At 41.0% G+C, this 72089-nt stretch overlaps 4 protein-coding genes across 7 annotated transcripts; all 4 read left to right on the top strand.

The window, feature by feature from the left end:
* The first annotated feature begins 8503 nt into the window (after positions 1 to 8503).
* On the top strand, positions 8504 to 18638 carry LOC133912702 (vacuolar protein sorting-associated protein 52 A-like). The gene is made up of 19 exons (XM_062355563.1): positions 8504 to 8752; positions 8861 to 8918; positions 9118 to 9213; positions 9525 to 9626; positions 10097 to 10180; positions 11612 to 11692; positions 11970 to 12113; positions 12939 to 13027; positions 13836 to 13917; positions 14435 to 14620; positions 15250 to 15365; positions 15445 to 15503; positions 16021 to 16121; positions 16771 to 16821; positions 16974 to 17153; positions 17281 to 17415; positions 17540 to 17614; positions 17992 to 18049; positions 18133 to 18638. The coding sequence occupies exons 1-19, from the start codon at positions 8652 to 8654 to the stop codon at positions 18432 to 18434; spliced, it is 2100 nt and encodes a 699-aa protein (XP_062211547.1). The 5' UTR covers positions 8504 to 8651; the 3' UTR covers positions 18435 to 18638.
* A 13643-nt stretch (positions 18639 to 32281) lies between these two features.
* On the top strand, positions 32282 to 34873 carry LOC133912701 (protein SPIRAL1-like 1). The gene is made up of 3 exons (XM_062355561.1): positions 32282 to 32433; positions 33476 to 33748; positions 34597 to 34873. Exons 1-3 carry the CDS (start codon positions 32314 to 32316, stop codon positions 34669 to 34671), a joined length of 468 nt encoding a protein of 155 aa, XP_062211545.1. The 5' UTR covers positions 32282 to 32313; the 3' UTR covers positions 34672 to 34873.
* Positions 34874 to 42722: 7849 nt separating this feature from the next.
* On the top strand, positions 42723 to 45458 carry LOC133912700 (uncharacterized). 4 transcript variants are annotated; one of them, XR_009908851.1, is made up of 4 exons: positions 42723 to 43896; positions 44584 to 44681; positions 44815 to 44930; positions 45040 to 45458. XR_009908851.1 is itself a non-coding variant. In XM_062355560.1 (4 exons), exon 1 carries the CDS (start codon positions 42741 to 42743, stop codon positions 43233 to 43235), a length of 495 nt encoding a protein of 164 aa, XP_062211544.1. In that variant the 5' UTR covers positions 42723 to 42740; the 3' UTR covers positions 43236 to 43488; positions 44584 to 44681; positions 44815 to 44930; positions 45040 to 45458. The 4 variants fall into 4 exon arrangements, 2 of the variants coding, with proteins under 2 accessions (XP_062211544.1, XP_062211543.1); XR_009908852.1 differs by having other exon boundaries at positions 42723 to 43900; XM_062355560.1 differs by having other exon boundaries at positions 42723 to 43488.
* Positions 45459 to 46557: 1099 nt separating this feature from the next.
* LOC133912698 (cytochrome P450 78A5-like) lies at positions 46558 to 48672 on the top strand. Its single transcript, XM_062355558.1, has 2 exons — positions 46558 to 47685; positions 47809 to 48672. The coding sequence occupies exons 1-2, from the start codon at positions 46744 to 46746 to the stop codon at positions 48412 to 48414; spliced, it is 1548 nt and encodes a 515-aa protein (XP_062211542.1). The 5' UTR covers positions 46558 to 46743; the 3' UTR covers positions 48415 to 48672.
* Positions 48673 to 72089: the final 23417 nt, after the last annotated feature.

Raw genomic sequence — 72089 nt, 5'->3', positions numbered from 1 at the left:
CTGCTCAATGAATGTTCTGGTGGAGAATTTGAAATTCTCATCGAAACTTTTGATGAGTAGAATTAAGAGATAATTCCCTGTGCACCACTGAATGTTAACGAAATTCTCGATTTGCCACTGAAAAAAGCATGATCCATTTCATGCCACCAATTTAGTTTTTCATCTCCTAAGTGTCATTACCGTCACCTCTATTATGACAGCATGGAAAGGAAAAAATTAAGTGATGGCATGGAAGGGATCATGATTTTTTAATGGCAAATCGAGAATTTTGTTAATATTCAGTGGCACGCAAGGAATTATCTCTAGAATTAAAGTTAACATCTAACTTTGGAGTTGAGAAGTTCTGGTTATGAGAAGTTGGCCTCACCGAATGTTCCTATGATGAGAAGTTGGTCTCACCAGAACTTCTGGTGAGTGCAACTTTTCTGGTTGGTTGGCTAGTTTTGTCCTTGGGCTATAAATTATCCCCCACCTGGTTCATTTCAACTCTATTGGCTGGTGGTTAAGCCCAGTTACATACTTGGAGAGTCAAGAGAAAGAAAAGGCACTTGAGTGATTTCCAAACTCCTCAATTGCAAGATTAAGGACATCATTAATGTTAGAAGAGTTGCTAGTGCATATCTAATCATATCTTTAGCTTAGATTAGGTCAAGTGAGGTTCTTATTTTGTTACTCTTGATGATTGGCGTCACATAGACGGCTTGGTAGTGTTCGATCTTGATGAGCTTTATAGTGAAGTAATTGTTGAAGCCTCAAGACGATCATGTAGTAGTTTGAAGTCCACTGATCTAGAGTGGAGAAGGACTACCACTAAAGAGCGTTTGGTCCCTTGTGTGGGATCAAGAGGTAGATATATCCTTGTGCGAGTGCTCCAACGAGGGCTAGGGGGAGCGCCAACTCCTTAATACCTTGGAAAAAATGAGTCTCCCTATCCCTTCTCTTTACTTTGAGTAATTTAATTCTATCCTTTAATTTCTGCATTTACATTCTTATAATTTCCTTTACTAGGGTTGCTTTGCCAGAATAGAGATAGTGCTTGATCGAGCTTGCATATTTTTAACCTAGAAACTAGTGCACATTTAGGTTAAAGATGCTACTTTTCTTGCGATAGTTTTTAGAGGTAGAAAGGTTTTAGAACCCAATTCGCATCCCTCTTAGGCATCTTGATCCTTCACCTTTCATCTCTTTTCTTTCGAGGTACCCACATTATTTACAGCGCCTAACCAAATTATTTGATTAACCGTGTCAATAGGTTGCAATTTGATTTCCCATGCAAAAGTGTTCATGGTCCATGTACATGAATCAAATGACAGTTAGCACTGATTGGATGCTACATATGTGAAAGGCACTTCGTTGAGAAGTAAACTTTTCAAACATCACGCATGAGAAACCACAATTTTCATGTATATTTTTGACAAAATATTCTTGGTATTAGCAATAATTTAAATATAAAAGGTACATGACAAATGATACTGATACAAACTCTATGCAAATTAATTTCTTATCATGCCAAATAGATAATGGTGGCACACAGCCTAAAAGAACTTCGCGGGAAGATGTTAGAAGGAAGAGATACCATGTATGAATAACCACTCCTTGGAGTAAGAACTACACATGAACTAAGGCGCAATTTATACGTATTATGTAGGAATTTTAAGTAATGCAATTGAATTTTCAACAGAAATGAGAAAAATTCTGAGTTCAAAAATACAATTTGTCTGTGAAATTTCCTAGAAAATCCTTGTGTTTCAAATAGGGCATTAACAGTAATAATTGTGTAGGATATTTCTTGTTCTTTTAACTTTTAAATTGTGCATTATTACTCGTAAAAAATCTAGCTTTATTACGGCACTTTTTCTCACCTTTCACCTAGGCCTCGGTACAGGAAGGCGTTGCTTGCCACGAGCCCGGCCATGGGCGAGCTTACAGTTCGTGTCGATGGCATCGAGCCAACTCATGGGGGGCGCCAACTGCTTCTGCGAAGCCCGGTCCCCGAAGTTGAGCACCGCCGCTACCGCAGAAGTCTCGTTTTGGTCCTAGACTCCTAGGGCTGCCCGTGTTCTTCCACACATGTCCTTGCACTTTAAAGATCCACCTCTGTTTCTAGCTATCTTGAATCTATTATGCTTCTTGTCTCCTTTGGCTTCATTGGGTGCACTTTGAGTTTGGGGATGCCACATTCCAATCAGCATGTGTTTCAGTATTTTTGACCCTTTTTTTTGGCATTCCTTGTGCTAACACGAACGCATTTTTTTCTATACAAACAGGGTGTCAAGGAACTTGTCGGGTCGGAGGAGTCGAGAGCGGAGCCTGGGGCCAAGTGGCGGCGAGGAACGAGCTCGAAGCACACAAGAAAGTGTGCCTCGTGCAACACAGAGAGAGCTTGTCAGAGTGGGGAGAGCGGGGGAGGGCCGGGGGAGGTGGAGCGAGCCGGCAGCGCGAGTTGCTATCGCACTCACCTTCAGTCGCTGGCTCCAGCTTCAGCGGGGTGAGTATGTGGACTTGGAATTGCGTCCACATTATGACACATATATATCTTATTTAGCAGAGCTCCAGCTCCAAGATCTATGCCAGATTTGAAGTTTGTAGGATAAAATAAAGTTGTTTAAATATCTGTTTTCAGTCCAAAATAAGAACAAAATACCTAAACTAAAGATTCTCAATATGCCCACAATTCCAACTCTAAGATTTTCAGGAGCTAGGGATAATCAGATCTAAAAATTCTTGGAGTTGGACCTCTGCCAAATAGGCTGATAGTCTTTCTGTACGAAGGGTACTCCCATGGTCTTCACCTTTTGTAGCATCGACATGCATGGCAGCTGATGTAGTGGTCCTTTTAAACATGTGTGTGCCAGTGTACGCATCTCTGCATTTTGGTTTGTTGATCAAACTGGTGATGCTAATATAGCCCACGATGGTGTAAAAACATTCTAAGGACCCCTTTGGAATGGAGGTTTTCAAAGGATTTTTTTAGGATTCCATCTCCTAATGAATTTTTCCTACAGAGTCCTTTGGATCACATGAAAGGGAAGAAAAATTCTGATGGATTGCTTTTCTATAGCCTAATTTCATAGGAATATAAGGTAGTGTTCGGTTGGTTGTATGAAGTTGAATGGTATGTGATCGTCCTAGATGGACGGGATGAGATGGTATAAGTATCATGTTTGGTTCGATGTATGAAACAGTATATAAGAGTGTTTAGTTGGATGTATGGGACGCACATATAGTGTTTAGTTGCTAAAAGGATAAGCATTATATCTATTTATAACTTAATTTATTTATAATATAATAATTTTACAATTATAATTATCAACAAATTATTCTAATTAGTACTAATATTTACTAATTACAATTAATTATAACTTAACATGACACTATTCATCACTAATTGTCCATAATAATACTTAGTTGTGGCTAATAACATCTAATTATAACTAATGCATAGCTAATTGTTTTTAATTCTAACAAATCCTTACTAAGTCTATGAGCTCTGTCAAACAGGCTCATAGTCTTTCTGTGTGAAGGGTGCTTCCGTGGTCTTCACCTTTTGTAGCATCGACATACATGACAGTTGATGTAGTTGTCCTTTTAAACATGTGTGTGCCAGTTGGCGCCTCTCTACATTTTGGTTTGTTGATCACTGGTGATGCTAGTATAGCCCACGATGGTGTAAAAACATTCTTAGAGTAACTACAATCAAGTTGTTATTTCTGTCTTCCTATTTCCCTGAGTAGAGAGCTTCCTACTCATATTCCCCTCTCTACTACTCAGCATGCTCTAACCAACACCCTAAATTTGCCTCTATATATGCCAATCAATTCTATTTTATTATTATCTTGTAACTAACTGGTAACCATTTATTTTAAATAGCGTTACTTCGAACGGCTATATTTTGAATGGCTAGTTTTGCAACAGTAATTTTTCCAACGTCTATATTTCGAACGACTATATTCCAACTGCTAGCAATGGCTATTTTTTCAACGACTATATTTCAAATAGATATATTCCAATAGTTATTTTTCACATCTATATATACATGTCCATTCATCTGGTTGCTATACCAAGTCACTGGCCTTGTTCTTTCTTCCTTGTCACCCCAAAATGAGTCATCGATCTCTCCTAGATTCATCGTCGTCATCGTCGGACTCATTCTTGCTACACTACACCAAGCGCACACACAATATCAATGTATGAATGCTCCACGAGTTGACGGTTTTGTGCCTGGACGTTAGTATATTCACCGCGGTAGAGAAGCCGGGCATTGGAGGTTGTACAACGACTATTTTTCGGATGCTCCTACCTATGGCCCAACCTTCTTTTGGCACAGGTTTGCAATTAATCTATTGTTTTGTTTGTATTCTATGTTAATTCATACTCTTTCTTCATGCATGTTTATTCATTGTTCTTTCTTCGCTCACGTTTAGAATGGGTCATTCTCTATTTCTTCGCATTGTTCAAGCTGTTGAGCAATATGATGATTATTTTGTGCAAAAAAGAGATCCAAGTGAACGCCTTGGGTTATCTGCTTTCCAGAAGATTAATGCAACATTCATCATGATAGCTTATGAAGTACCAACGGACACTACAGATTAGTATGTTTGTATTGGTGAAAGTACTACTATAAAAAGTTTAAGAAAGTTTGTCAAAGCTATTGTTGAAGTCTTCGGAGATGAGTATTTGAGATCTCCAAATGAGAATGACATAGCTAGATTACTTGTAATTGGAGAGTAAAGAGGTTTCCCCGGAATGCTTGGTAGGATAGATTGTATGCATTGGAAGTGGAAAAACTGCCCTGCAGTATGGTAAGATCAGTATACCGACCATGTGCACGAGCCTGCAATCATTCTAGAAGCTGTTGCTTCTAAAGATCTTTGAATTTGGCATGCTTTCTTTGGTTTACCAGGGTCTCACAATGATATCAATGTTCTTCACCGCTCATATTTAATTACAAAGTTAGCCAAAGGGGAAACTTCGAAAATTAATTATACAATGAGATATTACCTTGAAGATAGAATCTATCCTCAATGGGCCACATTTGTGAATATCATATCATCACCAAGAGGCAATAAGAGAAAATATTTTGCCAAGGCACAAGAAGCAGTTAGGAAGGATGTGGAACAAGACTTTGGTATTCTACAATCTCGTTTTGCCATAGTTCGTGGACCAGTCTGTTTCTGGGATAAACACACACTTAGAGAAATCATGACAGCTTGTGTCATCATGCATAAAATGATCATTGAAGATGGGCGAGATGAAGATGAAGACTTCTATTACGATGGTGTTGGAGAAGTTGTGAGACCTTCGACAATTCATATGCGTGAATTACATGAGTTCATTCAAGTTCATCATAATATTAGGGACAAGGAAACTCACTCTTAGCTTCAAAAAGATCTCATCGAGCACCTTCGGCAACGTCATGAAGACAAGTATTAAAGAAGAGTACACATGTAATATGTATTATCTTAATAAAGCATAATTCATTCAACAACATGTTCATACAAGAGAATACAAAATAATATGATAGTGCATACATAATAAATCATCTCAACCCGACCCTATGCCAAACTGCCGAGCAATGATCTCCTCTTGGATTCTCATATAGTATTGTTGTTGTCACTCACTCATACCACTAATATCCATATTCATCACTTTATCATCTTCGATCATTTGTCTTAACTCTATATCTCTTTCCTTCAATTCAAGCCTTTTCTTCTCCAATACAATTCTCTCATCATTGTGTTCTTTTTCTTAATCTCTTTCAAGGCTTCGGCCTCTTTCTTCTTGGCCACATATTTTCCGATGCTTCCATGTAAATGTTTTCTCCTGGAGAAACAGAGTTTTTATCTCGATGTTGTCATTTTTTCTCCTTCTTCTTACCATCTAGCATTGCATCGCCAGGATCTGAAGTAAGACCCTCCCCTTCTTCATCATAACGACTTTCATTGCTTTCAGGAGTAGACGATCTTGGACTTGCATTGGTGGATATATTCTGTTAACACTCTCTAGTATGGGTGGACCAACGGTGCATGATAGAGTTGGAAGAACGATCTAATTCAAAGTCTTTATGCTCATTGAAGCACTCATGAATTCTTTCTCAATATGTACTATGAGATTGTTCATTGCCGTGAACGGCATCCATGTCGATTTCTAGCCATGCCAACACCAAAAGAATGTACTCCTTTTCACTGAAATTTTTTATTCTCTTCTTGCTTGGTTTCACAAGTGGTGTACCTTCCACAACTTGCACTTCCTCATCTCCTTGTTCCTCGAGTGGACTTGCAAATTGGCTGCCACCCCAAAATTGGCTGCCATCAACATTTTGGCCACTCAATAGTTGCATATAGCTATCCATTCATGCATTGCAAAATCATATACCATTGATCAATACTCATGCAGTCGAGAAACAAAAATGAGAGCACATCACAGATACAAAGCATAAGCACCTCCCCAAATCCATGGCTCATCACCCCAAACTGGCCATCACCTCGCACTGCTCCTGCCCTACCTCTCATCCCCTACTGTGGCGCTCCTGCAGGGCACCTCGCGCGGCAAGCGGGTGAGGGGGCATGGCAGGCGCGTGAGGGCGGTAGGCGGCCGACGGAGGCTAGGCGACTGCAGGTGGGCTAGGGCAAGGGTGCGCAGCAGGCGGGCGAGGGTGACGGCCAGGTGACAGCAGCCACACAACTGCTGGCGAGCAACAGCGGTAGGGCAGCATTGAGCATATCTACCGGGCAGGCAACAACGGTAGGGCATCACACGCGAGCTCGAGGTGGACCACAGTGCCAGTGAGCTACGGTGGCCTCCCTCTCCGGTAACTCTCTCTCTCTCTCTCTCCTACAGATCCAGCTAACTCGAGCACCAACGACCTCAAATCGACCCAAAGAAGGGGAATATGAAGTGCACTTGCGGTGGCGGGAAGGGCCGACTTCCTGGTGGTCGTGGTCGATGGCGAGAGGGAGACCTTCGCCAGACATGGCAAAAGGCAGAGGCGAGGTGGCAAGGTGCTAGAAGTGGTGATAGGAGTAGCGAATCGGTTGGAGGTGATTTTTGTCTCTTCGCTAAATAGTAGGATAGTGAGGCAAATAGCAACTCGATTGGAGTTGCTCTAAGGACCCTTTTGGAACGGAGGTTTCCAAAGGATTTTTTTTAGATTTCCCTCTCCTAACAAATTTTTTTCTATAGAGTCCTTTGGATCACATGAAAGGGAAGAAAAAATTCTCATGGATTGCTTTCCTATAGCCCAATTCCATAGGAATATAAGGTAGTGTTCGGTTCGTTATACGAAATTAAATGGTATGTGATCGTCGTAGATGGACAGGATGAACTTGGATGAGATGGTATAAGTATCATGTTTGGTTCGATGTATGAAACAGTACATGAGAGTATTTATTGGATGTATGGGATGTACATATATAATGTTTAGTTACTAAAAAGATAAGCACTACATCTATTATAACTTAATTTATTTATAATATAACAATTTATAATTATAATTACTAACAACTTATTCTAATTAGTACTAATCTTTACTAATTATAATTAATTTTAACTTAACATGTCACTATTTATCGCAAAATTACCCAGAATAATACTTAGTTATGGCTAATAACATCTAATTGTAACTAATGCATAGCTAATTATTTTTAATTCTCACTAATCATCACTAAGTATATGTAACTACAGGAGCTGACAGAACATGTACGAGATCGTTCGACTAATTTTCTCGTATAAGATGGTTCAATATCTTGATAGAATATTCCTAAAATCTGTATCACCCTATCCTAAACGAGTTGATACTGTTTATCGAACCAAACATATACATAATTGCATATCCCGTATCATCTCATATATGTACAAAGAACCCAACACTACCTAAGCAAGAGATTAGACTTCATGGGAATTTTCCTTTGTCTCTACATCTCTCTGCAAGTTCCTGTGTTGCATCTAAACACTTCGGGCCTCTTTGCAACTCATGATATGAATAATGCATGGATAGGAAAACGTAGAAATAGAATGCCATGTAGTATACAATCCTACATAATTTCGAAACACAGGAATATGAGAAAGGTGGCATTTGGATGGTTCACAGGAAACAAATGCATGAGTGAGAGAGAGAGTAGAGAGAGAAAGAGAGTGTTGCATTGGACTTTGCGTAGGAAAAATAACAATAGGTTTGGGATCATGCATTATTTTCCTATGAAATTGGTGGCATTCTATAGGAATTTGCCAAGCTTAATCCTTTGTTCTAAACATGCTTTATAGGAAAATTTCCTTAGGATTGAAATACTCTAGAAATACTTTGAAAATCCAAAAGGACCTTCATTGGAATCTTTTGCTGTTTTTCTTTTTTGAGAAGGTGTTTTGCTGGTAGATAACGTTTTGGGAAGCATTCTCTCTCTCTCTCTCTCTCTCTCTCTCTCTCTAACGAATACCAGGGTCAGCCCGGGTCGCTGAGCCACAGGCTCACGAGAACAGCGCGCAAGCCCAGCCCAACACATTTTCCCCGTCAGCCCACCATTCTCTTTGGTCTCACCATTTCCCGGGGAGCCCTGGTCCGATCCGATCCCAACGCCCGTCGGCCATCGCCACCGGTGGCAGATCTAGATCGGAGACATCCCCCCGCTGCCGCACTCCACCCCAGCGACCCCGACATGGAGGCTGTCCCCGCCGCCGAGACCCTCGACGGGCAGAAGGAGCGGTTCGACCTCGGGGTCTTCGTCGGTGACCTCGCCCTCGACGAGGAAGTAGCCAGGTACAATCGCTCGCAAAGCTCGCTCTTCCCCTGTACGATCGTGTCATCTGCTCGCTGTGCTGCGCATATGGCTGCGATTCTAAAACTAACCTCTGGTTGGTTTACCAGCGATGACGAGTCGCTGGAGGGGCTGCAGCAGGAGCTCGACGACTGCAAGAATGACGAGGTGACGCTTTATGCTACGGCAGACTTTATAACTTCTGTAAATTAGTAGCTTACTAGAACCATGAAGCAACTAGACTTCTTTGATTTCACTGTCCTTTTGAGCTGGCTGCAACATTTCGGTGACGAGAGGCTGTGTACAGTAGTATACCCTTGCGTCTTTCTTGGGGGATTACTGATGCTTACTTTCTGGACAAGCGCAGGAAGTTGCAAACATCCTGGCTAATGGCATCAAACTGCGCGAGTACACGAAAGGGGTTGAGAATGACATTCGCCAAGTTGAGCTGGATTCTATACAGGTGCTTGTTATTTTTTAGAAAATGTTATCTGTGCCTACACAATAGAAGGTCGTTCATGTCAATTATGCAAGATAAACACGGTTTAGAATTTGAACCTTATGTAGTAGTAATTGTAGTTCTACGTTGAACCATAATAAAGTTATTTCTGTCGTCAAAGTTGTATGTTCAATCATCAAATGATTGCACAAGAGTAACAAAGTTATACTGAGAACATGGGGCTTATGGTTTCTTAAACTTTTTAATGTGCTGAAAACGAAATTAGTTGTGAATTGACATGATTTATGCACTGCTGTCTTCCTCTTCTTTTGTAGGATTACATTAAAGAAAGCGAGAACCTAGTTTTGCTGCATGATCAAATTCGTGATTGTGACAATATTTTGTCACAAATGGAAACTATTCTTACTGGATTCCAGGTAATTACATATTTCCATTTGTTTTGAAGATACTATTTTTAATTGTGACATTCCTTGACATGCTGGATGACTGAACGAGTAATTGTACACAACATAGTATCAAGTTGGGAATGTGCAAACATTTGCTGCTATTAGAAATTTAATCTATTGTTTCTGAACATTTGCTTTATGCGGAATGCCTTACTGCCAGTTACATGAAAATTTGTCAAAGCATATTCCTCTGAATTTCTATGTTGTCCTTTTGTAAATAGTGCGACAACTTCAGAGATCACACTTTAAATGGCACCATGTCTAGCTTATCAATGAATCCAGACATATGATTTAATTTGAATGTAATGGCCAACATTCTCCACAAGAAAGCTAGACTATTGATGCTTTTCTAGTTTTCTCTAGGCGTGCACCTTTAGATTAATCCACTGGTCCATTTCTCTTTACTAAGTTATATTACGATATTTTGACTTCTGTGTTAGACAGAAATTGGTTCCATAAGTTCAGAGATAAAGGTCCTTCAGGAGAATTCTATGGACATGGGATTAAAGCTGAAAAATCGTAAGGTCTGGTTCGCTTCATGTACTGTATCTTTCATTCATACATTTATATTCCATAGTTACTTTCTTAAGGCTTCTGTGCGCTGGAAGATGTTGTCCATCTCACATGTTGTATGGTTACCTTTCATATCCCCTTAGCTGGTATTTTTGTCCAATATCGGTGCATGCAAGTGGCATAATTAGGAATATTTTAATTTAGCTGATGATTCTTACTAGTTGTTTCATTTACCAAAGGACATATTAGTATAATTGCTGCTGTCACATACACCACCATATGATCTTTATTTATATATTTTGCCGCAACATGGTTTCTATTCTGCATTACCTTATGGTCACCAGCCTGGAAAAAGGTTTTATCTTTAGCATTTTACTTATTGTTGCTTTATGACGTAGTTGGTGCGAGGGGATCAAGCATCCATAGTGACATCATGTGTTGGGGATGCCACCTGACTATGTTTACATACATAATCGTAACGTGTAAAATAACATTAAGTTGGTGTTTACTAAATCATCTAACCAAACATCAAATGTCCAAAATGAGTAACTTTAAGTGTTTCATGACATGATAGAATGGATAGACATCTTAACTACATCTTTCACTAAAAGTGACTTTCTTGACTTTTCATAGTCAATGAGATATCACTTTGACCACTAAATTTCACTACCCTATAACAAAATGATATAAAGTGCATAATATCATAGCGTTTTTATGAAAAATCTAGTCATTTTCATGTATAATTAATATTGTGGACTTTTTGAAAACTAATACAGTTTGACTACACACATTCTAGTTTTTTTTCTTTTTCTTCTGGAAGAAGTATGCTTTCAGTTTGTTTCTTCTACCATCTCCTGTTTCTTCCCTTTTCTGGAGATTGAAGTTGAAGGCCTGTAACATGAGTTTTACTTGTTTAATGTAATTAACAAATTATTGTTAAATCTTAAAAGCTACAGAAGTAGAAATAATCCAAAGAAACATTCTAAAGTACAATCACATATAGGTTTAACCTAGCATGTGTTATCTCTCTAGAAAAGACAGTGTCCATTTCCTTCGTGTAGATATCAGGGCATGCCAACTTTTTGTATTTTTTAAACTTTAAGAATATGCACCTCTATAATATAATTTTTGCCATATGTTCATATGGAAATGCAATGCATTCAATGTCATTTCCGAGACCATACCAGATATTCTTTTTGATTGGAGAAACAATTTTGCTGTTTACATCACATTTACTAAGAATGACATGTCAAAACGTCATATGAAACAATAGTTCCATCTGAAACATTCCAAGTGCAGGCATTATCATCTGAATCTTCATAAATTGGTTCATTTTTTGAATTGATTCACAGTGTTTGTAGCTTTTATGCATGCTATTTCTTTACTTATTGTTTAGTTATCTGAATCTTACATTGGTCTTTCTTTTGGAAAACAAATTGCAGGCTGCAGAGTCTAAGTTGTCAAGATTTGTTGAGGATATAATAGTGCCACCAAGAATGATTGATATAATTGTTGATGGAGAGGTATTACTTACATTCATATCCTGCTTTAGATGATAAACTTTTTTGGTGACAATTCTTTTCCCTATTTTGGATATTAGTTTGTTCAATCTATAACTGTTATTTTGCCCTATACAAGATTTCCTTTGTTAGTTTTGACATATCATAAGTCACGAGGATTCATTGTGTTACTGTACCGGCACAGCTGCTCTTGCAGTTGAAGCAATTTTCAGTTTATTTTATTTTATGTTATTTTTATTTTTATGGATCACTGAAAATGCCTTATTCAACAACCATGCAGGTCAATGATGAATACATGAAAACACTAGAGACTCTAAGCAAAAAAATAAAATTCATTGAAGCGGATCCCATGGTTAAATCATCCAAGGCTCTAAAAGATGTTCAACCTGAGGTTGAGAGACTTCGGCAGAAAGCTGTCTCAAAGGTTTGAAAAACAATCGTTGGTTTTTAACTTCGGTTGTAATAGCTTGTGTGCATCTTCATACATGCTTATTTTGTCATATACTTACTTTCTATGGCTTCCTGTATCTATGTTTTATGTGATGTGACTATCAGAGCTATTGTGTCCTGTCCGGCTGCCCCTGTGGATGCAGAATGATTGTGAACTGACCTGATCAAATAGTTAACTTGCCAGATGTATGTAGTGTCATGGCATCTTAGGTCACATTGAAAAGGGAATCAGCTTAGTAGCACTTCAATGATGTCTGAATTGGAAAACACAATCAAGTGAGACTGACAATTGGGACCCAGGGCCAGTGGGACATAGCTATCATTTCCAACTTGCAAACTTTTTGAAGTATTTTGAACTTATAATTGGTCTGTGTCGGTGATGATGGACACTGGATTGTTAATGTGATCTGTCACCCATCAAATATAGTGTGGTGCTAATGTTTTGTCCTGTGGATTTTTATGATACATAATGTTGAGTGATAAAGAATGATAATACCTTTGTATTCAGAATGCCATTTGATGACGCATTACACTGTCTTTGAATTTTTGTGTTTGATTAAGTTTGGGGCATTAATCTATCCTGCATCTAAATTAGCCATACTAGTTTGTGGAGAGTGGTGCTTGTCAGTGAGTATAATAGCCATACTAGTTGATGCGGAATTAGGAATCAGCTTGATCTTTTTGGTATCTCTATTTAATAGCCGTACTCTTGCTCACTAAATTTTATTTGTAACAAATCCAATAGTATAAGGCTACAGCATAATACTGTTATTTGATGCATTCATAAATTTTCTTGCAGATTTTTGAATTCGTCATCCAAAAGTTCTATGCCTTGAGGAAACCAAAAACTAATATTCAGATTCTACAACAGAGTGTTCTTAAATACAAGTATGTCAAACTTTCTTATCGTATACCTATTATTCTTGTACCATTGCTGCTACTTTTAGTACCTGTCTGTGCCTGTCAAAGTTCTATGGACTACAGAATGGTTTCATAGTTTAATATGTGCGTAGATGTGGAATCACTTCACAAAAGTTTCATCTGTTCTATATAATCTTCAAATGTCAGTCGATTCATAGTTTGCAGTATAGAATCCTACCAAAGGCTTAAAGCCTAGCAACTAAAGAGAGTTGCTGCATCATTTAAGGCAAATGCAAAACCATTTGTACATGTAGGTACATGTACTCTCTTAGCTCTCTAAAGTGTCTCAAGATTTGTGTAAGGGCATTGCAATGTGATAACAAGATAGGTTGGTTGTTTTAAATTTTGAAAGTTTGTATCAATCTCGAGGGTCTAGGCTAACAAACCCTCTTAACGTGTAGATTTGGTTGTCTATGTGGACAATAAGATCCCTATAAGTGGTAGCAGAGCAGTTTGTTGAACATGAACATCAATTAGGTAAGAATTAAAATATATTTGAAATTGTTAAAATAATATGATAATGAACTGCAGGTCCAACCAATGAACCTTCGGTTGGACCAGTGAACCATTGGGCCAATCGCTCCATTGGTTCACTCTTCAGTCACGTTTCACTGACTATGCTGCTAGTACTCGTTTACTGAATGGAAATGATTTTGCAAATAGTGTATGTGCCCATATGATAATCTTGATCGCTCCTCATTGGTATATGTTCATACTGTATTATTCTGTTCTTGTGTGTAACTTCTCGTTTTTGCCATCACCCTCTCCACTACAGATACACAATAATTTTCCTTAAGGAACATGCTAAGGAGATATATGGAGAAGTTCAGGCGGCTTATATTGATACCATGAATAAGGTGAGTTTCACATTAAATGTGGCAATGTGATCTGGATAAGTGCCGCACAGTTAATATAACACCCTTGTCCAATTGTGTGCCTTTTGCATTGGTAAATGGCAGTAGAAAGTGTGGAGTGTGTCATATAAAGCTTGCGAGTCCAAAAGTAGCGACTAATACTACTTAAGGTTCCAAACTTGGCAACTCTGGGTTGGCTCTTGGGGAAAGCAGCAGAAACACCCAAAGAAGTTGCCACGTGCTTGCATGGCCTACCACACTTGGGACCTGGATCACCGCAATCTGTTCGTCTGTCTTTGCTTCTTTCTGCTCCTGTTCTAATTATCTATGTTTAGTTTTTGTGGCATCAATCTTCATATATATCAACTTTGTTCTGTTATCTTCATGGACTTAGGCAAGTCTGCTAGAGTGCTAGCAGGCAGCACCAAAATACCTACATTCTGTGTGTGTTTTTTTTAAAAATATATTGTGGACAAACATTTGTTTTCTTGACATTTTTACTATTCCTACCAACTTTCAGGTGCTGAGTGCACATTTTCGTGCTTACATACAAGCGCTAGAGAAATTACAGCAGGACATAGCAACTTCCACCGACTTACTTGGAGTCGAAACCAGAAGTACAGGCTTCCTTTTCTCCATTGGAAAAGAACCTCTGAAAGCCCGCTCTTCAGTGTTTGCTTTGGGTGAAAGAATAAACATCTTAAAGGTAATCAACTTATTGACACTCCATTCAGATAATGTGAGTTGTCAACAAGTTCAGATTGTTGTAGCGCATTGGTTACTCAACAATGAAATGGGAGGTAAACTGGGTCAATCATGCTATATGGTGCTGGGCAACTGATCAGAACTTTGAATACCACTAACAAGCTGTTTGATTCATAACCAAAGCTTGCCATTAAAAGTTCAGCATTCGCCATTGGCTTAGTCATTGATTGGTTCGTAGCCAAAAAATACAGTTGCCACAAGTCCACAATGAGTGTGGCTAGTTGACAGGTCTAGTTCCTTTTTCTGGCTAAAGCTGAGTTCCATGCTAATCCGAGGATATGGTTTTCTCTAAACCAAAAAAGTTAGTCATATTTTATTAATAAAATTTTCTTGCAAATTACTAAGTACCAAAGGTTATGTAAACTTCTGTAATTCCTCCCATTACCTGTATTGACATCCATAGAAGAGGACAGTTTTCTGAATTTGAGATACGCATGTGTATTTCTTTAGTGGAATATGGCCTTGCATTCATTTTGAACTACTTATTGTTGCTGAAGGATTAACTTGCCCAAACTACAAGTACCAACCACAGTAGTGTAAATTATGTTTGCACTTTCTTTGGTATATCAGGAAATCGATCAGCCAGCATTGATACCCCATATAGCTGAAGCCAAGTCACAAAAATATCCATATGAAGTTCTCTTCAGAAGCTTACAAAAGCTTCTAATGGATACAGCTACTTCGGAGTAAGCTTGGGATTGCCTCGTAGTATCTTTTTATTCATTATGAATAAGTGGTAGCATGACAGATATCAACTAACTGCAGGTACCTTTTCTCTGACGATTTCTTTGGTGAAGAATCCATATTCCATGATATATTTGCAGGTTTTGATCCTACTTTATTTACATAAAGTGTTTTGTTTCACATTTATTTGTATCTTGTGCAGTAATCTTGTAGGAGGTATCTAGTGTAAACTGACATGTGTTCATTTAATATAATTTTAGAAAAACAATTTTTTTGTCCTAACATGTGCTTCCTATGTTGTTCCCTTGTGCCCTAGCATTCCAAACGTACTGATTTCATTATTGTATCAAACTAGCCCCATTTATGTAGTCAACATTAGTCATCACTGTATTACACCTGAAAACTGTCGATGCACGAATGGGTTTCAAGTTTCACATGTACGTCGAGTGAGGAAAATAAAGAACTCATTTTGATTGTGTTGTTCATGTGTTCTCACAACCAGAAAATTACTAAGTTCAGTTTCTTATTCTCATCACAATATAGTGCCTCCATTAAGGTCTTTCTAGAGGCGATTTTTACATTAACATTGCCATCTTCGCCATTATTTTGGTTCATGCATAATATTTGTGCTTGAAGACTCAAATGTTTGTCCCTCAGGACCAATTCAAGTTGTTGATGAGCATTTTAATGCTGTACTCCTGAACTGTTACGACGCTATAGGCATAATGCTTATGATCCGAATAATTCATCAGCACCAGGTATCCTTTAATTTACCTTGTGAGTTGTGATGGAACAGATAGTAGTATCATCATTTATATAACTGTTTTAGAAATAAAGCTCAGGACAATTTTACATTTCTGTTCGTGCAGTGTTTACATTACCCGCTTCTTGCTAACTATGTCATTGTCTATGCTAATATACTTTTTTTTTTCTTATGTATTGGATTATTACCAGCTTCTTGCTAACTCTGTCATTGTCTATGCTAAAAGACTTTTTTTCTTATGCATTGGATTATTAATATAGAAATATGACACATTAGGTATGCTCATAGTGTAGAAGGATGGTCATGCCAGAATTTAATAAACCAATACTGGTTCACCCATCCAATTTTCTGTTTTTGGTGGTTTAGCAGCTGTCGGTTTCGACCTAGTTTCAGGCAGTAATTTTTAAGTTTTTTTGGATTTTCTTGATGCCAACTGAGTGGGTTTTCTCTGGAATCTGGTAAAAATGAACCATGTTTTGTAATTTTTCATTTTCTTAAAAAAAATCTCTAGTAGAAATCAACTAAATGCTGCATTTTAATTGCAAGAGTAACTCTATACTTTGTCCAATTTCTTCAAGTGCATAAAATACCGGGACTCAATTTTGTCACTCACTAAATCTTAATGGAATCGGCATTTTGTGCAGCTTATCATGTTTAGGCGGCGAATTCCATGTTTGGACTCTTACCTGGACAAGGTCTGTTCTGGATGCTTTCTTGTCTTCTTGAATATGTATATCAACTTTGCTTGAGGGTTACCTCATGGGATGCCGATCATGTTGAACTGGCATGGGAGTGCTCCCTTTTCCAATTTTTTTGAACCAGAGTTTACTTTTTGGACGCTGGACAGGTTAATTTGTCACTCTGGCCTCGCTTCAAGATGGTGTTTGACTTACACCTGAACAGCCTTCGAAATGCAAATATTAAGACTCTTTGGGAGGATGATGTCCATCCGCACTATGTCACGAGGAGATACGCTGAATTTACAGCTTCTCTAGTTCATCTCAATGTTGAACATGGAGATGGTCAGGTTAGTTGATCACATTCTGGTTAACCCAAAATTTTCATTGTTTTCAAAATTCTTCACCACGTGCCATGCCATAAGCCATCCCTTTCTGTAGCTTATGGACATTACAAAATTTGGCTTCTATTTACAGCTTGATCTTAATCTTGAGCGATTGCGGATGGCTATTGAGGACTTGCTTGTTAAGTTGGCCAAGATGTTTGCTAAACCCAAGTTGCAAACTATTTTCCTGATAAACAACTATGATTTAACAATTGCCATTTTGAAGGTAGGTGTTTTCTAGCTAACCTAAAATGCCATTCTTTTCTATTAATAATGTTTTAGTGTACTACAAAGCTATAATGCTATTATCATTGCCTCATTCAAATTTATTCTGATCTTTTGTCATAAAGGAAGCTGGAACAGAGGGTGGCAAAACACAACTTCACTTCGAGGATGTTCTTAAAAGCAACATTGCAATCTATGTGGTATGCACTTATATAGATTGAACAAAGTTACTGTATGGCAAGCGACATACCACTCACCATAGTTCTTAAGGTTATTGTTTGATTCCTAGAGTTCAAACGACACATGAACCAAGTTGTGTGTTTTAGTTCCTTATAGTTATATGGCTGTCAAGCCAGTGTTCATGTCAGACTGAAAAAACGTTCTGCAGCCAGTGTTCATGTCAGACTGAAATACGTTTCTAAAAAGTAAGCAAGGATTATCATTACCGAGTGGCAACAGACCACCATGCATATTGTTAGACCTTACTAACAAACTTAGAGGGAATTGCAGTTTGTCCTTGTTCTAAGAACAGATTTCCTAAGTAGTTTCTTGATATGATGCATCAACATTTCTGCAGGAAGAGTTGCTCCTGGAGCATTTCAGTGATTTGATCAAATTCGTCAAAACTCGTCCAGGTAAACTGAGTTCTGTTACAGCATCGAGCCCCTTTACTTTCCTACTTTCAAACGACATCTCATCTTTGCCTGAACTTTATCAGCGGAAGACACGGCGACAAGCTCAGATAAAGCCAGCGTTGGCGATGTTGAACCATTGGTGAAGGATTTTGCGAGCCGGTGGAAGGCTGCGATTGAGCTGATGCACAAAGATGTCATCACATCTTTCAGCAACTTTCTGTGCGGCATGGAGATCTTGAAAGCGGCGCTCACGCAGCTCCTGCTCTACTATACCAGGCTCACCGAGTGTGTCAAGAGGATCAACGGTGGCTCTGCTCTCAACAAGGACTTGGTGTCCATATCCTCTATCCTGTATGAAATCAAGAAATATTCTAGGACCTTTTAGTCGATTCCTCCCTGCGATGTACACTAAGACGACCAGACGAGGGGCGGTCATGTATTCTTACATTGTAATGACAAGTTGATATATGCTACTGCAGAAGACAGAACATTTTGTTGTGATTTCACGAGGGGTCCCTTTGCAGCACAGAACCATGTTTTTCTGCTATTGTTATATGTATAATCATAAGCAGTTTGTCGCCAGGATATATACCAAGGATTCTCATTTAATGTGATTTTACGAGAAGGGCTAGTGATGATCTCTCTTATGGCTTGTTCAAATGGGGTATTTGGATCTGAAACCTAATAATTTGCTGGAAACATTCCAAAATTCCTAAGCCATCCGCCTCTCTGAGATGGTGGGAGTGTAGCACGAACAGGTGAACACCCAAACGAACACGTGGAGATCCTCTGCTTGAATAGGTTGCGTTTGGAATGCGACTTTTTTCAGTTTCCTGGGAGTAAAGTGTATTCATGTGATATTTCCCAAAACTCTACGTTCCAATCGAACCCTTATGACCCAGATTGGTCATTATAATAAATTAAGTCTTTCTAAGCAAATTTCACTTTATATTATATATTAGTATACTTGGTACACTTCGAATCTTATTTAATAATAGATGTCACTTTAAACCATATATTTTATGTTAATCTTTTAGTTTGCACCATGTCTAATGTTAGGTCTTTGACTGCTCATATGGCAAGCAGTTCTATCAACTGAGAGGGTGGACTGCTATTTTCAACCTAAACTTTCTTCCTTTTGGTCCATTTTTTGTTACTTGCTTTCTATTTGGCATCAATTTGCTAGAGCATTCTCTCCATATCAGATCTTCAGAGTCCAAGTACCACCGCTCACAAACTTTATCATATACCTAACGTCACCACCTCAAGTTGCTTTACTGCATGGCTGTTCCTCTATAGCCATGTCTACCTTAGTGCCACATCTCCTCAAGTCACCACCTGCACTGCCGCACCATCCGACCATATCTACCTTGCCGTCGGTCCAACGTCTATCTCCATAATGCTAGCGAACAGGTAATCAGAGAGTCAGATTAAATATAGGATGTTAACTCTTTGGATGGTCGGTGTCGCCATAAACTCGATACCATTCTACGTAGTATTGAAAGACGACTTTAGCAACTTAAGGTAAAAAAGAAAGCAGTCAACAAAGCATGAACCAAAAGGAAGAATGATTGGTCTGAAAAATAACAATCCACCCTCATAGATGAATACTAAAGCTGAGGTGGATGGAACTGCTCGTCACGTGAGCATGATCAAATGTCGATTCCTTAAGCACGGTGCAAATCAAAATATTAGTATCAAATATATGGTTCAAAGTAAACATTATTGTTAAATATGATTTAAAGTGCACCGAGTATATTAATACATAGTTTAAAGTGAAATGTACTCTTTTTTTCTTATCTTGCTCGAGTTCCATCTTGAAGTTTGATGTATGCTTGACTCGATTTGTTGTAAAACAATCTTGACCTCTATTTCAAGTCTTATTCGGAATGTAGGAATTTCGTAAACATCTCGTAATAATTTTACAGGAAGTAATTCGGCTCCCGCTACAATCGTAAGCGATTTTCTTGCCCCAGGATAGCCGCATGTGAAGTTAGTTTTAATTGGCCCTATCAAATTTCCGTTGGTGTTACCAAAATATCTGTGTGTCCAGTGATGCCCTAAAGATGGCTGTGATTCATATCGCACTTGGAGATAAGAATTGCTATTTTTTATGTAACGTATTAAGTCTCGAGAGTCCATTTTGTAAAGTCAGGTTTGTAACATCTGTCATTACTTCAATGTAATTCATTCATGCCCTGTATGAAAAAAATGGTTTAAGTTGTCATGGTACGAAACAAAACCGCTGACAATGTTGAGGTATTTAACTTTTTGCCACCATTTCACATGAGAGAATATTTCTTAGGCCTATGACTGCAAAAATGCTACTAGACGAGAAATCTTCTACAAGGTTTATTTTACCCATCTGTTCCTTACTTCTTACTGTAGCTTGCCATGGACCTACTCCTTCCCGTCGCCAGAGATAGTCACGCTGCTTATGCAGCACATCGACGCACAACCGTGGCACTTAAAATATAATGGGCTCCCAAACCTCTTAAAATAAATCTATATTAATTTCTATCTAAATATACTTAGATTTATTTAGCGTGTCTATTCTACCGTTTAAAAGATTTACAACCTATAGTCAATCCTAACAAACTACTTAGAAAGGTAAATGCGCAAAGGTAAATTGTAAGTATATAAATACAGAAACATAAATAAGATAGAGAAAGCAAATCCGACACAAGAGATTTTTATTCTGTGGTATCGATGGTATGAATGCCACCGCTAGTCCATGTTAGAGCTTCACTAAAGATATGCTCTTGATCGTCAGAACTCTTCCGATCATAGCTCTTAAGTCACTAAGTCATAAAGACAAATTCTCAACCCGGATAAGCCACTAAGCTATAATGACAAGGTCTCAGCATTAGTCTCTCTCCTAGTTACTTGTCGTCGTCTTCACTTCGGAGCTTGAGCCACTAAGGTAAGGGTCTTTGCGTCTTCGTACATATGTCTTGCTACCATTTCACACCAAGTCAGAGGGTCAAAAAGCTTGAGCAACTCTGTCTCAAGATGTCGGCGAGTCATCAAGACTCCAAGTCATCGGCGTACTACCTGGTACAAGCTAGGATCACTTCTTAATCCACTCTCTAGGCAACAAACACCTAGCAAAATTCTCTCTAGGCCTATCAGCACTAATCACTCACTAAACGTATGCTTAATTATCTTAGATGATCACATTAAACACTTTGGTAGCTTATATGTCTTCTCAAGTGTCTCTATATTTCTCTGGACTTCAACCCTTCAAATGACGAGTGGAGGAGTATTTATAGCCTCAAACCCACTAATTAACCGTTTTCCCAATGGCTCAAAAAAATTGTTAACACTGGACGATACGGTAACAACAGTAGTACTAACACCGGATCATACGGTGAGTACAACCTCAGAAACTAGTTGTTGGAACTTCACTCAAAGTATCTGTGAACACCGAACTATCTGGTGTAACATTCAAACCATCATCGGACTATATGGTGAGTTATCTTGAGCCAACCAAACCACTTTATTCTTCTTTGCACAAAATACTCTGTTGTGATCTTCCGATGTACACACATATATCACCGGACCATCCGGAGAGTTAATCTTAAGTCTTCAATATTTGAATCCTGCTCTGTAAGAAATACTCCGCCATAATACTCCGGTGAGTACATCTCCAATCACCGGACCTTCTGATGTGTTGATTTTCAATTACCTTCTTCTGGAAATGCTCTGGTGTGTACTCTTCATTGAGTATCGGATCATCCGGTGAGGCTATCCTTACCCTTATCAAAAATGCTCTGGTGTGTTCACCGGTTCATCACTGGACCTTCCACTTAGTGTAACTTCCTTGAACTCAATTAGCAGAATACTCTGGTGCGCACTCAGGCCTAACACCAGACTATCTGGTGAGCCTAACAACCTCTGGATATAATGTTCCGGTGAGTGTAAACTCTTTTGTATTGGATCATCTAGTGAGGCAAATCTTCTTGGGACTTTTCTAATTCAATCAAACGTTGTCCCAACTTCAGTGGTTTCTTCATGTGTTGTATCCATAAGACATACTAATCTATATTCTTGACAAACATGTTAGCTTCAATGACTATGTTGTCATTAATCACCAAAATTATAATCATAGCCTAATAGAGTTATTTTCGCTACACCCATACAGGCCTACCGCTGCCGCGCCACCCACGTAGATCTGACACCTACATGCCATCCCTGTCCGATGCACAGTGTAGCAAAAGGAGGGGTGCAAACACAAGAAAAAAGAGGCTGCCCATGGCGGTGATGGCAAACCGAATAGGGAAAATTGGTTTGGTGACATCCAAAGATCATTTTTTTTTAGAAATCTACCATTGAACTAAACCAGTACACTTAAATACCATCAAAAGATCATGTCGTTAAGAAATCTACAATTCCGTCAAAAATAGTTACGCTTTTCTTGTTTTCTCATTTTTCTTTTCAGGTTGGTGCAGGTGAAATACCATCTTCACCCTTGGTGCTTCTGAACCTTTGTTGAAAGGGCTTATTTGGTCACCAGAGTTCAGCAAAATAACAATTGCCACCTCCCTGAAGCTCCCCTACTTGCTGCTGCCGCCACCTCCCTGGAGCTGCCCTTCTTGCTGCTGTCACCACTTCCCTGGTCCTGCTGCAGGCACTTCCCTAGAGCTCCACTTCCTACTGCTACTGCCACCTCCCTAGTACCGCTGCCACCACCTCCCTAGTCCCGCTGCCGCCACCTCCCTGGAGCTCCCCTTCCCGTTGCTACTACTCCAAATCGACACCACCAACCTGGTTCACTCCTGATCCGAATCAAAAGTTCATAACTCTTCATTCCTCTTGTTTGTAACCCTAGGTTTTGATTTGGTTCAGAGGCAGTTGATGTAACCTGATGCCGCTGTGGATTTGAGGTTGCCTCGCTGAAATGGACCTTCGTGAGCCTCAAGAAGGGTAAGAATTAAATACACTTGTGGCTGTCTTTTTCCCCTTTTTTTTTGTTGGAATCCCTTTTATGTTATTTGAACCTACTTTGAATTGCTTGTGGTGAGAGAGAAGATGAGGTGTTGCTCAGATTTGGGGAAGCGAAGCTGTTGAAATATTTATTAACTTCGTAACCCTGGTACTTTCAGGGTGCATCCAAAGAACGCATGTAGGGTAGAGGTTACAGTGAATGCATATCGTAGCATGATTGATGGCAGGAGGGAGTACACAAAAAGCTCTACTGTCGGTTGGATGATGGACTCAGAGGAATATGCAATCATCGAATTGTTGAAAGATTTGAAAGATATTCACTGCAAATGGGCGGATTATTAGGAGGTAGAGTTCCAGTATGTAGGCGAAGACAAGCAATTTGTTAAGTTGTGCACTGAGGCTGAGCTTCTTTGCTTGCTTCGAGCTTCCAAAAAAGTGATGTTTGACATGAAAGTTATTGGAGAACAGACTAGTAATGACACACATATAGTGTTATACAGTGAAGCTGTATTGGACACCCATATTGTTGTTGATGGTGATGAAATTGAACAAGACCTTGAGCTTTTGGATGAACCCCTTTTTGGTCAGACTGTAGTAGGGCCAACTGGAGTAGAGGAAGAAGAAAATGAGCACTATATGATAGCAGGTGTGGATCCTGATGGAGATGAGGCAGTTGGAACTGATGAAGAATAGAGATACTTTAAGAAGGGCAAGAAGAAAGGTCCTGAGAATGTGCTAGAACAAGTCCAAGACCAAGCAAATCCCTTGCCTGAAAATGTTCAATATCATGATCTTGAAAGTGTGCCAAACGATGAGGCTATTGTTATTGCTTCATCAAATGTGCCTATCACAACCTATGACAGTGATGACTCAAAAATAATGAAATGGTCCACATTTGTGGACAAAGATGCATTCATTAAGATTTTTAAGCAGTTCTGCATCAAAAATGAATTTGAGACACAACTGAAGCATAGTGATCTAGCTAGGTATAGAGCAAAATGCAAATATCCAGGTTGCAAGTGGAGAGTGTATGCAAAGAAATTTCTTGGTTGTGACACATTCATGGTATATCAATTATTTAATATTGTATTACTTATTTTTTCATTGTTTTACAGTTCAATTAATTATGGTAATTTTTTGCAGGTTGTGAACATTGGTCCTGCACATGAGTGTACAAGCACTAGCAAGGTGACCAGCAATGAAGCTTTTGTATCTTGGATTGCTGATAGAGTGAAAGGAATATTGATAACAAATCCAGCACTTGGTGCAAGAGAATTGCAGGAAAGGCTGCAAGATCAATTTACTATTACCTTGTCATATAACAAGGTCTGAGAAGGGAGGAGGTGTGCATTAAAGGAGCTCCATGGTACTTGGGAGGATAGCTTAAAGATGCTATGGAATTTCAAAGTAGCTGTTCAAGCAAGTTGCCCTGGGAGCATAGTTGAAATTGATTGCAAGAAGCTAAAGGGAAATATGTATTTGTTGGTAATATGCGCAAAATTCCAATTCCAGATTCTATATAATGGCATATTTCATAAACTATAACAGATGAACAAACTTCTAACCCTAGCAGCAAGCAACAGTACCAAAAATCCATTAGGTTCATCAAGAACTCACAGTCGGGTTGATGAAGGGATGAAATTGATGATGTGTCGATTCGCTGCCGTGCAGATCGTAGATGAAGCAGTGCAGAGCGGTCGCGCAGGTGCGCTGCCCAGAAATCTTATTGTCGTCCCTCGTGCGGGCTTCATGATGGCAGTGGCTCAGAGATACCGCTCACCCTCCACCCTTGTGCACGCCAAGGAGAAGGGCCGGTGAGATCCGGCAGCACAGCACATAAAACAGTGATCTGGATGGATGGAGAAGAAAATGTGGAGCAGAGAATTGTCTTCCTCAAAGCCTAGACGTCTCCAGGATTTATATGGAATTGGTTGCCCTCTTGGAGCCGTTTTCTCTCATAAATTTCCCACTAATTGGCTACCTCCATAACTGATCAATTACTCTCAGGATTAAGGCATTGATCATGATTAAAAGGGCTGATTATGACATTGATCACAATTAAAAGGGAGAGCAGCAAAAAAGACTTGCTATTTTGTGCTGCCACACCACGCCACGGTCGCGCATCGCAGGTCACAAGTCACGCGGATATTCACACGAAAAATACACGAATACGCGCGCGTGCGTGTGAATATAGCAAAGTATACTCTCTCTTTCTCATTTTCTCTATTTCAAAGAGGGGAGAGAACTCTATTATCTAAGTTGATCTACATCCCCTTGCCTTGGCAATATGGGACTAAACCTTCTTGCTTTGCATTCTCATGAATGGGCTTTATATGGGTCACATTCCAACAATCCCCCACCAATGCCAAAGCGAGAAAAAGAAGAAGGAAAAAGATCATTGTATTATAGTGCTGTTAATATAACAGTCTTTTAGTATAAGTCCCGTACGGGTTAAACTTACACCTAGAATATCAAGATTCACCTTTCCACAACTGATGAATGGACTATGCCTTAAATTCACAGTTTTGTGTGGGCAGATTTCACTTGAAATCTCAACTGATACTAGGCTGCTAAAACAACCTCGCCTAAAAAAGGCGTTTATGGTCTGCTCCCATATCTTCTCATGAGCTTTCTAAGAGAATGCCCTGTTCTCATGAACTGCGACCAAATAGTTAGGCTCAAGTAGGTGTTTTCCTTCAAGATATCCTGCAGGCTAATATCTTCTGCAAAAACATTAAGGCTTTACACCAACCTTCTATGCAGTCAGGAGTACTTTTATTTTGAACATGTGTACAAAGATATGCAATGTACTCTTTGGTTACATCATCAATTTGTTTTTCCTATTACCTAATTCACAGGATCTCTGCTTAAAAGGATTGGTTACCATTGTGATGCACTAACTTAAATGGGCCTCATTCCCATGTCCTTGGACACCACTGAAATCGTATTTTGTGGTAATCCCTTTGTAAAAGGGTCTGCCAGATTTTTCTCAGTATGCACGTAGCTCACAGCTATTACTCCAGAGTTTCTCATTTTCGTGACAAATTTAAGTCTACGCTTCACATGTTTGGAGGACTTAGTATTATCCTTAATACTCATAACCTTGGCTAGCACAGTTTGGTTATCGCAGTACATAAGGATTGGTGGTATTGGCTTCTCAACCAATGGTAAGTCCAATAGAAGCTCTCTTAGCCATTCAGCTTCAACAGTGGCTATCTCTAGTGCAACAAGTTCTGCTTCCATGGTTGACCTCGTCAAAATGGTCTGTTTACAAGACCTCCATGAAACTGCACCACCTCCAAGTGTGAATACATAGACACTGGTAGCTTTGATCTCATCTGCATCTGAGATCCAATTGAAATCACTATATCCTTCTAACGCAGATGGATATCCTGTGTAGTGAATCCCAAATGCTGTTGTGCCTCTTAGTAGCGCAACACTCGCTAAAGTGCCTTCCAATGATCATCTCCTGGATTTGACGAGAACCGACTTAATTTGCTCACAGCAAAGGAAATGTCAGGTCTCGTTGCACCAGCCAAATACATAAGAGACCCAATTATTTGTGAATATCTCAATTGATCTACTCCTTGTCCTTCGTTCTTTCAAAGTTTCACACTCGCATCATATGGAGTTGGAGAAACTTTACAGTTTTCAAAACCAAATCGGCTAAGAATCTTCTCCGCATAGTGGGATTGATTTAAAGTGATCCCATTTTCACTCTTGATCAATTTAATATTCAAAATAACATCTGCCGGACCCAAATCTTTCATCTCAAAACAATGAGGCAAGAAGAATTTGATTTCAGAAATCACGGTAGTATTTGTTCCAAAAATTAGTATGTCATCAACGTACAAGCACAAAATTACTCCTTGACCCCCACCAAAGCGATAGTATACACACTTGTCTGCCTCATTGACACTGAATCCAGCAGATGTTAATGTGTTATCAAATTTTTCATGCCATTGTTTAGGTGCTTGTTTAAGGCCATACAGGGATTTTAACAATTTGCACACCTTATTTTCCTGCCTAGAAATCTGAAAACCATCTGGTTGCTCCATATAAAATTCTTCCTCCAACTCTCCATAAAGGAAAGCTGTTTTTACATCCATTTGATGAACATGAAAATCGTAGGAAGCTGCTAAAGCAAGAAGCACCTGATGGTAGTAATTCTCGCGACAGGAGAATAAGTATCAAAGAAATCATCTCCCTCTTTTTGGGTATAACCCTTGGCTACAAGCCTAGCCTTGTACTTTTCAACAGTACCATCGGGCCTCAATTTCTTTTTAAAGATCCAGTTACACCCAACTGGTTTACACCTGCTTGGAATATCAGTAATCTCCCAAGTCCCATTAGACATGATAGAGTCCATCTCGCTATGGACCGCCTCTTTCCAATACTTTGCATCAGGAGATGCAAAAGCCTCTGAAAGAGTTTTTAGCACATTATTGACAAGATATACAATAAAATCATCACTAAAAGATTTTGCAATCCTTGGTCTTTTGCTCCTCCTAGGAGCCTCATCAACTATATTGTCATCCTTGTCAGATATCTCATTATTTGATTCAGGTGGTATAAAGGTTTCAAGAGTATCTACATGAGTTTCATTATTAGAACTGCATGCTGCTTTCATAGGATAAATATTCTCAAAGAATAAAGCATCTCTAGACTCCATGATTGTATTAGCACTAATTTCTGAAGTATAAGATCTCACTACTAAAAATCTATAGGTCGTGCTATTTTGAGCATAACCCAAAAACACGCAATCAACTATTTTGGGTCCCCAACTTTCTCTTTTTCGGCGTAGGTATATTGACTTTTGCCAAATAACCCCAAGAACGCAGAAAATTGACATTGGGTTTTGTCCCTTTCCATCCCTCATACGGAGTGACATCTCTATTCTTTGTTACAACTCTGTTTAGGACGAAAGTAGCTGTCAAAATAGCTCCCCCCCCCCACCATTCGTAAGGCATACCGGCACTCTCTAACATGGCATTCACCAAGTCTGTAAGTGTCCGATTTTTCTTCTCAGCTATCCCATTCGACTGGGGTGAATATGGTGGTGTAACTTCATGGATAATTCCATGATCAGCACAAAATTGAGAGAATTCATTTGAGATATACTCTCCTCCGCGATCATCACATAATCGCTTAATTTTCCTCTCAAGTTGGTTCTCAACCTCGGCCTTATAAATTTTAAAGTAGTTTAAAGCTTCGTCTTTTGTTTTTAGTAAATAAACATAGCAATAGCATGTTGCATCATCAATTAAGGTTATGAAATATATCTTGCCTCCTTTAGTCAACAATCCATTCATTTCACACAAATCAGAATGAATAAGATCTAGAGGTGCCAAATTCCTCTTTTCCTCTAATCCTTTAAAAGGTTTTCGAGGTTGTTTAGCTTGAACACATGATTGGCACTTTGATCCTTTGACAAAATCAAATTTCGGAATTAACTCTAATCTGGACATTCGAGCAATGGTGTCAAAACCAATATGACAAAAACGAGAGTGCCAAGAGTTGGTCTCACAAATATTATTTACGGATGCAACATTCAAATTATAATTAGACTCAATAGTACTTAGGCAGAACAAGCCTCCGCTCTCATAGCCTTTACTAACAAAGTTCCTGAATTTAGACATTACAACTTTATTGGACTCGAACACTAACTTATAACCATCCCGACAAAGCAAAGAACCACTAATAAGGTTCCTGTTTATTGTTGGAACATGCTGCAGGTTCTTCAAATGGACAATCTTTCCTGAAGTGAGCTTCAGTTCGACCGTACCAACACCAAGAATAGAAGCAGCAGATCAGTTTCCCATCAAGACGGAGGAAGACCGCGCTCCCTGGTAAGAGGAAAATAAGGAAATATCAGAACACACATGTATATTGGCACCAGTATCAACCCACCAATCTGTTGATTGTAACACTGAAAATACAACTGGTAGATTACCCTACCCAGAAGATCCGGCCTCATTGTCGTTGTTGCCAATAGTAACATTCACAGCCTTCTTGTTTGGCTATCCATCTTCTCTAGTTTTGCGGTAGCGGCAGTTCTTTGCAAAGTATCCATCTTTGCCACACACAAAACATGCTTTGTCCTTCAATTTCATCTCAGTGTTCTTCTTCTTGAAGTTACTGGTTTTCTTTGGCTTTCCACCATTCTGCATCTTGCCCTTGTTCTTGTTGTACAATTTTTTCTCTATGATGTTTGCATTAGCACCATTTTCCGCTGTTGCGGATGTAATCGGCATGTCCTTTGCTCTTGCCTTTTCCTCCACATCAAGGGCTATAATCAGATCCTCGGTGGAGATCTCTTCCCTCTTGTGTTTCAGGCTAGTGGCAAAATCCCTCCATGATGCAGGAAGTTTGGCAATAATACCCGCTGCCACAAACCTATCAGGCAGGACACAACCCAAACTTGCGATCTCCCCAACTAGAAGTTGTATCTCATGTGCCTATGCAACTATCGACTTTGCAGCATCCATGCTGTAGTCATAGAATTGCTCACAGGTATAAAGCAAGCGACCAGATTCAGAGACCACAAATTTGCGCTCAAGTGCATCCCACAACTCTGTAGGGTTTGTGTAATTCATATACAAATCGTACAACTGATTTGATAACAAGGTCAATATGCAACCGAGTGCAGTGTCTCTTGCACTCCCAAAGTTGGCATTTTGATCAACCGTGAATGGCATCTGTGGATGGATTACCCACCACAGTCCCAACGACATGAGCCAAAACTTGACCCTAGTCTGCTATCTACGGAAGTTCATGCCACCAGCAAACCTCTCAGGTTTCATTGCATCTGAAGCATCAGCCATTGCTGAATAAGAATTAACGCAATAAGGTTTCTGTATTGTTGATAATATGCGCAAAATTCTAATTCCAAATTCTATACAATGGCCCACAAACTATAACAGATGAACAAACTTCTAACCCTAGAAGCAAGCAACAATACCAAAAATCCATCAGGTTCATCAAGAACTCACAGTCGGGTTGATGAAGGGATGAAATTGACGATGTGTCGATTCGCTGCCGTGCAGATCGTAGATGAAGCAATGCAGAGCGGTCGTGCAGGTGCACTGCCCAGAAACCTTATTGCCGTCCCTTGTGCGAGCTTCACGACAGCAGAGGCTTGGAGATACCACTCACCCTCCACCCTTGTGCACGCTAAGGAGAAGGGCCGGCGAGATCCGGCAGCATAGCACACAAAACAGTGATATGGATGGATGGAGAAGAAAATGTGAGAGTTGTCTTCCTCAAAGCCTGGACGTCTCCAGGATTTATATGGAATTGGCTGCTCTCTTGGAGCCGTTTCCTCTCATAAATTGCTCACTAATTGGCTGCCTCTATAACTGGCCAATTACTCTCAGGATAAGGCATTGATCACGATTAAAAGGGCTGATTATGACATTGATCACAATTAAAAGGGAGAGCAACAAAAAAGACTTGCTATTTTGTGCTGCCACGCCACGCCACGGTCGCGCGTCGCAAGTCACAAGTCACGCGGATATTCACGCAAAAAATACACGAATACGCACGCGTGAGTGTGTGTGAATATAGCAAAGTATACTCTCTCTTTCTCATTTTTCTCTATTTCAAAGAGGGGAGAGAACTCTATTATTTAAGTTGATCTATATCCCCTTGCCTTGACAATATGGGACTAAACCTTCTTGCTTTGTGTTCTCATGAATGGGCTTTATATGGGCCACATTCCAACAGTATTTTTCAAGAATGTTTGTGGCCCTACGACCTTGTGTGGATGGTTTTCTAATGGGATACCGGCCATATCTTGGGGTAGACTCTACTCACTTGACTGGAAAGTACAGTGGACAACTAGCTGCTGCAACAACCATATATGGGCATACTAGATGTATCTAGTGGCATATGGGATTTTTGACAAGGAATCAAATGCTAACTGGAATTGTAACCACAACAGTGAGCAGAAGATTCAACTTCAATATTTGCCATGTTACCCCATTGTAATTTGGGCACTTGTAGTAAGATCTGCCTCGATTCCTCTTGTTAGTGCAAATGCCTCCAATGACCATCAAACCACACCGCGGGCATTGCACTGGAGGGAGGAGCGCACTGGTTCTAGCCAAAGATGAAAACCTTGACCTCCCTGCCATGGCATTGGGGAGCACCGGGCCAGCTGCGCTGCCGCTGCTAGCTGGAGATGGGCAGGCGGGCGGGAATGGATCGGGATTTGCTGTGACTGGCAGTGGCAGATCGAGATTGATGGGCTAATCGATGCAAGGAGAAGGGAATTAAGAAGGGGATCGATAGAAGGGAGAACGAAGAAGAGGGTTGATGGTTTTTCATTCAGATGGAACAAAGCAGGGGCAAAATGGTCCAACTTTCATTTAGTAATGCCCAATTTTGACAGAATGGTAGATTTCTAAACGACATGATCTTTCGATGGTATTTAAGTGTACCAGCTCAGTTCAATGGTAGATTTCTAAAAAGCGATCTTTTGATGTCACCAAACCAATTTTTCCAACTGAATATGGCATCATCATACAGCCTCATTGAGCACATGGCCTATGAGCTCGGCCATCTTCTTCACGACCTCTACACATCACGCCTCCAAACCGACGATGGTGGCGCTGCCACCACTTCAACGAGAGAGATTGAGAGGGGAGGGAGGGAAGTGGCTGACGATTAGGGGAAAAGGGATGAGGGTTGGGTTATGGCACCAGGGGAAATATTACACCAACCATCGCAGCAATGGAAAGGAGCAGGAGCTCGGTCGCACCGCCATAGATCTTGAAGTTGCCAAAGCCAGCAGGATGAAGAGAAGAGAGAAAGGACACGTCTGCCCCCGATTAAGTGGTGAAAATGGCACACGAGTAAAAAAGAGTGGAGGACCGGATAGAAAATTTTTGAAGTCACTAGGTATGATGGCATTTGCTGGAATGGTGACAAAAAGTTAAATATCTCATGCATGATGCATGCTATAAAAGTTGGAAAGACTCCACCTAAAATAAGAAAATCTGCCGTGGATCCATTGTAGGTGACGGTTTTCCATGTTTATAACGTTCATTCGTTGTATCTATCTACGTAACCTAATCATGGTTAAGGAAATTTTTTATTTGATTTGTCGCATCTACATGATTGAGTTATTTTTGGGTGCCTAATAACACCTGCCAGTACAGCTGTTGATGGTACCACACGCAGCGGCCAGCAGGGAGTGAGCTGAGCTGCCGGTATTTTCACATGGGCGCCGCAGTGCCATCTGGACCGTCAACTGCAAGATCGGACGGCTCGCTGCCCCGCTGGGCCGTCCCTCTCCCTCTATAGAACCCAGCCGCATGCAGGCCTCCATTTCGAACGGATCGGGAGCAAGGCAGAAGCGAGGAAGGAAGCTTCAGCCCGCACCAGCCACCGACCCCATTTCCGCCGCCGTTCCCCGTCGCTGCCCCTGCCTCTCGGTATCCCACTCGCCCGCTCCAGCCTCGATTCACCTCGCCTCCTTGCCCTGATGGCATGATCTGTGCCGTGTCTCGTGAGCAGTTGGATGAGATCTACTCGCGAGATCCCATCCAATCCTTGCGCCCGTGCGTCCGCTGTTGATCGGTATCCGCGGATCTGTTTGCTGCTAGGTGCTAGTGTGATCGATCCGTAGGGTCCTCGCGCCCCTCGCTTAGGGCGATGGCCGTTTGGTACGGCTTTTTCAGAGAGAGAGAGAGAGAGATGTAGATCCGTTGCGCATTATGGTCCTCGTGTTGTGCCTTTGGATAATGATGGCATGCGTGATCGATTTGTGAGGTTGCATGTTGGTTCTTGGTTGGACTCAGTTGCCTAGTTCATTGGATCAGTGGATGCATATCTCCCGTGAATCCCTGATGATGCCCGTTTTCATATGAGCTTGTAGATCTTGTACTTGGTGATCTTTCTTCGACTAATAGAATGTAGGTACTTAGGTTCTTCCCTGCTGTTTGCGATAATTGGCTGTATGATTTGTGACCAAGTATAAATATAGAATTGGCTGAAAAATTTTCCCCTTGATGAACAATCCAGTTAGCTTAACGTTTGGTGCTTACTGGAGGTTTCATTTTGCCTTTAGAATGTTAGGGCTTCTTGTTTTCTTGACTAAAGTCTAAAACATGTATCTCAGATATTTCCTTAAGTAAGTTTCTGTCTCTGTCTATCTAAAATATATCAGTTTATCTAGAAGACGGGGTACTTAGATACTTAGCTAAGATCATTGCCAAGCTTCAATGGTCATCTGCTTGCAGTACTGAAAATTAAATTGAGTTGTATTCTATCTATCTAAACTTCTCTACTTTATTTGGGGAGAATGAGGTCCTTCATTGTGCCTTATCAATCTTCAGTGACAGATCCAAATAAGTTTAGATACTTTCAGTATTTGCATACAGTATGAAAATTGAATTGAGTTGTATTGTTCCTTTTGTCACTCTCAATACAATTCATGTTAGAATCATACTTTATTTCTGGTTTATATCATTGCAGAGTCTGTCTTTGTCAACAGTCAAGATGAGTCGTGGTGGTAGTGCCGGTGGTGGTCAAAGTTCTCTGGGTTACCTCTTTGGTGGCGGTGAGGCACCGCCACCAAAGCCAGCAGTGGCACCAGCTGCACCAGCTGCACCAGCTGCGAGTGCTCCACCTGGCGAGAAACCAGCTGCTGCAAAGGCTGAAGTGTCCAAGCAGATTCCAGCTGGGATTGCCAGCCAAACCAATAATTATCACAGAGCTGATGGGCAGAATACTGGCAACTTCCTTACGGTATGCTATGTTCCATTTTTTTCACTTGGAATTTACCTTTTCTTTATCACTGTCATCATCTGTTTTTATGGTTAACAGTGATATAACACTTCGGGGATATTTAGCTGGGGTAATACCATGTTTCAAGAAAATAGTATGGCTCAGTAACCAGATGATATATTAATTACTTCTTTGATTGCACTAAAATCAAATTATCTGATGATTTTTTGGCCCTGTGCAGAAGATCTTGAGTATTATTAGCATTACGGAAGTCTGTGTACAGTTGGCACATAATATATTTGATTTTCTAACCCACTAGAATCATATGGATCAAATAAGTTATTCCAATCACCTTTTTTTTGCTTTCCAAAGTTTACTGAGTATCAATTGTTGTGGGGGGTGTTGACCTGTTGTGCTGTGTTTTGAGGTATCAAATGTTTGGATTCTATTTGTGCACAAACTATTTAATTTGCGGAACGCTCATTTTATTATGAATCTTTAGTTTTGAATATTGCAATGGGGTTCCTAATTTGATATGCCTTCATGGGTGTTGAATGTCCTTGTGAAACAGCTCGACTATATATGTTTTTATGCTTACGTGCCTACATTATCCAATCAAATTCTACATCATGACAGAATTATGGGAATCTTGAATACAGGAAGTTCTGTTTGGTTGTTAATGGAAAGATGTCCGCACATTGACCTGTTCTTCACCCCCCTTTTCTATTTACTGGCATACAATTTTATGATGTCCCAGCACCCCAAAGACCAAAACCTATTTATTCACCGCGAATTATGCTATGAAACTGAAGATTGCTGATTCCTGAGCCTGACTAACGTTCTCCGTGTTATTAAAATGATGTTTACAGGACCGTCCTTCAACCAAGGTCCATGCTGCTCCAGGTGGTGGCTCTTCCCTGGGCTACCTGTTTGGTGGAAACTGATGCTGGTGCTCACCAAGTTATCCGCCGCGTTATCTGAATTGGGAACAACCGTTGTTGTTGTTTTACGCATGTATCATGGCCAGTGCTAATGATTTCTGTGGCAAACCTCCCGCTTGGGCCCATAAACCTGTCGCTTAATTTCAAGGCAAATCGTATGCCTGAACCTTGATAAGTCATCGTGTACTGAGTTCTATTTTGTTTACACCCTGTGTGATGGTATGGTTGGTTGCCGCCCACTGGATCACTTCTGCATTTCGATGTGTGATGGTATAATTTGTTGTGCATTGCCCAACCGACCAGTGCAGTGGAGTATATCATGCCAGTAGGATGAGTCAGCGTGAAGCCCTGGATGCTATGGCTCTGGCTTCTGTTAAGTATTTTTGCAACGAGGAATGACTTGCTCGGGTATTTGCAGGTTGTCGACTGCTATACTACCAGCAGTTGGAATTGTGCGGGCGAGAGCACTAGTGATAAAAGGTGGTGGAGTAACACTGGACTCCCGCACGTGAAGCACCGCCGCTAAGAAGCAGGACGACCTACCCTGTCGCTGCTGCCCGTCCGGCCGCATTGATGTCCCCGCCGTAGCCACGGCACCACCAAATAGAAGAAGCCCTAGGACGTCCCTCCCACCACACGACCAACGTGCCTCTTGCAACTTCGACTTCACCCTCCACCAAGTTCTTGCATCTTCCTCTCGCTAGGGCTGTCAATTGGATCTGTGGGTTTGGGTACCTGTGAGTTTTGGACCTGACAGGTTCAAGTTTGGGTCATAATTTTTGCTCATGGGTCTGCAGAGTCGGGTATCTGAATTAGGTTAGGCTCGGGTTTTGTATTTCGCCCACAGATGTTCACGGGTCACTTGGTAGATGCATATGCATTGCATTGCAGTCTAGCCCACCGCATTGCATTGTAGCCTGGCCCAACTGAAAAACCTTACTTAGCTTTGGTCCCGTGTCCCGGTCGTTGCACGCCCGCATAGTGCACCCAACCCTAGCCATCGCTGCTCCTGTTGTCTGGCCTAGCCTCCGAACGCTGTGCTGCCCCACCCCATCGCTCCACTGCCCCGCCGCTACCATGGCCCAGTTGGCGCACGGCGTCACCCTATTGCTCCCGCCATTTGGACACCCCGCCACTCTCATCACCTGGTCATGCCACGCCACCACCCCATCGTCTCGCCCCGCCGATTCCCCACCCCGCCATTGTCGCAATGCCGTCCCTCGACAACCGTCACACTATATGATCTAGGTTACCAACTAGATGGGGTGAATAGACTGTTTCAAAACTAATAGCTTAGCGATCAAATAAAACTTGTAGAATTTAAACTGGAGATCACTAGATCAACATAAAACAACTATAACTATATAAAGATTTGCAATCAATCATAGAGTGACATGTAACAATTTATATTCTAGGAAGATAAATTGCATGAATGTAAATAGCATTAGAAATGACACACCAATTTTATTTCGTGGTATCGATGATTTGTCGATCACCCATAATCCATGTTGAGGTGTGTTCAAGCTTCTAACCGCTCTTTTATGAAGTATGCAATTCTCACCACAACAAAAGGTCACACCGAGCAACTTGCTCTTAAGTCGGAATAAATCAATGAACTACTCAATATCCTTGATTCTAATAGAGTAGCACTTAACTGCTTCGGTGAGGCGTGCTCAAAACCTCTCACAATCACCACCGTGGTTATTTCACAAACTTCTTTGAAGGGCTCAACGATGCAACCACTTCTAAGCTATCTAGAATGCGGTAACCTTCAAGAGTAACAAGTCAACAATGCTTACTTAAAAGATCACTAGTGTCACAAAGCTTAACCGCTACAATACAATGCACTAGATGCTTACACACTCTCAAATATGTAACCACTAAGCCAGGAGAGGGAGAGAAGGAAGTCAAGTACTCAAGAGTTTAGAAATGAAATGCTAGTTTACCCCTTTGAACCAGTGAGGGGTCTATTTATAACTCACAACTCGAAATATGGTCATTACCTAAGGTCTGACTTCTCCACGCACCTGACAGTTAAACCGTAGTTCATCTGGCAGTCAGACCGTCACTAATCTAACGGCTATAAAAGTGTAATAATGACTCTAACATCGATGAATAAATGACTTGTTGGTTAGATCGCCACTAATCTCGGTTAGACTGTGAGCCTTGAACAGAATATCAGAACTCTCTATTCCTTGGCAGTCAGACCGGCAAGCCTCGGCGGTCAGACCGCTAGCCGGAGCAAAGAATCCAAACTCTATGATCCCTTGGTGGTCAGATTGGAACACCTCACGGTCAGACCTTGACTTAGGAATTTAGAAAATTTTTGCATTGTTTATACAACAGTCAGACTGGCCACATCTAGTGGCCAGACCGCCACTACACAGAACACTCTCAAAAGTGGTTTTTCTGGTTCTCGAACTAAATGCCTCATTCTAGATGACATGCAAGTTTGAGCAATTATGACACTTTGATATCACAAGTAAATGTACATCAACCTCTCTTAATAGTACGATCATTTCTCTTCTCTAATTACTATTCACCAGCAAAAGAAAATACTCTATATTTTATACCTTTGTCTTGAGCTAGTCATTTGTATATTCCACATATGTTTCTTAGGACTAACCTTTTTCATAACTTAATTAGACATGTTAGTCCACGATTACATATTGTTATTAATTATCAAAACACGAATTAGGGGACTAGATGCTTCAAGCTCCCTATTTTTGGTAATTGATGATAATCATACTAAGGCCCCATTTGGAACCGCTACTGGCCAGCTTATCGTGAATAAGTAGGAGAAAGGTGCCCAACGGTGCGATTCTTCCTAGCTTCTAGCAGGCGCGATTTTGGCCGACGCCCCTCTTTACACATGAACACAGAATCGGCCATGAACCTACTTCTGTGGTAAGCTGCATCGCAATTTTGAAAGTCTTCCTACAGTTCGGGGGTAATTAACCGCAATTACCATTCACTTACCCCTTCTATCGTTCCTCTCCCGATGCCCCTGTCTCTCATTCGCATCGTTCCTATAATACCCATAATTTTTTTAGTATATATTATAACATGTTTTTTCAGCAAATCACATAGATTATAATAACATGATTTGCTAGCATTCTCTTTGCATTTCAAAAAAAAAAAAAAAAAACAGAAAGGACAAACTTATCATGTGTTTCTCGTATCTTAGAGACAAAGGAAGAAGACACTGGGATAAAGATTAACTGAAGCTGGGAAGTACACTAGCCATCATGAGTACATGACATTGCATTGCATGTGGCCACATATGCACAAAAATTGGTTTCTCCCAAACCAATTAAATAAATCTTGCTAGCTATTGCTTGGCTGAGAGAGAGCCAGCAGACTGACTACAGTAAAGGACCTACAAACCTACTAGCTCTTAGGTTCACCTGCATGTACCGAAAGGTCACCCTTTCATTTTCTCAAGCATGAGATAACCTGGACAGGTCCTTTGCTTCCTATAAATAGTGGTTGTGGCCATGTTTAAGAGGGCATGCCACATTAAAAATCAAGTTGTTCTATGCGAAAAGCAAAGATCATAGGAGTAAGAGGTAGCTCAGTGTTGGCCGACTGCTGTGTAGAGCAGGCAAGCAGATCACCCTAGTATCTTGTACTCACTTCTTGCTCTTAATTTTTATAACGGCATGAGTTGATTTATAGTACAAATTATATGTTGTTTTATTTTATTTTACCTTGTAAAATGCTGGTGTTATGATAACAAATATATTGTACCGATCACAGTTCAGGTGTGGGACTGTCTGAGTTCTCCAAAGAGAACGACTCTTATACAGAACAGAGTAATCAATTATGGATCCGTAGGAGCGACCGATACTAGTAAGTCAAGGTTGTTGTTACTTGTGGGATTAAGGGCTCAGCTCTGCTGGGACTTAGGTTCCAGTAGAGACTGCTGATGTTGGAGTACCCCTCATAAGAGGTTAAAAGTGTGAAATTTCACCCCTGTGACTCTCAGGTTGGGAAGCTTGAAGTCATGTGTAACACCAGAGTTTTACTAGAAAATAACCCTTGTGAAATAATCTATTATTTTTGTATGTCTGTTTGCTGAGTGTGAATTATCATACTCACCTTTGTTTTAATCTAAATTGTTTTGCAACTGGGAGCAGTGATGTTCATGCCACCGTACCAATGTCAGTGCATGAAGATGAGCCATAGATGTAGCCAATGAGAGGGAAATAAATCCATCTAGTAGCTGATATGTTTTCCATTTTTTTTTAATTTTTTAGCTTCTGCAATATCAGATGTAATGAATAAAGTACTTTTAGAGGAGTTATCGATGTAATAAAATTTGAATTTCTGTTTAAGCCTTACATGTTTTTTATATAAACATGTGGCAAGTGTCACTACTGGACCCTATGTCGGGGTGTGATAGTTCCTCTCCCGACACGAGGCTCCTCCACCCTCCATTGATGCCACGACGGCCGGCTCGCATCCGCATGTTCTACCACCACCTCCTCCTTGAACTCCTGCTCTGGTCCACCGTGGGACGGCCGAATCCCCACCTCCATCCGAGATCCATAGTTTCGACCACTGAATTTGCATCTTTGACCAAGATCCACAGCTCCAGCCGCCTGGGACTGCCGGATCCACAGTTTGGTGACGGTCTTCCTCTCTCAAATGACCCCGGTTCCCCCCACGCAGAGGTACTCTATATCCACGTCGGCCGGATCTCTGAACTGTGAATTGTTGGATTAAGCTTTGTTGATTTTAGTACCTAATCTGCTACGTGCTGCATCGCTGGTTGTGGCCTGGCTTTTTTAAGCTATGATTGTTTCTTGTTACTTGTTAATGATCACAACTATGCTTAATCTCTCCTGTTCAATTTTGCAGAAGGGGCCAACTGTGAGTAACCTGTGTGAGGTGTACAAAGATAGGTATTATCGATTGGAGTGGTGCGCGAAATTGTATCATCTATACACGTAGCATAGGTCATAGCATTTGTGTTGTTTGTTAGTCATATCATTGTAGAGTGGAGTAAACAGCCAAATGTCCGTTGTGTTAAGCTTGAAGCTTTGTAGATTGACACAAAGAAGATACAGTGAAAGATTATTTTCTAGCCATTTTGCTGAACACCTAGTATGGACCTTGTATGGATGGTATGTTGTCACAATTGATTTCAGATATGCACATGTTCAGACAAATGTAGAGATGCACATTCGGATAGACAATCTGTGATTTGGGGATTTTTTTTTGTTTGTTCACAAATGTTGGATCTGTGATCGTTATTTCCTGCCATTTGTGATCAATAGCCAATAAAGAAGAGTGTTGCTCATTTTGATTCTATTGAGTTCGATTTGAGTTAGTAGCTTCAAGGCCTCTCTATAAATGTTCTATAAATTGCGTGTTCTATGAATTGTGTGTTCTAAATGTTTAGAGTTTTAATCGGTTCAAAAAATTTCAGAGAGAATGAGATATTTCATCTCCCTAAAAAAATTGTTTGAAATTATTCATATTACAATGTTCTTATGTTTAAATGCAAAAATTTAATAAAAATAATATCATATATATGACTATTCAGATGCCAGACGAGTTCATACGATGCAGGGGCATAATAGTCATTAAATACTCAGGACAAATAATCTCCTAAAAAAATAAGGGTTGCCAAACAGCCAACTTTTCTAGTCAACAACTTCTCAGAAAAACTCCTAAAAAAAACTATCTCAAATAGGGCCTAAGAAGTGATGTAATTTTAGAACAGGGCCAACTTTTAGTATAAAGCAAAAACAAGACTCGAATGCGAGTTTTCATAGCAAGAATTTAAGAATATAAAATTAAGTAGAGATAATTGTTATCAGAATGCATGGTAAGGTAAGCTTCCTCTACATATCGCATGGGTGAACTGTCATTGACGAGATCCAAGCACGGATATTCCTTGTCTCCCCTTTCCAAATCTCGCCACCAAATCGCAAAATTCACCACCCAAACCAAACCATGTATTGCGCCAAATCGATCACTCTGCCATCTTCTCCCTAGGCTCGGCCGAGGAGTGGTCTCTGCCACCCTTCTGGCCAAGCCTCGCCACCGATGATCTCCCAAGAGGCGGTCGTTGCTGACGGGTTGGGAGGTTCCACTGATAACATATTTGAATGTTTAGTAAGCGCACTTTCAGCTTTTATGTTTTTTTTTCCCGATAGACATATGTCTCCAACCAAATACATATTTTTATGCATGCCTTACTAGGCATGAATCATAGGAATCTTATGTACCACTTTTTCTAAGATGTGGAGCTCATTACATGAACCAAACAGACCCTCGTCAATGCCTTGGACACTCGATTTGCCGTGGTCCAACTTTTAGTGCCATTGAACACTTGTTTTTTCTTTGTACGCACCATATCCCCTCTAGGACTCCCTCACCCCATCGCCACCTAATGCGCCACCCCTCATCGGCTTCGGTGAACCACTCGGTAAGCCTGAGCTCCCATCCTTGCCACATAGCTTCCTTCCTCCACCAGCTAAACTGTCTCTGATGGATGGTTGATTAGTCACCCTGCCTCAATCCTACTCACCGATGATCATTCACCGCCCCGCGCACCAACGGTCGTCATAGCCAGGTAGGCCTGCTGCCGTGGGCATTCCTCCAAAGCCTACCGGCGCCCGATGCAAGGTCAAAAATCAAGTGACGAAGAGACTTGAATCACTTGAGTGAAGTTTAGCAATTCCTTAATTTTTTTACACTACTAGTAATTCACTTTGCTACCATTGTCGCGCCTAGCTCTTGCCTCCGTCCTGGCCTGTAGGTTCTTTGTACTGGTACGTTGTACCTCCGTGGTATTTCAGTCGCCTGCTTTTGGGTCGCTGACAGGCTAGCCGCTTTGTCTTCCCACCTGTTGGGGGCCCACCTGTCATAGGGTTGCGGGAGGCGCGCCTATGCAGCAACATGCTCAGATAACAGCAGCCATTTAATCTGATTAAGGGCCTATTTAGAGAGAGCGTGACTTCTTAAGCTTCTGACTAGCCGAGGAAGCGATTGTGATTTAAATTTTGGTTGTGAGTTTTTATAATAAACTTTTAGCTTTTCAGCATATCCAAAAACCAGAAAAGTCAGCTAGAACCTGCTTCTCAGTTTTTAGTTCATTTCAGCCACAGTCGCTTCCTCAGCTAGCCAGAAGCCGACTGTTTGGATAGCTTCTAGCTTATTTCATGGAAAAACTGAAAAAAAAGCCTAGGTGAATATGATTCATTCAATCTCTAATGGCAAAGCTGTACTACTTAAAAAAAATATAGTGATTCTCGTACCTTCATGTGTCATGCCCTCCTCAGATTCTATCCCGCAGCTGCAAATGTCACTTACTTGCCCCTTCACTTGTCCGTCCACCTCTTGAGCCGCCGTCTAGTGAGGGGTGGACCTCCTTGATTCAAGGGCATTAAGTTGAATGCCTAAATTTTCTAGCAAATAATTAAGTAAATGTATGCACATTTGATATATGTATAGGTATACAATCAATTTGCCTGACCATGTTTATTTGCTTAAACTTGCTCAATTTTATCATATCAACTTCTCAAATATGTATTTGATGCATCTTTGTTACCAACTTAGATTCTTTATTAAAGATATGCGCACAGATAAAATATTTAGAAAGATGAAAAATCTTGGAAGCTTTCAATTATGTTTGTTAAAAGAGATAAGAGTATCATGTATTTTATTATTTACAAGCTTTTTAAGTTGGTGTTAGAATCTTCTTAAGTTGGTGTTAGTTTTTTCGTAGCAATTAGTTTTTCTGTAGCAACCGCTAGTGTTGAGAAAGTACTTTCAACAATAAATTAGGTAAAGAATAAGCTAAGAAATAAAATAGAAGATTAATTATTGAATGACTGTATGATTGAGCGCTAGTTTTTCAGGCAAATTATGAACGGGATCATGATATTGCGTATCCAATCCCTGAAGAAGTGCATAGTTAAAATCATACTAGTTATTATATAATTTATATAATTATTCGAGTTTATCTCTAACATGAATACTTTATATTATATTACAGAGTTTAATAGTGTGAATATTTTCTTTTCTATTTAATACTCTATACTAGCGTTGAAGTTTGAATGCCTAATCCAGCAATCCGGGTCCGCTACTGCCTCCGGTCGTTCCTCGGCGGCCCGCACTCACCTCCGCCGCCGCGACGTCAGCCGGAGCTGCTCGCGCCGTTCGACCTCTCCCGCCTCCGCGTCACGCTCTCATCCCACCCGCTCACCCCGCGCCGCCTCGCCCGCCTCCTCGCGCTCCCGCTCTCCCCGGCCACCTCCCTCCTCCTCGACTGGTACGCCGCCTTCCACCCCCCGCTCTCCCTCTCCTCCCTCCCGCTGCGCCCCCTCCTCGCTGCCGACGACCCCGACCGTACACTCGCCCTCCTCGACTCCCTCCCGGCCTCCCGCATGCCCCCTCTCCGCGAGTCCCTCCTGCTCCCGCTCCCGCTCTTCCGCTCCCTGCCCGCCGGCCGCGCTCTCCACCTGCTCGACCAAATGTCCCGAAGCCCCGTCACGAGCACAGAAGCCCCGTCGTGCCCACCCCCGAGCGCAGGAGAAACACATCAGTTCTAGATGTCCCCTCCGCCGCCGACCTGCCGTGGTCGCCTTCCTTGCCTGCAAGATCGACCAACGGATCGGGTCAGCAAGCGCGACAACGAGGGAGATTCGACAATGGCGAGCACTACGGGTTCTGCTATCGCGAAGGGAGATTCGAAGACTGCGAGCACTACGGGTTCTGCTATCTCTGGATCCCCTATCCGTTTCACCCCGCGCGGTTCCATGCTACATGGAAATGTCAACGAGTTCCACGGGTTTTGCTATCCATGTAAGATCGGATCAGATCTGAGAGTAGTTTGGTTGGGTTCTTTCTACTTCTTGGTGGTATTTACATCGGGGTTTGATTGATTCCTTGGAGCATATTTGTACCTCTACGTCTGAATGACAGTCTTTGGCTAGACCATTCTTTTGAGCACGTTGATCTTTCCATCTCTTTTCTTTTGGATTAACAGTTATTCTCATGTTGAAATTGCTTTGAAAATTGTTTCGTGTCCTTTGCCAAAATTGTTTCATGTCCTTGGCTTACAGTCTTTTCAATGATTTATACAATGATAATGTAGAACAATCTTTGCAATGGTCCACACAAAAACATCAGACTTACAATCAATGGTTAGTCAGGATAATTAATGAAAAAGAAGATCATGGAGGAGGCACAGAAGGTCCTCAAATGCTCCATGTGAGTATGTGAAATGACAAACATTGGCTAGACCTTTCTTTTGAGCACGCTGATCTTTCCATCTCTTTTCTTTTGGATTAACAGTTATTCTCATGTTGAAATTGCTTTGAAAATTGTTTCATGTCCCTGGCCAACAGTCTTTTCAATGATTTATATAATAATAATAATGTAGAACAATCTTTGCAATGATCCACACAAAAACATCAGATTTACAATCGATGGTTAGTCAGGATAATTAATGAAAAAGACTACGGGGCATGCTTTGCACTATCTGAACTATTGAGTGGTGGTGGGCATAGTACGTCGTCTTTAGATTGTTGGAATTTAATTAACAGACATTACCATTCAGTTCAGGTAGTGAGTTATCAGATTGTGGTGAAAATTGTTACTAGCAGACAGAATTTTGTCAGTTAAGAGAACTCATTGCAGGATAGTTTTTATCCTATAGTTGCTCAAGGTGGCCTTGGCTTGTGAAGAGTTTGATTTATGTCTTGAACTCGATTTTCTCCGAAGATTGTGCACTTATGCTATGGTGTGACTGAACATTTGTAAAATTGCTTGGATAGTTCAATAATTATTTTTAGAAGTATGAAAACAATTCGATGCTGTGACACTGATGGAATTCGCCTATTTTGTGGTAGAAGGAAAATAGCTTTGACCTAAACTGGTTTGATTTTTTCTCATCAGAAAACTTATCACTCTGGTTCTATAAACTCTTCATCCACGGCCAGGCCTCTCTCAATCTCTCTCCAATTCTATTAACACACGCCTTCATCCAAGGCCAGGTCTCTCTCTCTCTCTCTCTCTCTCTCTCTCTCTCTCTCTCTCTCTCTCTCTCTCTCTCGCTAACAGATATAGTATTAGTTTGCCAATTGCCCTTTTCATTAACGTTTGTTCTGTTTCCCAATTTTTCCTCAGGTGTTGCTGCCCGTCATCTCTGCTATTATGTCAAATTATAACTTTGTGCAAGTCCACTTGCTTTATTGAAGTGAGAAGAGAGCTGCTGATACTGCCATACCATGTGCTTCGTTCAGGTCTACAACTTGCCCATAGAAAACAAAGTATTTTCTTGCTTTCAGATATATAACATAATTCTTAAAATTTCTGCCTGAATTTTAATTGGTTGCCTTTTTGTTTGTGCAGTCGAGCGAAGCTAATGTTTGCTGGTGGTGCGCATCCCTGAAGGTGGATAGGTGGTGTTGGGCGTGGACCCTCTGCTGTTTCTCTGGGCCACTAACACGTAAGGTCAGATCCGTATGTATTGAGCGTGCGTTACGACAGAGGATCCGTATCCAATGGTGTTGTGGTGGGGTAGAAGGAAGAAGCTTCGGCAGTTCGGGATGGGTCACGGTCACTGGATGGAGAACTGAGAAGGCGATTTGGCCCACGTGAATTCTTGTTTAATTTGGTTCATATATGCCTCAATATGCTAGTATCTGAGCTCAGCCGACAATTTGATAAGTAGGTTGATGTTTCCTTGTCCTTGAGCACAACATGATCCGTTTGTGTTCAGGTTGTAAGGGAACTGCAATTCACCAATGTAGGAAATTTATTTTGCGCCTTTTTGAGAGGCTTCAGAGTGCCTTTTTTAATTGCAGCAGGAAAGTAGTGTTAGTGCCAACAAAGTTGAGGGTGTGAGGCACATTGACCATAACGACAAAATTGCGTTATAGTTTGTAGTGGATCTGTATCAAGCACCATAATGGTGCTCGTTGCATTAGAGTAACATAAATTTTGTGCCCGTAGCAACATACGGACATTTAACTAGTCTTATATTAAAACTTTAACGGTGATTCCAGGCAGCGGTTGTTATCATCCCTTTAATGCCGCAATCACAGTGAACGAAGCACGATCAAAATGCATAGAAAAAAAGGCATGGAATCATTCCACGCGTGAGCGACGATAATGTTAAGCTACTTGACATACAAGTATGATCAAGTGCGCATTGTGCGTGAAGAAATATAGCTTCAATTAATTACACAATATAATTCGCTGTGCTTTTAATTTCTGTTGGTTAGCAATTAACAAAAGATTAGTAGTAACCACTAAACCACCCCAAATTAAAAAAAAAGACAGAAAGAATACAGGGAGTTTCCTTTTTTTCAATTTCCCTGAGTTGTTACAAACAAATGAGGATGTTATTATTCAAGTGCCTGAAAAAATGTTTTGTTCGACAAATGACAACTGTCAAACCTTGATCGGACAGCTCTCCTCCCTTCTTCTTCCTTTTGCTAATTCTTCTCACTGTGTGTGCTGGTAGGAACAACTCACCCGCCTGCCAGCCTGCACGTGTCTCTGGTGACAATTGTCAAACCTTGATCGGGCAGCTCTCCTCCCTTCTTCTTCCTTTTGCTAATTCTTCTCACTGTGTGCGCTGGTAGGAACAACTCACCCGCCTGCCAGCCTGCACGTGTCTCTGGTGACAATTGTCAAACCTTGATCGGGCAGCTCTCCTCCCTTCTTCTTCCTTTTGCTAATTCTTCTCACTGTGTGCGCTGGTAGGAACAACTCACCCGCCTACCAGCCTGCACGTGTCTCTGGTAACTCAAAGTGCTCGCCCCCGCCTCCCATCCTCCTGCACCCGTCTCCGGCATGCTTGCTTTCCCCATCTTGGCACTAGCCCACTCCCCCTAACCTACCGTCATTCTTCGTCGCCTGATTAATGCATCTCGTTTTTAGCCGCTTGAAGATTAGAAAGCGTGACAAAGAAAACCCTCTTCTTACCTTAAACACAGCCTCCCTGCTAGTCTATTTAAATCTCTCTCCTCCCTCCTCCCTCTCCCAAACCCCACACCATCCTGCCTTCCCACCTCCCTACCCAGGGAAAACCACCATCACGCGCTCGCCATGGACGCCACTCTCACCAGCACCGGCCAAGACTACATCCTCCTCCTGTTCCCGGCCGCCACCACCTTCCTCTCCCCGCTTCTCGCCTTCCTCCTCGTCGCCGTCTCACTGGTCTGGCTCTTCCCTGGCGGCCCCGCGTGGGCGCTCTCCCGCCGCCGTGCCCCGCCGCCGCCGGGGGCGCCGGGCGTGGTCACCGCGCTCTCTGGCCCCACCGCGCACCGCGCGCTCGCGATGCTGACACGGTCGATTCCCGGTGGAGCCGCGCTGTCGGCCTTCTCCGTCGGGATCACCCGCTTCGTCGTGGCCAGCCGGCCGGACACGGCGTGGGAGCTCCTGGCCAGCGCCGCCTTCGCCGACCGCCCCGTCAAGGACGCGGCCCGGGAGCTCCTCTTCCACCGCGCCATGGGCTTCGCCCCCTCCGGCGACTACTGGCGCGCCCTGCGACGCATCAGCTCCGCCTACCTCTTCAGCCCGCGCAGCGTCGCCGCGTCGGCCCCGCGCCGACTCGCCATCGGCGAGCGCATGCTCGAGCACCTCTCCACGATCGGCGGCGGCGAGGTCGTCATGAGACGCGTGCTCCACGCGGCCTCCCTGGACCACGTCATGGCCACCGTCTTCGGCGCGCGCTACGACGCCGCGAGCCAGGAGGGCGTCGAGCTCGAGGAGATGGTGAAGGAAGGGTACGACCTGCTCGGGATTTTCAACTGGGGCGACCACCTGCCGTTGCTCAAATGGCTGGACCTGCAAGGCGTGAGGAGGAGGTGCAGGAGCCTGGTGAGCAGGGTGAACGTGTTCGTGACAAAGATCATTGACGAGCACAAGCATAATAAGAGAGGCGGTACTGGCGGAGGTGACGAGACGGCCGGAGACTTCGTCGACGTCTTGCTGGGATTAGAGGGGGAGAAGAAGCTGTCAGAGACCGACATGATCGCTGTTCTCTGGGTAAGAAACTGTCATATAAAAAACAATTACTGAATTACATTGTGACATGCATGAATGCATTTGTAACAGTTAGGAAACGCGCATTGTGTTGATTCTCTCATGCACCGTGCGATTGTTTTACAGGAGATGATCTTCCGAGGAACAGACACGGTCGCGATCTTGCTGGAGTGGATCATGGCGAGGATGGTGCTGCACCCGGACATCCAGTCCAAGGCGCAGGCCGAGCTGGACGCCGTCGTGGGCCGCGGACGTGCTGTGTCGGACGCCGACGTGGCCCGTCTGCCCTATCTCCAGTGCATCGTGAAGGAGACGCTCCGCGTGCACCCGCCGGGCCCGCTGCTCTCGTGGGCGCGCCTCGCCGTGCATGACGCGGTCGTCGGCGGCCACCTGGTCCCCGCGGGCACTACGGCCATGGTGAACATGTGGGCCATCGCGCACAACCCGGCGGTCTGGTCGGAGCCTGGCGCGTTCCGGCCGGAGCGGTTCCAGGAGGAGGACGTGAGCGTGCTGGGCGGCGACCTCCGGCTCGCGCCGTTCGGGGCAGGGCGGCGCGTCTGCCCCGGGAAGACGCTCGCGCTAGCCACCGTCCACCTGTGGCTCGCGCAGCTGCTGCACCGCTTCGAGTGGGCGCCGGCGGACGGAGCCGGCGGCGTGGACCTGTCGGAGCGCCTGAACATGTCACTGGAGATGGAGAAGCCCCTCGTTTGCAAGGGCCGGCCAAGGTGTTGATCGGTGAAGCTCTAATGGCGCGCGGTTTTGCTAGTAGCGTTTAATTACGCGGCCAAATCTTCCTTTTGCCAATCGGAAGATGTGTTCATCTCGTTACTTTGCATGGTTTGGCGATCGAGCGAGGTGACTAAAATTAAGCGAATGTAAGCATCACATGGATGATGGATGCATATATCATGTGGGCGCGCGCCACTCCAGTGTTACTACCAAACATGTGGAAATATATGATCAGAACAATAAAAATGAAATGTTTTATCTCGTTTATGATTGTATGATTGATTTGGTTATCCATGGATTTGAGATTGATTTGTGAAGATGGAAAACGAATCATTTTCAGGAAAGGAACTTCTGAAGACTCTAGCTAGATTGATTTGTACATGTTTTGATCAGGAAAAATTTGCACTCCTTAAAGTCGCGCACTCTCTGAATTTGCGATTTACTTTTTCACTCTCTAAACTTAGTGTTGTTGTCGCATCACATGGCTGTTGACGCCAGAATAACAAGGCTATAAACCCCACTGTCTTCCTCCTCTGCTATACCCCTTTCCTCCTCTTCCTCTCTCGCTCTTTCTAATGAACGAGACTAAAGCACTCCATCTTGAACTACTGCCTGCTATATTTTTTCTTGTCCACTCATTTTCACTGGCGTATTAGATATCGACATGGTTCCGGTCTAATTGCTTCACCATTAATTTTAAAATTACATGACAGTTAGCAGAACAAAAACCAAGTGTTTTTCTATGCACACTAGTGGTTTATATTTTAAAATACTGACGATGCACATCCTAAGATGCAAGTATAAATGAAAGCAGGGGGCACTGGTGATGTACTCGCTCACCCGCTCTTCTACTTGGAATATCGATTTACGGTACATGCACTACATGAATTTATTCGAAAAGGTTTCATTCGATTTTTTGTGGGTTGGATGATGACGAAACCAACAAGCGTAGGCTGTGTTGCAATAGTATAGTGCGCCCAATGGAGCTATACGGTATCAACAACCGTTTTGGGGGCGAAGCGTACGCTGTGTTGCAATAGTATAGGCAACATGTCATACCCCCTTTATAGCGTATCACTTTTGGCTCTCGACTAAATCATGATCGATGAACATAGATCATGTACGAAATGTAACAGTAAGAAGTACCTTCTCTAGCAATATCATAGGCAGAAATAACCAGATAATGAGGTGGATAAATAAAAGTAGATTCTCTCTGGTCACAAATATTTCAACATTTAGGGCGCCTTTGGTTTGTAGGAAATATGTAGAAAAACCATAGGAATAGCAAATTTTATTTTGCACCCATTGTTCATCCGTTTGGTTCATATGAATGGACACAAAGGAATAATATAGGAAAATTTCCTTTGCGCTCGATTTCAGAGGAAAAGTGCTGAAAAAAAAAGATCCACTCCAACCACTTTTTTCTCTTTTCGTTGCGTAGGATCGAGGCAGATTCTTTGTCTTTCCTGTGCTCATCCAAATACCAACTTTGCAAATTTTCCTCTGTTTTCCACCCGCCACTCTTTTCTATTCCTATATTTTTCCTATTCCTACGTTTTTTTCAATCCTGCGTTCCCAAAGGAGCCTTTACGTGGTCTCCAAACGTGGCTAACTCCTAATTTTTATTGTAACACATATAAAACCAGATAAATTATAATATTTTGAAGTAATTTTTGACATAAATATATACATATGAATTTTCGATACAAACCCTCTAACAATATCATGTTTTCGATCTAAATATTTAAACGGATATTGATAGTTGGATTTAAAAAATTTGAGTTCTCTTGTATCCCAAATACTCCATTCGTCTTGAAATAGATGACGTTTTAGACTCTTCTTCAATATTCAAAATATTTGATATTCTACTTTTTTGAGGTAACTGTAATCTAAGCTTTTCAGTCTTACCCCTATATTAAATAACTTGTTTTCAATGCAAGTCTTATTTCCCATGCAATAAATAGTATTAATAGCTGGTAAGATGATAATTTTATCTTTCACTTTAAAGGTCACTCCTAATGCTAGTTTCTTAGATATTAATTAGATGTCCATCTAAGTAAAACGATGATGTGGCAAGTAATTTAAAGATGAAAGAAAATGAGCTTGTCTCTTATAGAAGAAACTAACTATTTGAATAATCCCAGGTGATTGTGAGATAATAAATTACTTTGGAAAATCTTAAAAAAACTGGCAAGACACATATTTATTAGAAGCTCATTTCTTAAGATCAATTTCTTACTCTCTCTCTTCTCTTAGACATCACCTAAGAAACAAAGCATTAGGAGTGCCCTAATACTTGTGCTCAACTCTAAAATATCATCTATTTTGAGATGGAGGGAGTATAAGTCAATAAAGCACACTCCCAAATACACCAAATATAAATCCATCACAACTCCAACACACGTTTTTGTTTCATTCTTTCATGTTTGGCCCCACTTAAATACAACCTAATCAATGTCATAAACTTGCCACACACCTTAGTTCAAGCAATAATTGATGGACAATAGAGTCATTGTACCACTCACCTTAATTCTTGTGCCCGAGTCCAAATGTACTTATATTTGGGATCGGTGGGAGTAATGCAAATGTTCAAAAGGGCATGATATTTTTAGCAAAAGGAGTAGTAAAGGACTTATGAAGACCATTTGCTTAGAGAATAAAAAAATGGTCAAAAGTGTACAATTTGAGAGCATAGGAATTGATACATTCATCTCTCAGCTACAAAATTTCAATTTTACCAACATATTTATAATCATTTTAAGTTTTAAACTTAAGATCGACCTTTTAGCTGTGGCATGCGAGTAAATGCCAAGTAAAAACTGCATCAACCAGAACCATATCTTGTCTTCTTAATTTCAGTTGGGCTATTACATTGGAAGTGACATCCAAAATGTTCATTATTTCTTTAACCATATTATAAGTATGTAAACTGAGTTAGCATGACATCAGCATGGAGCCGCTACAAATTAAAAACACAACGCTTAGCCCATGTCATGAGAGCCTTTGCATTATTTTTGTTACGAAATATAATCAAAAGATAACTACCATGGGCAGTTGTTGTTGTAAATGGATGTAAGACGGTGGCTATGAATGGAAACTAATCGATTCATTCTCTTAACTCTCTTGAGTCTACTGTTCATCGAGTTTCAACACATTATCACGCACACTCAATCCCATTGCTCATCAGCTAACATCGGAAGAACAATTTGAGGAAGAACACAAGATAGGAAGAAGAAGGAGATAGCATGATCCACGATAAGGAAATGGGGGATTCATCAAGAACTTACATATTGATTTGGAATCGGATCTGCTTCTTGCTCTCCCTCTGTGTCGCCGGCTTCCAAGCCCGTTCTGACACCAGTGCCACAACCATCATCATTTTCATCGGTATTGGCATCCTTCGACTCCTCGGCCCCTCACCAGGCGTGAGCGACAACTTTGCCACAGTGGCTCCAACCTCTAGACCTCACCACCACCATTGTCCATGGGCGCCTCTCCCGCTGGTCCTCCTTGCCGAGCATCTTGCTCCTCTAGTGATGAGGTCTTCAGCTCTGACGGCATTGTACATGCACAAGGCGCCCAACTACTTCACCGTGATGGCCAGCCTCCTCTGATTGTGCCGACCCTACATCTTTGTGCCATGCTCTGGGTAGAACGCCGGCGTGCCATCTCTCCACCTCCTCGGCCTCGTGCTCTGGCCTTCTGGACATTGGATGCTTGCTTACTTTGTGTGGCACTCCAGTCGGCGCTTCACCAGGAAGACGACAAAGGTGGTAGTGTCTCATCCTCCACGCTCAGTCATCCTAATGGTGGAGGCACCCACGTCCACCCTACGACAGTGGCCATCCGATGCACTCGTGACCAGCCTCTGATGGCGACGACCATCCGAGGCACCCGACCAGCCAAGAGGCGGCGCAGGTGGCCAGCTAGGGAACCCTAACCCTAAACCAAGCATGGGGGCAGTTAGAGAACCCATCCGAGTCACTGTGGGCCAACTGGGCCGGCCAATGGGCTCAACCGATTGGGGCAGAAATAGGCCAAGAGCTCAGAAGGCGACATGGCGTATGATTCTTATAGAAAAGACCCAAGTTTTTTTTTCTATATTTACGCGCCAGAGCTCAAAAAATTATAAAAACTTGATGTTTATTGCGTTATGTATTGTTAACATAATGTAAATTCACAATTTAGGCCCTGATCTTTAGGAATTGCATAATGTTGTGAATTGCTGCAAGTTTCTAATATTACCTTAGTAATACATTATTATTTCATGTGATTGCGGCTTTCTTGCACAATACTTCTTACTTTCTTGCAATTCAATATTCATATATTTCTGCATTTCCAAATTCATTTAAGCCTCAACTTAAATACTGTGCAGATGATTATGCAAAACTTTGTGGTGATTGCCTTATTATTATATTGGCATAAACACAAGGTAGTAGAGACTATAACCATGGCTACAACTGTTGTGTCATCCACCTTAATTGGATGACGTCCATGTTATAGCAGCGAGTTACTCGCCTACTATGGTGAGGTCTACACCAAATGGTGATTATCTTCAACGTGTTTTCTAATATTTATATGCACAAAGACTAAGTATTTGGTAGTGACCGTATGTCACCCATTTTTCAAAATGGACACCAATACTTTAGCAGCGAATTTTTCACCTATCATGAAGGTCTGCACCAATAAGAATTTAGTACTCATATTGAATTTTCATTTTGCATTATTACAACATTTCCATGATATTTAATTTACTTTTATAGTAAATTAATTCAATTCATGGTATTTTCATGTAGAAAATGGCTCATATCACCAACAGAGATTTTCAGGAACTCTAGTTAGATGGTTACAACTATCTAACTTGGGCAATAGATGCCAAGATCTCTATGACATCTCGAGGTTTTATTTCAGCTATCACTGAACCTCTACCGGCTACCCTGGCGATACCTGAGACAACCAAATGGAGGTTTATATTTTTTAAGGCATCGTCTCCATCCAAATCTGAAAAATGAATACATGATGGAAGAATATCCAATTGCTCTTTGGACATCTCTCAAAGATTGTTATGATCAGCAAAAAGATATTATTCTTCCTGAAGCGATTTGCGAATGGTCATACATTTGGTTTCAAGACTTCAAATATGTGGTAGATTATAATTAAGTTGTTCATAAGATCAGCTCAAAGTTATGCTTTTGTGATTAGCCCGTCTCCGAAGTAGATATGATTGAGAAGACATTGTCGACTTTCTTACCAGCCAATAGGGTATTGCAACAACAGTACCGTACTCAAAAGTACATTAAGTATTCTGGATTAATTTATACATTACTCTAGACAAAATAACATGATAAACTTCTTATGAAGAATCATCAACAGCACCCTACAGGTGCGGCTCCACTGCCTGAAGTAAATTCCAATATTTAGAATACGAACAAGTTTGGTGGTCATAAAAGACACAAAAAAAGATTCGAAGGAAAGTGACAGCACAATGAGAACAAGCAGAGATCAAGTGGATTTCACAAAGGGAAAGGCAAATTCAAGAAGCAAGACAACAATGACAATCATCAAGCTTGTTTAAAATGTGGTTGTACAAACCATCATACAAAGAAATGTTGTACCTCTAAACATTTGGTTGATCTCTACTAAAATCTATTGGCAAAGGCAAACAAGTACAAGGGGAAATGTTTGAAGCACACTTCAACATGCAACCTATTGCCAATATGGAAGCAAGTTGTTCTAAAGATGTTCCTCCAGAACATGACAAGAGCATAGCCCTGCAAAAGCAAGATGACTTCCTAAATGAAGACGACATGCTTGTGGAATACAATTCTCAAGACTTATTTGGAAACATGCAATAGATTTCTCCAAATCCACATGTTGTTATTAGCACTCCCTACTAAATGTTGTAATCTATATTTGTCATTTTGCATTGTATCTCACAATGATACTAAATAATATTTGTATGTATTCTATATATGAATCAATTCTTAATGAATTTTGATTTCAATATATAGATTTTATGGGAGACAACCAGATGGAGGAGGAAATTTATTTAGTGGACGATAGTACCACTAATAAAATATTAAGGGAGACAAAGTATTTCCACAATCTTAAAAAGAGGCAAGGAAATATTATGACCATCGTTGGACATGATACGTTGATTGTTGGTTCCGGTAGAGCCACAAGCACTCTCCCAATGGTACTCAAATTGTAATTGAGGATGCACTCTTGTATCCCGATTCAACTCGTACCCTATTGAGTTATAAAGATATCATTCAAAATGGTTTTCACATTGAAACTCATAGTGGCAAGAATGATGAATATCTCTTCATCACAAAAAATAACGGATATGACAAGTAAGTGCTTGAGTGAATACCTACATTATCCTCTAGGTTGTATAACACATACATCAAACCTGTACCACATGTTGCATTCAAGATAATTTTTCAGAATCTTGATAAATTCAAGATATGATATAATCATCTTGGTCATCCTGGAATAAGGATGATGAGAAAAATTATCAGCAATTCTGTTGTTCATAATATTACAAAATTCCCTAAATCCTCAAATTTTGTTTGCACTGCATGTGCAATAGAGAAATTAATTTTAAAGCACTATTACCTTAAAATTAAAGATGAACCACTAAATTTCCTTGAGCACATTAAAGACGATATATATGGTCCAATTCAACCATTAACTGGACCATTCTGATACTTTATGGTGCTCATAGATGCATCTAGAAGATGGGCACATGTGTCTTCTATCAACAAGAAACCATGCATTCGCCAAGTTGATTGCTTAATTATTAAATTTTGAGCAAATTATCTTGACAATAGGATAAAAATCAAAAGAATGTTAATGCCGTTAAATTTTCTTCACGAGCCTTCAATGATTATTGTATGGCCTTATGCATTAACTTGAAGCACTCAGTACCATATGTGCATACACAAAATGGTCTGGCTAAATCTCTTATTAAAAGAGTGTAATTGATTGCAAGACCATTGTTGCATAATTGCAATATACCAACCACATGTTAGGATCATGATGTTTTACATGTCATAGATTTGATTCAACTGAGACCAACTGCATATCATACAGCTTTCCCGCTGCAATTAGTACATGAAAATCAACCAAGTATTTCTCATATGCGGATATTCGGTTGCACTATATATGTACTGATATCACTACCGTATCGTACATCAATGGGCCTTCACATAAAATTTAGGATCTATGTGGGGTATCATTCTTCGTCGATCATAAAATACCTCGAGCCCCTAACAAGAGATTTATTTATAGCTCGATACGCTAATTGCATCTTTGATGAGGACAATTTCCCGATATTATGGGGAGACCAAAAGTACCACAAAGAATGCTAAGAAATAGATGGAATGTCACAGACTCAGTCCTTAGATCCACATACTAAGGAATCTGAACTTAAAGTTTAGAGGATTATCAATTTGCAACACATTGCAACTAATCTGTCAGATGCATTTACTGACTCCAAAAGTGTCACTAAATCTCATATCCTCGTTGTCAATGTGCCAAAAAGAGTGAAAATAAAAAAACCCACTCAACTCCCAAATGCAAATAAGGGGAGGGGGGAGTATGGTCACAAGAGATAATGCTTCTCAAAAGCATTCGCAAAAACAAAGGAAATTAACTTCTAAGATAATAAATGCAAATCAACTTAAAGTTGATAGACACCTTATGAATAATCAATATACAAGACCTATGGATATTGAACATGCTGAACCCATCACAAATATGTATACTGATTCAGGTCCTGGGACATCGGAACACCCTAACTTTATTGTCGCGGGAAATCATAAGGAGTTGGAAGGGGCATATGAAATGCCCACTAATTATATTGATTAAGAAGAATCATATAATAGAAAGGCTATAATTGTTGACATCTATTTCTCCTCAAAGATAGCTAAAAATCTCGAGGTAGATCCAGAGCCTAAAACTATGGCAGAGTGCATGAAGCGCTCAGACTAGATCAAATGGAAAGAGGCAATTAATGCATAAATAAGCTCGCTTAAGAAAAGAGGGGTATTTACATCAGTAATATCTACTCCCACAACACCTTCCCTGTGGGATCAAAATGAGTTTTCGTCCACAAACGGAATGAAAACAATGAGGTGGTGAGATATAAAGCGAGACTTGTAGCACAAAGATCCACGTAGAGACCCATTATTGACTTTGTTGAGACTTATTCTCCAATCATGAGTAGAATAATATTTCAATACTTGATATCTCTGATAGTTCAAAAGAAATTATCCATGCAATTGATGAATGTAGTGACCACATACTTATATAGGTCACTCAATTCGAATATTTACATGAAGGTCCATTAAGGACTTAAAATTTTGAATCCAAATACAAACTGCAACATGTATGTGTTAAACTGAATAAGTCATTATATAGCTTGAAGCAGTTGGGTCGGATGTGGTACAGCCGACTTAGCGAATTCCTTTGGTAGAAGGTTTACTCCAACAATGATGATTGCCCATGTGTGTTTACAAAGAAATTCTCAACTGGATTCTGTATCATTTCAGTGTATGTCGATGATCTTAATCATTGGAAGCATACAAGATATAAATGAAACACGCAATCATCTAAAGATGGAGTTTGAGTTGAAGGATTTGGGTAAAATCAAATTCTATTTGGGTCTTCAACTCGAGCATCTTCCCTTAGGAATACTTGTTCACCAGTCTACTTAAATCAAAAAGATATTTGAGAAATTCAATATAAATAAAGCATATCCAACAAAACCCCCTATGGTCATCAGATCTCTTGACATGGATAAATATCCATTCGGACCTAGGGATGATGAAGAAGAGATATTAGGACCTAAAGTCCCATATCTCAGTGCTATTGGGACATTTATGTATCTTACAAATTACATTAGGCCTGATATTATATTTGCAGTAAATTTACTAGCTAGGCATAGCATAACTCCTACTAAACACCATTTGGTAGGGGTGTAAAATATCCTTAGATATCTCAATGGCACTAAAGAAATTGGTTTATTCTATGAGAAAAATCAAGACATGTCTTTGATTGGATACACATGGCAACTTCAACTAATCATTCTGAAATAATCACATTATATGAAGCATCATGTGAATATGTATGATTTCACAGAATGATTAACCACATACAACAGTTATGTGGTATTGGTAAATTAGAGTCATCAACAATTATCTACAAAGATAATTTAGCTTGAATTGCACAAATGCAAACATATTATATAAAAAGTAACATTACAAAACATAATGCTTCAAATTTATTTTATCCTCATGAATTACAGAAAAATAGAGAGATAGAAATTTTTCAAACAAAATCTTATGATATTTTCGTAGATTTGTTTACAAAGTCTTTACCAAAGTCCACATTCCAAAGATGTGTACATGAAATCGGTATGAGAAGGTTTCGAGATTTGCAAAGTTCAAGGGAGTAAATCCCTAAATATAACCTGTTATTATCCTTACATCATAAATATTGTACTTTTTTTATGAGTTTTTTCTATATAGTTTCTAAGGTTTTTAATGATGTAATATCAATAAAAGCTTATATATATATATCATATCATTTATCTCTTATTTCCCTACTCAGTTTTAAATGAGCTTTTTATGACATATTGCATAGATATATCTCCTTATATTTTTCTCATAAGATTTTTAGAGAGCATTCAACTCGTCTTATACAGATGACGATACAGGGCAGATATTGTTTTCTATAGAAGGAAAGGGCACAACCTTTTCCCAGCTTCCAAATATTCTGTATAAGATTTTGAGAGTAAAGCATGAGGCAGAGGCCACCAGAATTATACCACTTTTGGGTTCTTATTGTTCAACCATTTGGTGGGTGATGCAAAAGAATCATTTTAAACAGGTATATCATAAAAAGGGATATGCGTATATAGCTTCTTGTTTGCATAGCAAAAGGAAGTATCATATTTTGCAGACAAGGACCTAGAATAGTGGAAGTCACATACGTATCTATGCTAGAATCTGCACTGCTTCATTTTTTTGTTGTTGGTGACGGTTTGGTAGAAAGCCTTCAGATGATTGAGAAAGGGCTATCATGATAATGGTTCCTATGGAGGAAAAGCATTGGACTGTAAAGTAGTGATTCTGAATGTCACGCGGCCTAGCAGAAAATTTCTTCTATATAAGAGTATTATAGCTTTTGAAACATTACCGATGGTTTGGATTGGTAGTATTTAACCAAAAATTACTTAAATTAGGAATACAAACACTGTATATATATAACAGTAATGTGTACTGCTTGATAAACATATCAGGAGTGGACTGGGGGTGTGCAACTTGTAATGTTATCTCGTCAGTCATCATTACCTCAACCATCATTTGTCGCTATGATCAAAAGCTCAGTGAGGTAAATGATCTCAATAATCAGGAATCTCTTACAATTCGTCCAAGCCACGACCAAATTTCATTACTGGAGTGGGAAAAGGCAAGGGAATGTCTGTTTCTGCGGAGGGATTAAAAGAAGATGAATTCATCAATCTGAGATCTGCTGAGTGCTGAACCACAGTAGCAGTGGACCCATGCAACTTGCTCATCCTGCCATAGTTAGCCACTCCTGCCAGGCCTCACATAGGCTCCTCTCAAGCTCAAACAATGGTGGCAAAAGTAAAAGATGGACGGAGATGCGCACACGTGACACGCCGTTCGTGATCGAAAGTGCCACTCAAAGTTGCGAATGTTGTTGGGGGATAAAGGCCAGTCAAAAGAACGACCCTGGTGGTTTTGCTTATGATCTAGAAAGGTAGGAATATATGCAAAAACATAGACCACAACTTGCAACCCTGGATAAGCGAAACTCCTCATATAACATACTAGCTAGTCTGCGTCTAATTATTCGATATTAGACGTGATAATAGTTAGGTTTTCTGTTACAATTGGTGAGATCATTGCAGTGCCAATCTTATCATGAACTACTCATATCTGCTCAAGTGTTATCTTAATCATGTCCTGTTAAGCATAGGAAGCCATCAGGATCATATCATATAAAGCATGCATACATATATAATCTTTAGGTTTGATTTGGTTGGTCAGGATAAGACCATGCTTTCCCTTAAAGGTTTGCATGCATGATCATCCATGTATGCACCTTTGGCATATAGATATGAAGCCTTAGCTCCAAAGGTAGCAAACCAGCAAATCATCACCACAGGTTTCAAGCATGCATGCACTAGCTCTCACCCCCCGCAAACTAAAGCAGCAAATCAAGCAGGCTAACTTGTAGAATCTTCTGGGGATAGCATCAATAGTTGTATGCAAATCCTTCAGGAGATCTCGCATGCCATGTTTGTTCCCCTTTAGAAGCATTTGGTGGAAAGGTGGTCATGCATCAGACATAAACTAACTGTTAGTAGTGAGCTCATGAATCATGATGTGTCACTCATGTCACCTATGATTTGAGGCACTAAGGGGCTCATCTCATGATTGGTTCCTAAGGTGATATGAAATGATGCATGGTCAGGTGTACCATGCAGTTGGTGCCGCGAATCCTTTTCGCTTCAGCATGCAGTCGCGGTGTGAAGCGCATGATTTACTGGTCAGTTGGTGACTAGCTAGAAGATTCAGAGGTAGTAAGAGTTTGTGCAGGTCGATATCTCATGATTCTCATCTTGTTCTGTATGATATGATCAATAATGCAGTGGAATATATGGCAGACATATTCTATTTCAGGTGGGGTCATTTTAATGCTAACCTGAAAATGGGAGTTGTGCAGCTTCTAAGGCTTTGCTTGGCCTAATCTTGCAGTGTGTTTGGCAAACTGTTGGGAATGGGGTTCGGGGTTAACAGAGGGAGTTGGAGGATATATCTAGCATGAAAATTAAATTTTAGTTATAATACCTTAATGATCCATATTTGGCATTTGACGTGGGAAACCGTAGGAATTAATCTTAATTTGCAAGATACTCTACGTTAACATAAGTTAGGATGAATGGTCGGGATGTATTACCTCTCCGGCTCCACATTTCACGCTGCGCCACCTTTTACTCATAAATGCCGTCCTGAGTGTGGTAGGCCACCTGCTTCTGTGTCATGCCGCGCCATCTTCAGCTTCCTGAGGCCCTTCTGGCCTTGGAGTGCTCAGCAGAGAGACCATGCGTGCCAAGTACCCATTTGAACGGCACGGCCCAAAGTGGGAGCACTAGGGACCGCCTACACTTCTCCAAACCAAATCATTCTAGTGAAAACCACACCTCACCCAGAACGCGTGCAGACCTGCTGCAGCCATAAAATCCACGTCATGTTGCACCATGCCTTTGTCTTCACATTCCCTCCTCCTGTTTTGTCATCCTTGCATTTGCTCGCCGTGATTGACCTCCTCGCCGATCTGAGCTCATCGCCGCAAATTCACCCACCTAGTTTTCTATCTTGGGACTTGCATAGGTCTTGCCCCCCCCCCCCCCTCCTTGAGATTTCACTCAGACTCCGCCACTGCAATCAAGTCCACAGACTCTAGAAGCTTCCGACGCTTGGGTCCTCTGCCTTGCACTGTGCTTCTTGCCAGCAACACAGGCAGCAATTAGCAGCAAATGCAACAGCAGGCAGTTCTGGGGATGAAAACGGTTCGAAAATGATTAGAAAAGGCCTAAACCACTTTCACTTTCACATTTTCACTCGAAAACGAAGTCGATAACGATAATACTAGAAATAGATATGACATTGATAATACAAGAAAACCGAAATCGGTATTATCGGGGTAGAAACATACTAGTTTCGATCAAGAATCGATAATTCAAACCCGAAAGAATTGAACCATTGCACTGAGAGCTAGCTTCAGCAATTACAGTGACCATATGACATCTATCTTGTACAATTGCTTTTCTCTAACTCTGGTACATGAGTTTATGAAAAAAATATACATATAGAAGCAAGGTTTTTTGAAACCCAATATCTGAATGTGTTATTTTTGTGATAGTTTTTACTAAGTGAGTGTTGTTTTGCAAAAATTACTTATAAGATCAATTGAAAAGTTTGTGGACTGAGGGGGGCTCGGGGGCCACAATGGACCAAGCCGGTGGATAGGCCGATCGGATAGGTGGGGCCCACCTGACAGTGAGAGGAGGAGGGGCAAAAGGATAAGGGAGATGGGCCAGCGGTCTTTGCACTTGCGGTTCACAAAGTCAGAGAGAGGCAGAGGGGGAGAGGGAGGGGCGACCAGAGAGAGGGGCTAGAGATGGAGGAGCCAGTCGGGGAGGAGGTGGCTCGCTGACGGGGAGGAATCGGGATGGCGGAAGGGCACATGGGCGGGGCCGTAGCAAAGCTGCTGTGCTTGAGCACGATAGCGGCATGCTTGTGCTGCGGCCACGCGTGAGGTGGTGAAAGGCGCGGCCGCGCACACGAAGCTGGTCGGTGGCGACTTCTAAGGTGGCGCGATGGGGCAAGGTAGAGAGGGGAAGCAGCGCTAGAGAGGAAGAATGCCGACTGGGTCAGCTCAGTGGCTTGGCGTGTTGGCCTAAGCGCGACGGCGCGCTTGGCAGGGAAGGCCGGGGTGATGGTGAGCGGGGCCGCAGGTCGGACTTGGAGGCACTGAGGTCCGGGGGAGGCAATCCGCTGGCTCCTCGTGTCGCGTATGGCGGGCGGCACAGCAGGCAGGGCCTCTAGGGTTTGGGCAACCTGGAGTCCTAGACTGCTGGAGGTTGGGGCCTGGGAGTGGGAGGCGGAGGCCTATTGGGCCATGGGCCAGGTCAAAAACGGAAGAACTCGAAAACAATCAGAAGACACCTAAATCGTTTTCGATATCGTTTTCATATAGTTTAATCGTTCTCGTTTTCAGGACTTACCGTTTTACGGGCTAAAACAGTCAGAAAAAATCAAAAACGGCATCCGGAATTCTGAAAATTACCGCTTCCGTTTTCATCCTAAGCAGTTCATACTTGATAGGCGCACTGACGCAGCAGCATCAGCTCACCAGTTGCACCTGTGGATGCAGGTTTAGCAACCAGCTCACTGGAAAAATAGAAGATGAATGCATACAAGTCAGATCACAGCTTGATCTACAAAAGATCTTTTGTATTTTTATGCTTCAAATATCTTGCTCATGTATATTTCTTGCTCACCAAATGCCAACATATTTGAAGCATAAAAATACACGACCTGTCAAAAATTTGCACCAGAACATGATACCTCATAACTAACAATGCACTGCAATAAGCACGGTCAGTCTACCCACAAACATCAGATATTTTCAAAGAATTCATCGTTTTACATTGTGAGCAAAATTTTAATGACAAAAATATTAGTTCTGAAAGCAACCAGAAGTTTACCTGTGAACTAGCAAAATGAATGGCCAGGAACGAGCTACTGGGGATATTCCACTCAAATGTCAGATAACCAACTGGATGCTTGTAACTGATGGCAGGCGAACAAACAACGCCAAGCTCACAGCCGTGTCAATTTCAACCTCTGAAGAGATGGGAGAGCATGAAGTCCAACTAAGCATGCGCTGTGAGAGATACGCAATTCACAGAGAGAAAATTTACGAAGTAATGGCAGAATAGGATTTCCATGAGATTGGGGCACTCTGAAAGCTCCAAATAAACCAAAGAGGAAAAGTAGACCTTCCGACCTTCCCCATCTCCAGATACTCTAAGCATATGGTCTGCATGTAAAAACTCAAGCGCACCAATGATTGGAATAATTTGATAGTTGAATTAGGGCTGCAAAACTCCCACCCAATGGTCTCCAAATAATCCATGTTGACCTAGAGTTGGAAGGTGACAAATGTGCAATCATATAATGAAAGTTTGGTCAACATGGAGAAGGAAGGATCACCCAACCAACCAGGGTAGTTCCGACCTCTAGAAGAATTTATTATCAATTAAGGCTGAGTGTGGTCTTAAACTGTCAATTAATTCATCTTGACAAATTTCAATTACTGGTTCAGCAGTCTGCTCATATATATGGCCTTGCATACATTATTCCTGGAGAAAATAAGAACAAGTGTTGCAGCTTTTTCTTGCTATGCAGATTAGCTTCCTCTGCATATTTGGTAAGAATGACACTCAAATCAGAAATCTATCCAGGATAGATTAAAGGAAGCTATAGTTGTTAAAAGCAATTGCTAACAGGCTAAGTAGTAAAGTGATGGCATATCAGCCACAAGCATAGATGTAATGCTGATCTAGAAAAAGAACAAATGCAAATGCATTGAAGTAGCGTGAAAAATTTCTTACATGACATCCACAAGGTCATAATATATATAAAGGGAAAAGTCCAATTTGCACCCTTGAACTATCGGCTGAGTTTGATTTTCAACCTGAACTGCAAAACGAGACGCATAATACCCTTCAACTCTTAAAACCGTTCACTTTACTACTTGAGACCAAAATAACTCCAATTTCGCTGACTTGAAATCTACATGGCATCCATGTCACCAAATTGTCTCCTCATCGTCCATATCACTCGTGAACCCCCAAACAAACAAACAAAAAATTACAGTGGCACCCTTTGTGTCTCACACCTCTCATACATTTCTCACACCTCCATGGCCGTTGGATTGTGAACGGGCGGATGAGATTAAGTGCTACAATACCCAGTGAACAGAGGATCCGTGTCCTCCGGCCATACCACCGTGTGCTCCTTTGTGTCTGACATGCTCGCACTACTCCTGGTTTGTGTGTGCTTTGGGGCCGCCGAGGCGTGGTGCCTCTAGGGCTAGGTCTCCTGCGACCCTCCCACCATCGCGGCCCACGCCTATGCCCAGAATCCGTCGTCGCCCTTCTACTACCGCCTTGTCATGGTGTCGCCTGGTCTCCACTATTTTCCTTTCAGTCTTTGCTGGATCTGAGATTTTAGGATGGAGTGTTTTATGCTGCTGTATGATTCTTTCATGGTAAGGTCTTGTGCTTTTTACTGTAAGATCTGGTCAAAATCTAATCTTTTTGAGGAATGACATGTCACTGGAATCAGTTACCTGCGTTGTCACCTTGTTGATTTCTAGCATTGGAATTGCCACTGCACGTGACCTGCTAAGACTTCCATCATCAAGAGCAGCGGCAATGACGGCCGGTGGCAAAAATAAAAAAATAGATAATATATCGAACCGTATTTAAAAAATAGATAATATAATATTGTATTTATAAATATAGCAAGTGTATTTTGTATGTATGGTGCCGAAATCAAGTTTTCGGCACGCGGTGTGCCGAAATAATATTTTCGACACACGGTGTGCCGAAAACATATAGGACAATTAGTATTCAGCACACGCGTGCCGAATACATGTAACCTCAAGCGTATTTGACACACTATGTGCCGAATATGCCTAGATGCCCTCTATTCGGCACATGGCGTGCTGAATGGCGTGCTGAATACGGGCAATAATGTCATATTTGGCACACCATATGCCAAAAATAGCATACTCCATGTCTTGTCTGTCGGCCGTATCCCTCCTATGTTCAGTGCAGCGTGCTTCTATCGGCCGGCTCCCTCTGCCATACTTCGGTGAAAGCACAGCTCGATCATATCGATCCACTGGCCTGCAATATGAAGATGCATGTATGCAGAATTGCTATAATTCGGTGAAAATACAGCTCGATCATATCGATTCACCGGCCTGCAATAATAGAGATGCATGCATGCATGATTACAGGTGCATTATTGATTGCAGGATTCCTTTATCATGCAAGCTCTCGTTTTCAAGATACATTTAGGAAGCAATAGCCTTTCAAATTATTGGTTGATTAGTTGGGTAATTCTACCCCACACATTGCCAAATTGGTGTTTCTTTTGCACAAAGGAATGCATTTTTTTTCATGTGTGGCCGCAATGGATGGATGTAGCCGAATTATCAAATTTACATTATTATTGTTTATTCTTCTAAAACAAATATGAATATTCTATCACAACAGTTAATTTCGTGGAGAATTTATTCATCTTTGACATGAATGAACAAAATTGGTTAAATGTTAGTTTCCATCTCGATCAACCGATGAGACTTCAACAAAGTCTATTGGAATGAGGACCCCAAATCAAAGAGGAATGAATATATTGGTTTAGGGTTGCTATTGTTCTACGTGATATGCAAGGGAAGCTCTATCTTTTTGGGTTTAAATTTCAAGCGGCTGACACCTTCTCCATCTCATGATCTAATTGCATCACATTGTGATCGTGCCTTTGCCCAAAGTTGATGTCAAAGGAGAAAAAGATCGCAAGAGATTGCTTAAGCCACAAACAATACCATCATATGCATAATGCATAGCTGTTGAATACCTATATCATCTCAAGATGGCGGTGGAAAGTGGCGACACAAATTAGTCGAAGAATGCGAGTTATACCAGTCAATGCTATCAGGGTAAGATGGTTGTTGTCTCTGAGGTAGTGATGAGAAGTTATAAGGATGGGTACATGCAAATCCACCATCATCTTCAAGGTCATTAGTGTCCTCCAGAGACGAAGGCCCTAGAGGGAGGGGTTGTTGTGGCATAAAATCGTCATCGTCATCATCTTGATCTATCACTGTAGGAGCACATTATATTTCCTTATTGGTTGTATGCCATCTCGATGTGGTGCGTGAATGTCCTCTTGCAGTGTTCTTGGAACCTTCTCCTATATTGCTACTGGAATGTCAAGGCATTGGTGGCATGAAATCATCATCCTCGTCATTTTCTCGTTAAATAGTAGAGGGCGCCCATATACCCCTTATACTCACTGATCTTGCTCTCTTCTACGTAAATCAAGTATCACACCCATGCTGAAGAGCATATACATCACCAAGAAGTTTGGGATGTCTTTGTTGATCAACTATGAGTCTTCCCGGAACGCCTAACACAAAAGAGGAGCATTCGAAGATAAGTAGAGTGACCAAATAGAAAATGACGAACCTGAATGTAGGATGCATACTGATCGAGCAACATCACTATCATTCTTTATCTCTAGAGAAACCTAGCATAGAAGGATGGTCGGCTAGTTCGCACACCTTGAGATATCTTTGATGCCACTCGTACAAGAGGGCCCTAATGTAAGTGCATCTAGGCCCCCTAAGTGGGTTTTGGCTAATTGATGACAAAACGATTAAGGGACTAATGAGTTTATTGAAGCTATGAACAGGTTTTAGTTCTATTGGTGAAGTTATACGATGTTGGTGTCCCTCAAAAAGAAAAGAGATGCAGTTTGTAGTACTCAATAGGATTTAATTTTATTTTATTTTTGAAATTGAGTTTAGGAAAGCCGTACTATCAAGAGGGATGCAATTGATAGTTTTGACGGTGTCTCAGTGCTCAAAGTGACCTCTTAGAACCAAAAGTTGAGAGACACATTCACCCACGGACATCGGAAAATAGGCTAAGTTGTTCTGAGTCCGGATACTCCGGTACCTGGTGTTTTTGGCCAGAGTCTTCGAGTGAGATTCTGCCAGAGAGTCTCGGTTTCGATTTATTTTTAAAGTGTCGGAGTCTTCGGGGTACACTGGATACTCCGGTATCTGGAGAGGCCGGTGACTCCGGCAAGTCTCCGGGACTGTTTTCTATGTGGTCTTTAAGTGCCACCCGGAGTCTCCGGTGTACACCGGATACTCCGGATCAGTTCAACAGAACTGTAACGGCTAGTTCTGATACTGTTCTAGGCTCGGTTTTGAAGTGCCACCCACATCGGATATTCTGGATTAAGTCAACTAGAACAGTAATGGCTAGTTTTTGAAGGAAAGTTATAAATACTCCCTCACCTCTTTGCATTGAATGGTTTTTTTTGCTGTTGCTACTGAGCTACTTCTTGACAAAGCCTCCCAAAGCATTCAAGAGCTCCTCCAAACCTCTCTAGTGCTTAGATTATTGCAAGATTTGAGAGTTAGGGTTTGGAAGAGAGATTTGAGTTAGTGAACCAAAATCCAATCTTTGAGCATTGAGTTCGTCGTCAAGTTTTCATTTGTGATCTTTTTCTGTTGGAACCTTGTGCTTCTAGACGGCAAGGTGTCGCCTGTAGAGCACCTAAGGATTGTGGAGTGCCACGGGAAGTTTGTAATCACCCGTTGACTTGAGTAAGAGCACCTAGCTTGATCTTTATGGTCGCTAGGAGAGGATAGGGTTGAAAGAGACCCGGCTCTTTGTAAGCTCCTCAACAGAGAAGTAGGCACTTCTTAGTAAGGTGGCCGAACTTCGGGATAAATCCTTTGTCTCCTTTACTTTCTTGCAACTTTTACTTGTTCTTATTGTTTTTGGGGATTTTCCCAAATCCTATTGTTTGTGAGTGTTCTATTGCAGGGTGTTGTTGATAAGGTCATCATATATCTATTAGAACATGTGATAACACTTAGACTCAAGTAGACTTGCTTAGATTCATTTTGATTTCGCACACCTGTATAGGCCGGATAATCCGGATAAGACCGAATACTCCGGACACAGGAGTATCCGGACTTGACCAGAGTATCCGGACTCTGTCTTAATTGCTGCTGAGTTTTAAATTTCAGAAACGCATATTCACCCCCCCCCTCTAGGCGACATCAAGTACATTCACCTAAGGTCGTCAGTGGTTACATGTCAGAGCGGAGCGGTTAATGCAGACTAGAAAGGCCTTGCATGCAATTTGGACGTGGCTTGGATTAGGTTGCTCTCCTTGAAGGGATCATCCTTCTCTTCATACACAACCTGCAAGGAGACATTAAGTGCTATATCGATCATTGTAGGTATCCATGTAAAGCATGTACTAAAAGATCCCATAATAGATTTATTGATCCTTGACTGCAACATTTTGGCTCTACACCAAAGCACGAATCCCTAATTATTTTAAAACATTAAATAAGTATTAAATATCATCATTAATATGTAACAATGCTTAATAAATAACTAATAAATAAAGTTACGTGCCGTAATTATTTGACAAATATTAAATAAATTTAAAAGCAATTACATTAACAATATAGTGAATAAAACATAATAGAGATGACTATGATAATAAAATGAATAATATGTCATGAACAAGTACAAGTGCACAGAATAACTATACTGGTTACTCAACGACGATATCACCGCATGCAATTCCCAAGAGTGTAAGTGTCTGGCGGGTGTGTGGCCCTCATTCCAGCGGCCTACGCTGGCCCCTTCTATATGTGCCCTTGGTCATCATCATCACCGTCTTACCCTATGGGACCCCCACCGAACATGCATCTAGACTTGCTAACTCGGCCCTGCATGTACCATGATGAAGAATCCTCATACAGAAGTGTGGATGTCTCTAGTATATGCTTCGATGGAGTCCGGTGTGCCGAAGGCTCACCCTGCTAGTACCACTGTGAACCCCTAGGTGCATCGGGATATTAGAGGTACTGTCCACTGAGGAGCTCGGTGAAGCTGGTGGCCTGCATTGCAACAACCCATTCAAAATCATGTGTGCCACTCCAGTTAGGCGTCTACTGGGTGTAGTCAATGACATCCTCGTGATGACTCGATGATGTAGGCGTAGGTGTCATCGTAGTTTGAGGAGGCTGTGTCCACTGCGGGGACTGTAAACCCAGTGTACACTGCTCGAGCTTAGGAGCCTGCATGCACTCCTTGACCAGCACCAATCTAGCCACCCAGCACCACGAAAGTATTGGATCACTAGCACTGAGTTATCATTGTCAACAGCTTCTTCATTCCCACTACCACTGGCTTCATCATCCATGCATTCTGCATCTACCTTAGAAGGGTTCACTGTAGCTCCCTCTGTACCGAAATTGCCCTCCCTAACATGCCCTCCCTCCTCTTCATGCATCACCTACTGGCCTGATCCTTCCATACTAGTTACTGCATTACCTTGCACCAGTCGTGGCACTATATTTACGTACATCCTTATTTTAAAGTTCTCCTCCAATGCCTTGCGTGAGTGCAAAGCCTATGTGTTGTTTCTTGTCATCTTGAGCAACGTATGGATAACGACCGAGCTGTTTGGAATAAGCCGTGTACGCACACTATCTAGAATAACAGTATGAGATTGCTGGTTCACATGCGAAAGTCTAATAACATGTGATTTTAGGCCATCTAGGTCAATAGTTAGCTCAACCGAATTCTCTATATGTTGTTAGTTCTAAATTGTTACGAGCTATCCGTGCAAAACAACATGATATTCTTTATAGTAAATATGGATAGTCATATCGTATCTGCTAAACAAATGTAATGTAATAAAATAACTACTTAGATGTATATACGATACACAACTAATTACGCCCCTCGATAAATAAAAAGTAAATTAAGAATGCAAATTTAATAGTATAATACTAAATATTTAAGTAATTAACAATGCTAATTAAATCATCAATATTGAATTCAAATAAAATAATTAATATTTATGATTGAATTAAAATATTTAATAAAAATTAACTAAGTATTAATATACAACTATTGTGATTAAATATTTAATAAATATTAAAAGTAATAATAAATATTTACTGAATAACTATTACATAAATATTAAACAATAGGAATCTTGATATAATTAATAAATAAGAAAAACTATTAAAAATCATAATTAAATAATCTGATTAATCATATTACTCTACTTAACCTAAGAAACGAAGCTAATTAATCAAATTAGTTGAATTAATTATCTAATTAATCATATAACTCTAATAACTTTGATTAAGTTACGTAAATACTCTAATTATTCTGGTTAATGACATTCATACAATCATACTAAGGGGATAACTAATTATAATGATTAATGAAATTCATGTTATTAAACTAAGTAAATAATCTCAGTACTCTAATTTATCAACTTAATGTAATAAACAAATATAATTGAATAGATTAAACAATTTATTTACTCTAATTATTATTACTAATCTAAATATTAATTAACTGCGTAATCTAAGTATTTACTCTAACTAAAGGGAACACTTTCGAAGTATTCAACTCACACTGCTGCTCTTCGCATTGCTTCTCTCATGCTGCTCTTGCTCTTCTTGCGCTACTGCTCCTCGATTAAAGCCAACTCTCATTTTATAGTACTGGCTACAAAGGTGAGTGCATGGAAAGCAGCAGCATGCGGTGCAGGAGGCACCGACAGCTGCTCGTGACAAGACACAACATCGGAAGTAGCAGCACGCACAATGCCCGAGTGTTTTCGGTACCTCATATGCCGAATACAGTATTATGCATGGTATTCGGCACCTCATATGCCGAATACAACCGGTTTTTGGCACCTTATGAATTGAATACGGTGCACAGTATTCGGCACATGAGGTGTCGAAAACACCCGCCCCTTTTTTCGGTGTATGGTGTATTGAAAACTCATTTTCGATGAATGAGGTGCCGAATACACATGCTATATTTACAAATACGTAACATATTGTTTATTTTTGCAATATAGGTTCCGTATGTTGTCTATTTTATCAATACTGCCCTGGCACTTGGGCACCAAGAGAGCGGTGAGGAGGATCCACATGGATGCCATATAGGATGAAACCGGGTTGATTGGCCTCGAGGGAGTAGTTTGTCCGGTTTCAACATTGGATGGGTGTAAGATGTCCGGTGTTACAGTTGAAGGTTGAAAATCAGACTCTAGCGTTAGTTCAAGGGTGTATAATAGACTTTTCCCTATAAATAAACCGTAGACATGTAAACTATTGTGCCCATGCAGTATTGAAAATGCTCAACCTGCTAAATACTGACTAATCACCATTTTATCTCTAAGCAAACAGATGATGAATCATTTATAGAGAAGCTGCAGCATAGATCATATCATGAGAGAGATAGAACATTGTCCTTAGACTCTGCCCTTATCAGAGCAAGAGATTAGAAATTGAAGTGATCCACCCTTTTGCCAGTCAACAAGAAATCTATAGCAGGAGGATCCTGCTTGGGCTGGAGAAGAGTGGCCCAGGAGGTTGAATGAGTTCAGTGGGTACTTTGGAGAAAATGAACATACTACAAAAGAGTGGAAATTACTTTAGAATTGAAATTGCGCCCCTTTTCATTGGATATCTGATCCGATCGAAATCCGCATGCACTGCTAATAGAACAATTACTGAAAATGTAGGGAAGAAAGGGCAATCAAATAGTAGAAAAATAACAAAGTCGTGACATTACACGAAATTATGCGTTCCACATTTGGAAATGAAATGGTAACTTATGCAAAGATTAAGAAGTAATATCATGAGGGCATTGTACCAAGTCTTACAGTTAATCAAAATGTCAAGTACCAAATACTGGCATGATGCATCCTGACCATGCTTAATGAAGATAAAAGGAAGTTAAGTAGATATACCCTACTGTCCAAACAAAAAGAGCTATATCCTAAAGAAGGGGCAAAACCAACAAATGATTCAGTAACGGCTAATTATTTAAAACTTTGTAGAATGATTGAGAATCACTGTCACTATATGGCCATCTTGTTGATAGCAAAATTTGGCTTTCCATGATTTATGCGCAATGAGATGATCAAGTGAGTAAACACAGCCAAATTAGTAGTTAATTTAATTAATTTGGTTGTCAAATACATATTATAGCCGAGTAGAGAAATATGTTGGATTACATGTTTATTCGGCTAGTTAGTGTTTAAGCTTGATGATTAAGTAGCTAATCTAGTTACTAATCAAGATTAATCAAGCAAAGAAAGGGGGAGAAAAGATTAAGCAAGGAACTATTGTGATCATTTGTGCCAAGCCAATGATTGCATTGAATTGTTTTGGTCATTGGCCAGCAGTGGTCCCGTGCATGCAGGCAACGA

This window comes from Phragmites australis, chromosome 3 (assembly GCF_958298935.1).
Source record: "Phragmites australis chromosome 3, lpPhrAust1.1, whole genome shotgun sequence".
NCBI classification, from domain to species: Eukaryota; Viridiplantae; Streptophyta; class Magnoliopsida; order Poales; family Poaceae; genus Phragmites; species Phragmites australis.
This window is presented reverse-complemented; position numbering and strand designations above follow the sequence as displayed.

What these genes read in the sequence shown, in the direction of transcription:
- LOC133912700 (XM_062355560.1), top strand. Translation starts at nt 42,741, where the DNA reads ATGCCTAATCCAGCAATCCGGGTCCGCTACTGCCTCCGGTCGTTCCTC.
- LOC133912702 (XM_062355563.1), top strand. Translation starts at nt 8,652, where the DNA reads ATGGAGGCTGTCCCCGCCGCCGAGACCCTCGACGGGCAGAAGGAGCGG. An exon ending in CTCGACGAGGAAGTAGCCAG is followed by an intron (nt 8,753 to 8,860) that starts GTACAATCGCTC and finishes TTGGTTTACCAG; the next exon opens with CGATGACGAGTCGCTGGAGG. An exon ending in CAGAGTGTTCTTAAATACAA is followed by an intron (nt 13,028 to 13,835) that starts GTATGTCAAACT and finishes TCTCCACTACAG; the next exon opens with ATACACAATAATTTTCCTTA.
- LOC133912698 (XM_062355558.1), top strand. Translation starts at nt 46,744, where the DNA reads ATGGACGCCACTCTCACCAGCACCGGCCAAGACTACATCCTCCTCCTG. An exon ending in ACATGATCGCTGTTCTCTGG is followed by an intron (nt 47,686 to 47,808) that starts GTAAGAAACTGT and finishes ATTGTTTTACAG; the next exon opens with GAGATGATCTTCCGAGGAAC.
- LOC133912701 (XM_062355561.1), top strand. Translation starts at nt 32,314, where the DNA reads ATGCAGGCCTCCATTTCGAACGGATCGGGAGCAAGGCAGAAGCGAGGA. An exon ending in GTCGCTGCCCCTGCCTCTCG is followed by an intron (nt 32,434 to 33,475) that starts GTATCCCACTCG and finishes ATATCATTGCAG; the next exon opens with AGTCTGTCTTTGTCAACAGT. An exon ending in ATACTGGCAACTTCCTTACG is followed by an intron (nt 33,749 to 34,596) that starts GTATGCTATGTT and finishes TGATGTTTACAG; the next exon opens with GACCGTCCTTCAACCAAGGT.